We start from the raw sequence: 71623 nt of genomic DNA on the forward strand, positions 1-71623 counted from the left end.
GGCCTTCCGGAATAGGGCTCACCCGAACCCATGTTCCGGCCTTCTCCTCAAGCAGCCTTCCTTCTCGGTTTCTCGTCCCTCGAACGCCGCGCACGTTCTTCTCGTCCGCCGGTGTACTCTTCCGCGGTCACCTCGTCCCTCGGACGCACCGAGCCCGTCGGCTCTCTCCCCGTGTCGTCCTTCTCGTTAGCCGCGTCTTCCGCTCGACTTCCTGTGTTCCTAAGCCCCTGCACACTTAGACACAAGGGTTAAACAAACGCAGGACCTAACTTAGCTTGTTTGATCACATCAAAACACCTTGGGGTTCCAACAGTATCATGTTGAATATTTACACTCAATGAAAATACAGGAGAATTTATCTCAAAAGCCCTATGTCCCAGACTCTCGAGTCATTCGGCCAAGTTATAAGCAAGCATTGTCTCGCATCTATGTCCCAGACTCTCGTACCGATCAGTCGAGTTATAAGCGAGCATGCTCTTGCACCTATATTCCAAATTTTTCGAGTTGTTCGGTCGAGTTATAAGTGAACATGCTCTCGCACCTACGTCCTAGACTCTCGTGTCATTCAGCTGAGTTATAAGTGAGCATGTTCTCGCAACTATATCCCAGACTCTCATGTCGATCGGTCGAGTTATAAGCGAGCATGCTCTCACGCCTATATCCCAGACCCTCATGCCAATCAGCCAAGTTATAAGCAAGCATGCTCTCTCGCCTATGTCTCAGACTCTCATACCGTTGGGCTGAGTTATAAACGAACATTCTCTTGTGCCTATATTCTAAACTCTCGTGTCGTTCGGCCGAATTATAAGTGAGCATGCTCTCGTGCATATGTCCCAAACTTTCACGATGTTCGGAGGAGTTATAGGCGAGCATGCTCTCACGCCTATATTCTAGACCCTCATGTCGTTCGACTGAGTTATAAGCGAGCACGCTCTTGCGCTTATATTCTAGACCCTCATGTCATTCAGCCGAATTATAAGTGAGCATGTTCTCGCACCTCTGTCCTAAACTCTCGAGTCGCATAATTGAGTTATAAGTGAGCATGCTCTCATATTTATGTCCCAAACTCTTGAGCTGCTCGACCAAGTTATAAGAGTGTTTGCCCATGCGTATAAGTCTCAAATTGTCACACCACCTAATTGAATTATTCCGTCCAGCCGAGTTATAAGTGTACTTGCTTATGCATCTAAGTTCCTAACCTTCGAGTCACTTGACATTTCTTATAAAGCGTCGCTCACTCGAAACTCATCTTACCAGCTCAATTACTCCATAAACAACAGAAAGTATAAGAGAAAAAACCAGGGATGACACAACAATTTCAAATACATGTTTACAACTTCTTGCCCCCTCCCCCCCAAAAGGCTCAGGATACAAGTATTGTTGCATTGTATAATCAATTGAGTGTGATGAAAATATTGGCCTAGAGATCATCTAAATTTGTTGATGATTTAAGAATTATTTAGGCGGATCAGCATATAAATATCTTCCCTCATCAAGCTATTGGACTACTCCTTCACTCCATATGAAAGTATTTTTATGATACACTAGCCGAATTACAAACCAAACTCACAAAATTAAAGATAGGTTTTTCACCTAGCCTCAAACAATTCACCCTCTCCAGCTTTGTATGCTGCTAATTCTAATTGAGAGGCTATCAATTTAGACCTGGCAGACTCCAACTTAGCTTGTAGAGAATCTAATTTATTCTTTTGTGTATCCAAGTTCCTTTGTTGCCCTAGTATCAGTAGATCCTTAGCCAATAGCTCCTTAGCTCGATCTGCTGACTCTAAAGCAAGAGAAACCTTCAGCTCCTTTAGCAGAGTAGTCTTTTGTGCTAGATCAGATACTGTTATGACCCTCATTGCAGTTTCCGCTTGGAGTTAAGGTTCACTATTTTGCAACAAGACTTCAAGTTTCTTCTTTGATGCCTGTTGCATATCCATTGCATGTCAAGCTTCCTTAAGGTTTTTTTTTTTCATTTCAATAACAGCTCTGCATGAGTTGGCACCTCTTGGCATAGTTTGTTCATCTCAGAAGTCGAGCGGGAACCGATTGGGATTCCAACTCTACCACGAGATCTTTGAAGATCTTATTTTTCCGTTCCAAGTCTATTGCCAAGTGGCTTAGGTTCAACCTGACCGCAAAGAATTAAGAAAGACAGTGTTAAAAAGTTTACTTACTAAAGGGAAGAAAACTAAGAACTAATCAAGGTGACGTCCTACGAAAATACATCCGCACACTCAAAAATTGAGTTGTTCTTCGTTCGTCTTGCCGTGCTTATCCAGGTTTTTACTAGTGGTCCTTTTAACTTTACCATCCTGTGGAAGGGTCGAGGGTCGAGAGTCACTTCTTGCTCGGACAACACGTCGAAAGAGAGAGAAAATCATCGCTCGAACTCGTGAGACATACTGGGCCTCGAAGAGGAGACGCTTGAAATTGGTTCCATTGGTCAAGGTGGGCGCGTGGACGACTATGACATGTAAGCAGGCTCGGTTGGTCCAAAGGGAACAATCTTGGCCAAAGTAGGACGATCAAGTTCAAGCGGGGGTTTTCCCCGAGCAAAAGGTACAAGAGTTGTGGGTATTCGCTCGGTCCTTGCTTGTTCAAATGAAACTTAGGTGTGGGTCGGTATCTCTTGCGCTGGAACCTAAGTGGCACATCTTAGTTGGAGCAATCAGAGGTTGCTTTTGGCACTTGAGAGTGATTGGGTGGCGATCTGGCAGACCTTCTTGTGTGACCAAGATTGCCTTTCCTAGCCTATTCAACATGACTTCATTCATCTGGGCGGTATTTGAGGTTAAAGTCTTAGATAAAGTCTTCGCTGTAAAAAGAAAAAGAATATCTCAGTTAAAGGCAAGATGGAAAGGAAGTTAAAATTTCTTACCGAAGAAGAATTGCAGCTCAACCTGAAAATATAAAGGAGCCCTTCCTAGAGTAGTCTAGGAATATCAAACTTCAGGTCAGCTGGGCACTTTGAAGCTTCACTAAACGTCGGCTCTGTACGAAAGTCACTCAACTAAATCACAAGAGGAAGAGACAATTGCTATATGGTCTACTAAGATACTGGCATGAGGAGTCTAATGAAGAAGCATTTGTTCCTCCAGTCATTGCCCTGATAAGATATTTTATTGAAAAGGGTAGTTTGTTGATGAGCTTGGAAATGAAAAACGCCTTCGGTTATTATGATGGTGACTCCAAACAAGTGAGATATGATGGTGACTCCGTATAGAAGGTGAATGGAGTTGAGGACTAATTGATGAAGAGGGATACGAAAATAGCAGCTCACTTCAATGAAAAAAAGTTGGAAGGGGAAAGCAAAGGCCTGCTAGGACTTGGTCCTTAAAGAATATTACATAATCAGTGGGGAGAGGATGGGGATGGTCCTGATCATTGGGCATAACATAGAATCAGGAATTTCATAAGTAAACCGCAGGTGTTCCAGGTATATTTCATTGAAATATGAAGTGATCAGAGTATACCATATGCTACGAATATTCATGATGGGACTCGGGAGGTAGGATCAAAGGAGAACAAAGAAAAGAGGGGTTTATAGGAAATTACGAAGATAGAGGAGTAGTTAGTGCCATGGAAAGAAGAAGGCAGTAGGGATAGGGAAATCGCTAGGGCTTTTTAAGGAAGAAACCCTGCAAACCTCTTTAAAAGGGGCCATTGGATCGGGGAGGTGAAAAGGTGATCTAATTGTCATAGTCGTTTGATCAGGAGAGAGAGGCATGGTTCTCCGTATAGAAAGTAGTGCGACAATTGTCACATATGGGAAAAGGAGGTTAACAGACACGTGACAATAGGAGAAAAAGAGCTTTTATGGAGAATGTGGCAAGCAAATCATTATTTAGTGAGCTAACACGCATATTGATAAGGATTTCTCTCCCTTAATGGACTTCATCTGAGGTTATCTAAAGTCGGCCGGGCCTTCAAGGCCTTGTCCCCCACGACTCATGAGCATAACCCATGGCATATGCCTGGCCAGCCTTAGAGCCGATCGAAACTCTAGGGTTCTACCATTCGTAAGGTTGCGCCCTGTCTTATGAGTCGCTCGGTATATAAAGAAACAAAACTAAGTTCTCCAGCCGCACAGGCACGTAAAGTACTTATACACACTTGAAAAAAATAGCAACGAAAAAGACAATGCATGGAACGAGAACAAGTAAAGTTTGATAAACTTAGTTACATGTAAAATGTTTTTACGTACATGAGGTGCTCAAATACAAGCTGTATCATTTAAAGTTTGGAAGGGCACTTGGCTAAAGTTCGTCCAAAAGTATTTGGCAGTTTAAAAATCGAGCCATGGGTTTGGACACGAGATAGCCAACCTTTCAAAGTTATTTAATTGCTCCTTCATCTCTAAAAAGGAATATCTTGTTAATGGAGGAGCCGAGCTGTAAGTTAAAATCCCAAGATTGAAGGTAGCCAGCTTCTTAGTCTCGAAGCACTCGTCCTCCCCTACCTGCATGGTAGTTCTCCAACTCCGCTTGAGATGTCATTAGCTCAGACGTGGTCTCTGCCAATTTAGATTTAAAGGCAGTTAATTCAGATTGCATAGCCTATAATTCTTCTTGCAGGGACTCCAACTCCATTCTCTAGGTATCCATGTTTTTCTATTGATTAGACACCATCAAAATTCTAGACGCCAACTCAGCATCTTTAGCAGCAAGCTCCAAAGCATGGGAAGTTTCTAACTCCTTTAATTTGTCAGATAGGCTCTGGGCTTCAGTGGTTTTCTCATCTAGCTCAGCTACCACCTTAGCCCTCTTGGCTAATTCAAACCGGAGCTTGGCTTTGTTGGTTTTTAGAGTTGTTTTCAATTTTTATGCTTCTACCGCCTTAGCCCTCGCCAATTCTTGAGTCTTGTGGTTTTTCCTTTCTAGCTTGCTTAGTTGGTCAGTCTGGGTCTGAGCTTCCTGTGGTGCCTGAATAGAGGCTGGAAAAGATTCCACTTCTAATAAATGCCCCTTGAACGCCTCATTCTCATGAGTCATGTCCACCAAGGTTTGAGTTATGTTCATCTTGACTCCCCAAAACTAAAAATAAAATGTATCATTAATAGCATTTTAGTTAAGATGAGGCAATAGAAACTTACCGTGGTTAGGTCTTGGGCAAATCTATCGGCCATCTTTGTTATAGTGTGGCCTTCTGATCGGGTTAGTGCTAACTCTCAGATTCCATAAACTGACCATTCAGTAGTATTCGACCACAGGTCTATGGTGGATCCGAGGGTGAGTAGTCAAAAATTGGTATTGACCCTGCTGCTTGCTGGAGGAAGCCTCCACAGAAGGAGCTATTGGAGGGAAGGAGGATGATTGAGGAGTAGGAGCAATAGGAGATTAGCTCAGCTGGAAGATTGTTTCCCCTTGAATCGGGCTGTCGGAAGGAAGAGCTGAGAGCGTTCGCTTTGAAGATTGAGTCAGAGTTCCTTTCCTGACTAGTGTAAGTCAGCAAGGAGGCATAATCATGGGAGATGACCGCTTTGAATGGTGTTGTGTAGTATGTACAAGGTGGTGACGATTGTGTCTAATCCTCAGTGGTGCCCCAAATTTGAAGGAAGGGAGATCTCCCAGTGGTGAGAGAGGGTCGAAAGACAATTCCTCTTTTATAGCTGGTACCACATTGATATCATTTGTCCCCCTGTTGGACGCCTCTCCAGAGGGATCAGTTGGTTGATTCTCACATTCGGACAAAAGAAGTTACTAGCTTCCTCTAACCCTAAAGACTTGGAAACTAAGGCTAGGTGAAGGTATCCATTGCATAAAATAAAGAGGACCTTAGTTAGTGATAACATAAAGGCTAAGTCATCAATCCTTATCGAAGGAAAAAGGAAGCGTCACTCAGATTAAACTCGGTTCAAACAAGTAGAGGAGGCCCTTATGTAGTAGTTGGGGAATGTTAAATTATAGGTCAGTCGACCGACCTCTTCGAAGCAAAAATAAAGATTGGATCGTGTTTGTAGTCTCCTAGATCGAAAATGGGAGGAAGGTTCTATCGCCACTCAGTCGGCCAGAACACATAATCAAATATTTGGATGAAAAAGAAATGATATTTCCATCCCTTATTAGACGAGGGTAGTTTATTAAAGAAAACTATGTTAGGGCAAGATTTAAACAAAAAGACCCCAGACTCTAATTTCTTAGAATAGGAAAAATAATAAAAGTTACCCGAGGTCAAGGGGATGTCATATAGGCGGAATAATATGGTAGTTCCACACATGGAGCGGAAGACATTAGGTGTGAGTTGCTGGAGTGAAATATTAAAGTAGTCGTTTATTTTGGATAGAAAACAAGGGATTGAGAAGCACAGACCCGCATGGAGTTGGTCCTTGAAGAAAGCAACGTAACCTGGTTGGGGGTGATGAGAATGGTCTTGAGGACTCGAATTCGGATGCGATAATTTTTAAGGATTTCTAAGGATAGACGAATCATCTCTAGGTCACAATCATCAAAATTCGAGTGAGTGAACGTGTACAAAGGGGAAAGGTTTCTTGAGCCATGGATGGATGAAGGAAAAAAATGAAGATCGGAGAAGGCACTTACTAACACAGATTGTAAGAAAGGGAGTATAATCGGTAGAAATCATCGGAGGAGAAGGTTGAAGAAGATGAATCACGAGTGGTTTACCTTTGAGACACTTAAGGGTTTTTAAACATAAGTTGTGAGAGACTTTTCAAGTTCAACCATCCAATTCAAACGTCTTAATCGGGTGTAATCGTCAGATCGAAGAGGAGAGAGTGTAGCCCGTCCATACGAAGAGGCGTGCATCAGTTATCATTGAAGGGGAGGGAGTGCAGTAGGTCTGTATAAAGAGGTGTGTGTTAGCTGTCATAGCAAAGAATGAGTTTGTGGGGCATGTGGTGCTTATCCAAGAAATGACATTTATGATGAACAATACAACCAAATCATTTTCACTAAAAAAATACCCTCCTAGGTATCATCGGCACACTGCTTAGCATATCAAACGCCTGACATGTATTTTTCCAAGAAAGATAAAGTTGAATATAACATTAATAAGTGATCAGAAGTATGGCCAATTGGTCAGGCCAGTCGATCGGGTGGAAATAAGACTTGAGTCCAGTTAGTCGGCTACGAACTTTCTTCAACTAGACTTGAAGAGAGACTAGTGATAAAGTATGTTGTGAGCAGACCTATATGTAATGTGGAGTCGATTGTCAAGATGATATAATAGTCAAAGTCAATGTGAGGTGATGGTCAAAGTCAGGATGAGGTGGAAGTTAAAGTCAAAATATATGCAGCTGAACGAGTCACTCTCATCAAGGCTTAACTTTCCACTTCTCAGTGCCAAAATACACAGAATATACCCGGTCGGTCCTAGTATCAGTTCAGCATACGGGACCCAGTTCCTCACTTTTATAATACAACTTTCAGTATTTAGTCGGTTAACCCAAGAGTAGGTCGGACTTACGAGGTCCGCTTTGAAAGGGTTGTGTAGTATGTACAAGGTGACGACGCTTGCATCTAATCCTCAATGGTGCCCCAAATTCGAAGGAAGGGAGATCTCCCAGAGGTGGGAGAGGGTCGAAAGGCAATTCCTCTTCTATAGCTAGTGTCGCATTGATATCATCCGTTTGGCTACTGGACGCCTCTCCAGAGAGATCATTCAGTTGATTCTCACATTCAGCCAAAAGAAATTGCTCTTGCTGATCAAACTCGGCTTCCTCTAATCGTAAAGACTCAGAAACTAAAGCTAGAAGAAAGGCATCCACTGCATAAAAAGGAAGAGTTGCTTGAACTGGGCCCAATCTGAATAAGTAGAGGAGGCCCTCATGCAGTAGTTGGGGAACGTTAAATTGTAGGTCGGTCGGCTGGCCTCTCCAAAGTAAAAATAAAGGTTAGATTATATTTATAGTCTCCTATATTGGGAATGGGAGGAAGGTTCGATCACCACTCAGTTGGCCAAGACATAGGATCAAACATTTAGATGAAAAAGAAATGAGATTTTCATCCCTTATTAGACGAGGGTAGTTTATTAAAGAAAATTGTCTTAGGACGAGATTGAAATAAGAAGACTTAGGACTCTGATTTCTTATGATAGGAAAAATAGTAAGTTTCCTGAGGTCAAGGGGATGCCACGAGGGTAATTTATTAAAGAAAACTGCCTTAGGGTGAGATTGAAATAAGAAGACTTCAGACTCCGATTTCTTATGATAGGAAAAATAATAAAAGTTTACTGGGGTCAAGGGGATGTCATATAGGTGGAACAAGATGATTGTTCCACACATAGAGCGGAAGACATTAGGTGCGAGTTGCTAGAGTGTAATATTAAAGTAACAACTTATTTCGAATAGAAATGGGGGATTGGGAAGCATAGACCCACATGGAGCTGGTCCTTAAAGAATGCAACATAGCCTGGTGGGGGACGATGAGAATGGTCTTAAGGACTCGGAATTCAAATGCAAAAAATTGTAGGTATTTCTAGGGACAAACAAATCATCTCTAGGTCACAGTCGTTAAAACCCTAGCGAGTGAATGTGTACCAAAGGGCAAAGGTACTTAGGGTTTTTTTAACATAAGTTGTGAGAGACTTTTTAAGTTCAACCATTTGATTCAAATGGCTTGATCAGTTGTAGCCGTGGGAAGGTTGCTAATCCACGACAATGTTAGAACGACAAGGTTACTTGGTCGGACTTACATGGTGTAGTTCCCCACTTCTCATACACAAGACTCCCATAAAACAGTTGGTTGGATATAGGGTCAGTTAGACTGCCTCCAAGGAACAACATTATTAGAGAATCACAACAATCTGTCAGAGAATAATTACTATCCACCAGGGAATATTCTGATACTCTAACATATACATACAATGAAATCTTCTTATGAGGATGGATGTACATCTTCCAATACCTGACATCAAACATTCTTAGCTGCATTATTATGGAGGCTATAAAAGATGATTCATATATATATAACGTAAGCTTCTTTAGAGGATGATTGTACATCTTTCATCCCCTAACATATTCTGACATCAGACATTCTCTGTCGCTTTATTGATTGCGGAGGTTATGAGTGTTGGTTGCTACTCGAAATACCGTTCTAGTTCCCCTGTATAAAAATTTGTACAAGCATAGAACTATCCTAGCTACCCATGTGCTCTACTAAAGTTAAATTTGGATTGCAAACGATGCTTAACATTATTAATTCAAATTGCTCTTTAGAAGTTAAACTTGAATTGGAAATGATACTTAACATTTTTACTCCAAGTTTAACCGATGTGATCTTCCTAAGTTAAACCATATTACAGAAGTTAATTAAATATTTATTTCAAAGATCGACTTCCAGGTTAAACATGGTGAGGCACTAGACTTCTTGAGTATGGGATCATCCACCACTTCCTAGACAAAGCCTTTCAAAGAAATTGGATATTTAACTTCTTACAATAAACTAGGTTTAACTACAGAGACCTCAATAGAAGTACAATATCGAAACATGAAATCAAAACACAAAATCGATAACAAAAATGATAGCTTAAAATCGATAACCTCTTGTGTTTGGTTTTTCAAGATCTATACAAAAGGATGAATTAATTATGATGCGGAAACAAATAACTAGTTATACCTTTTTGTAGCTTATAGACCTCTTGATCTTCTATTGTATTCCTCTTCTCCTCTTGGACGTCGTGTGAGCGACGATCTACCAAGATGAAATCCACTCAAGCTCCTTCTTTTCCTCCAAGACTCTTGAGCCACCAAAGGATGCCAAAATAGGAAACTCCTTCTCTTCTTCTTCCTCTCCAAGCAACCAACCACCTCTACGCTCTTTCTTCTCTACTTCTTCTTCTCCAACCTCCGGCCACCAAGATGATATGGAGTGCCAGCCCTAGAGGGAAGAAAGGGAAAGAAGAAGCAAGGTTGTGTGCCGCCGGCCTTAGGAAGAGAGAAGGGAGAGGGGAAGCCGACCACACAAGGATAATAGAAGAGAGGAATAGAATTATGTGTTACCTCATAAGGCATCATCTCCTCTTCTTTTATAATCCTTGCTCATGGAAAAAAGGAAACTTTTAAAATAAAATTAAAACTTCCTTTTAATTCTTGCCAATGACTAAAAAGGAAAGTTTTTTTTTTTAAAAAAAATAAAACTTCCTCTTAAACAATACATGGCCCGCCACACAAAAAGCAAAGATTTAAAATAATTAAAATCTTTCTCTTTTTTAATTTCCTATTGTACATGACAATAAAGGAAAGTTTTAAAATTAATCTCTCTCTTTTAAAATATGTAGACAACTACAAAAAGAAAAGATTAATTAAAACTTCTCATTTTAAATCATGGTTACAAAAAAGGAAAATTTTATCAAAATTAAAATCTCTCTTTTAAACATAATAGACAACTATAAATAAGGAAAGATTTTAACAAAATTAAAATCTCTCTTTAATCCTTTGTAGAAAGCTATAAAAGGAAAGATTTTAAAAATTTAAAACTCTCTTTTAAAATGTCTATAAAAGGAAATTTTAAAAATAAAATTTCTCTTTTAAATCCCTTTATGAATGACTATAAAAGGAAAGATTTTATCAAAATTTTATTTTTAATAAAATCTCCTTTTCTCTTCTTATATGGCCGACCTCTTGCTTGGGCACCAAGCAAGGCTTGGCCGACCCTAGCTTGAGCTCCATGCTTGGCTTAGTTGGCCCCTTGCTTGGGCTCCAAGCAAGGATGTGGCCGACCCATAAGCTTGGATAAGAAGCTGGGATTTTTGGATAGATATAAAGCTTTATAAATAAGAGGCTACAACAGGGACCGAGGGGAGGAATTAATTTTGGTCTCCCGATTAGCTTGAGCTTCCCATGTTCGCCCCGAACACCCAACTCAAATTCATCAATAATAACTCATACCACTAAAGAGTTATTATTGTACTACCGCACCAATCCCATATTACAATATGAGCTCCTTCTTATCATGAGTGTGTTAATCTCCCTGTGTTTAAGATACCGAATGTCCATTAATTAAATAAGTTACTGACATCTCACTTAATTAATATCTAGCTTCAAGAGTAGTACCACTCAACTTCATTGCCATGTCGGACAAAGTCCACCTGCAGGATTTATATGTCAATCCTTATGAGTTCCTCTTGGGGTTATTATCAACCTAGATCACTAGGACATAATTTCCTTTTATAATCAACAACACACCATATAAATAATATCATTTCCCAACTTATCGGGTCTATTGATTTAACGAACTAAATCTCACCCTTTGATAAATTAAAGAAATAAATACTAAGTATACATGCTTGTTATTATATCGGGATTAAGAGTACGCACATGCATAATAACTGAGGTTTTGTTCTTTTATTAAGACAGTATAAAAAGAATTACCTTAAATGGTCTTGCTCAATACACACATAGTTTACTAGTGTAATTTTATAGTTAAGATAAACTAATACCAAATTACATACAACCACTCCAATAGTTTGTCCGATTCCATCTTGGTTGTGAGCTACTATTTATAATTTATAAGGAACTGATAACATGATCTTCTGTGTGGCACCACACACCATGTTATCTACAATATAAATTAAATGGACAACTGTATTTAACATAAATGCAGACATTTGACCAATGTGATTCTTATTTCAAACTAAATGTTTATACAAAAAGCTAGGCTTTTAGTATATATCCTAACAATGAGAGACAGTGTTGGTGCGGGAAGCATCCAACGATCGAACCAGTGTTTTGATAATGGCAAAGGATTTAAAGTTAAGGTATAAAAGAAGCTCTCGAGGCAGCACTCAGACCAACACCTTCTAAGTCATCCTTGTGCAACAAGCTGCTAACGAGACCTTCCAAGAAAGCCACAACTTGGCGACGACCCGGAGCTCAGAATCTTCAATTTTTCTACTATCCTTGGTATAATTTAGTTGTCTCTTTTTTTATTGTACTTCATCTTGTAAACACTTTAACGAAATATAGTTGTTGCCCAACGTAAACGCTCAACGAGTGTGGGCCTTGGAGTAGGAGTCGCCACAGGCTCCGAACCAAGTAAACGACCTGTGTCTTTCTGTGTTTGTTGTTTATTTTATTCCGCTGCGTTATTCGAGTTTTACGATTCCGAAACGAATGAAAGCCACAAGCGTTATTCATCCCCCCTTCTAGCGCTACTCGATCCAACAGACAGTATAAAAATGAGGACCTCTCCATTGGCTAGGTATGCTCACTTACTCACGCACAGATACATATCCATACTACTCTTATACTGTTCATCTTCTTCAACCCTTTTTGTTAGTGCTACTGTTTTGACTTGAGTGTTGGAGTACCTGCGCCATGGACCCCCTCCCTGATTCTCATTCTAACGTTCCCCTTTACTCTCTATTTGGTGTGTGCAGAGAGGGTCGCCCAGTGCTATCTTCCGACTCAAATTTTTCTCCTAATCAACATCAAAGCCACCTGCCCAATATACATTATCTCCTTGTATTTTAGACAGGTATATATATATACACACACACACTAAGTATTCAGATATTACAATCAAATTAATTCTAAGATAAAAAGTCCGGTATGTTTAGCCCGCCAAGTAAATCTAGAAAGCACGATAGCTCTTAATGTGCCACCCAAGTAACACTAGAAATTTAATTGTCACGAGTGTGACTTGTACGAGAATTAAACCATTGTTGTTTAGGAGAAATACCAAGTCTCTTGCCACCACACAATGTCCTGGGGCATAGTTTTAGAATACTTAAATTGGAATAAAGGGGATTGACATTTTTTTTAATCTATTTCTCACATTTTTTAAAGGAGCACTTAGCGACTCCAAAATTTATTATCTATCTTTTCATAGGACTATAAATGCATTAAACATTCAAGTAAATTTAGTATTTAACTTGATGAAAACTTATTTATATTCATTCAATACATACAATATCAATTAAATGAATAAACTTAAATAATTTATTAAACTAAATGAATAAACTTGAATACATTTATGTTCATTTTATTGATGTTTATAAAGATGATGAATTACCCATGAATACTATTTATAAATAATATTAATGAATAAAGTCTATGAATAATGTTCATTAACAAAACCCTTATCAATTAATATAATAAATAAATAAATAAATAAAATTTTAAAATAAATAAATAAGCTTGTATCATTAAGTTCAACAATTAAATAAATCGATAACATATAAATAATGGCAATTTACAAAAGGCGTACGTAGCTTTCTGAATTTATCAAAAAGCGCACGTTACTTTGATATTTACTAAAGAACGCACCTTTTTAAGTGCATTTCTCATTTTATCCTTCTGACAAATCTGATTTTTTACTTTTCTCTATTATTTCTTACTCTCTCTTCTATTCTTCTCTCCTATACATGTAACTAATCTTATTTTTTCTCTCCTCTCTTAACTTTCTTCTCTTTTTTTTTCATACGTGCATGCATATCAGGCTCACGATATTTAGAGTTTAGTTGATTTTTTGATAACATTTTAATACATTTGAAGAAGTCAAAATAATCAATAAATAACATATTTGAATTCTTTATAACCCCAGAAATCGATCCATTATTTATTTCAACTTCTACATAGGTATAAAATTATAATAATGATGAATGGACAAAACTTCTCATACGTGAGCCTAACATGGAAGTTTTTTTGCTAATTCTTTATTACATTTTAACACCTTATAGATGTCAAAATAAACAATGAATACATATTTGAACTCCTTGCAACATCAGAAATCCACAGGAACTGAAATGAGCGCAATTGGAGCTCTCTAGTAAATATCAAAGTACGTTTTTCAAATGAGAAATGCACTTAAAAAAGTACGTTCTTTAGTAAATATCAAAGTAACGTGCATTTTTTGATAAATTTAAACAACTACGTGCGCCTTTTGATAAATTACCATATAAATAAACTAAGCTCGAGTTTATAAAAAAAATTAAGATAAATTTGAATAACCATTTCAACTATTTAATCCATTCTAGACTCATTAAATAAGTTTTAACAAAATTTAACTCACTCCACTGAGATCGTTTACTACTCTAATTTTTCATGTGTTTCAGATTAAGTCTCTCCCTATAATTTTCTTTCTAAGATGTTTATGATTTTATTTTATATTCATCATTTTAAAATGGAAAATAAGGCCTAAGCCTAATTGCTTAAAAATTCTCCATGAAATAAGTCTGAGTTTTATTCCAAGTAGAGTGAGGTCATTTTGATCCGTCCAGATATTCAAAACATATCAATCATCCGTATGATTCCGTGTGTGGATCCTTGTCGCTGGTCCAAGCCACGTGTTGTTCCTTTCACCGTTCATCATAATATCAACGGACAAGATCATTCTCCACTCACCAGCGAGAACTTGTGGCTTACAGCGAGAAAGTAAGAGCTTGCGGATTTACAATATAGCCCTTGTCCAGATTCAATGTTTCATATGAAAATCAGGGTATTTTAGTCCTTTTATGTTATACCGATCGCTATACTTCCTTCTTGTACCCGTCACCAGCTCCGGCTGTGAGAGAGAGAGAGAGGCGCGAGTGCGAAAAGGCAAAAGGGACGAAGAGGAAGGAGACGGCGGAAGGAGAGAGGAAAGGGAGACGAGAAAGGACAGTCTCCGACGAAGCCCTAGCGTTCCTCTCTTCGAAGCCTCTCTTTCCGTTGATTCCACCTCGATAAAATAAAAAAAAGCAGGAGTTAGGGTTCTGCTCGCCGTTTAAAAATGGTCAGGATCTCCTTTTTAGTTTTTCTCATACTAGGCGCAGTATTCGGTTCTTTCTCATGGTTTCTGATTACCTGTCCCCATTTTTTGGCCTCTTTTTTAAGGTCGAGTTTTTTTTTCGGTCAATTTTGTTCCTATTCTTTCATCGCTGCTCTCATGTCGTCTTCTGGGGATTTCAAAGTAGTTTTTTTTCTCATTAAGTATCAAATTTGTTCGAGGTGTATATCGACTTATGATACTATCAAATTTGTTGATTCTGGAAATTGATTGGAATTCGTATTGTTTGAATAATCAGGGCAAGCATAGAGTAGACAGGCAGATTCGTACTTTTTATTAGTACCTCAAGGATAGTAATAAGTTTCTCTATCTCGGAAAATTTAAAGGTCTTTTTTTTTCTTTCGTCGCTGCATATTTTTTTTTTTAGTAATTGATAAATTTTACTGTTGTAATTAGTGATAACTAAAATGTTTTCATGACTTTGGGTAAGTAGTTAACCAGAAAGAATGAAACTTGCCTGTTTTAGTTTCATCTATTCTCCTTGTGAAATAAATCAAGTTGGCAGATGCTGAACTTGATGTTGCTGGTGTCGTGGACAATTTCTGTTGCTTTTGGTGCTTTTGAGCTTGTGGCATTTGTAAATCAATTATAGTCTTGAAATTTAAATTGCTTCTCATTGATTAAATAAGTCCATAATTCTGAACTTCAACAGCACAAGTTGGGAAGAGGACACAGGGATAAAGTTCAACAGTTCATGGCTATAACTGGAACCAAGTAATATTCGTTCTAATGATACTCATCTTGATCTTTAAATTCTTTAAGAGTTCTGTTCTTTGTTCATACTACCAATTTACTTCAATTTTAATTTTTGTTGTGGACTAGAAGTTTAAACGCGCCAATGCCGGTCCCAAGCCCAGATGAAAAAGGTGAGGGTTGCGTGTTAGGTTGTAGTTAGCGTTGACTTTCCATTCAATGAATGGATCCATCAAACTATTGTGTGCTGTGGACTAGAAGGTTGTGGTTTAAAATGAAAAGCATTTGTCTTCTCTCCAATTTCCCTTGGTTGATATTTCCTTAGAGTGCGTTAACCTAAAAAATAGACGTTGTGATTCATTCAAACACGATTACTAGTGTGAAGATGAACATGGACAAAAGAAAAAGAATTAACTACTGGTACTTTGAATGGGGATATTTCATTATTTCTCACTTATAATTCCATGGCAGAGGACCCATGGAGCAGAGCCCTTTCTTCTATAACATTGCGTGATCATGTTCTTTCAGTTACTTGTGGTTTACAATTATCCATTTTGCGATACAATTTTTGGCTATTACACCTTTGATTTTTTTTTTTTTTTTTGATTGATCCCTTCATCCAATTTAAGCTATACTTTACTGTTTGCTATGAACAATGTGCTGCACATTTGTGTCTCGTTAACTCAAACAGCTGTTGCTGTTGTTGCTGAAACTAATCATGAATATTGCATATTTAGGTCAGCTTTTCATATTTTCATAAAGAGCAACTGCAAAACAATATATATTCATCCATCCCTGGTTTAAATACTGGTAAATTGATTCCAATCCCAGATGAGACTATTTGTGTCTGTACTGGTTTGTCACTAGGTGGTATAGGGGGAAAAGTGGAAGAAGCATTGATGGAAGAGGAAGAAGCAGGAACAATGGTTCATACCAATTTCTATTGTCACCTTGGAAACTGGGGTATCCTGAAGAAGTTGGAACAATGGTTCATACCAATTTCTATGTCACCTTGGAAACTGGGGTATTCTGAAGAAGTTGCTCATTGCCCTTCCTAGCCGCCTCACACACTTTGTTGGATATTTTTTCCTCTCAGAATCTCCTTCATACAGATCGATGATATGTCACTGTGCAATTATTTCTCCTTTCTAGCAATGTTCCATACTTTGATGTGCGCTCAGAATGAAACTTCATGCTTGTTTCCTGAGAAAAACAATCATGATTTAAAATTTCCATTCCATTAATTAAAGAATATATTGTATTTAATATGATATGAAGCCATTTACAGAATTCTTAATACATGCTCTGTGTTAATTCAAGTTGAGATTCCTCCTGGAATGTAGCTATTACTTAAATAGCTCATGTTGGCATTCTTTTTCAATTCAATGAATTTTGTTTTATACAATAATTTTTATACTCGGAACGGAAGTTTTAGGCACTTTTCATATATCTATAGTATCCCTTTCTCCCTTTATGATATGTCTTATAGTTTAATATTTTAACTTCTACAAGCTTAATTTTGCCCATTTTGCAGTGAGAAAGCTGCTCTTCAGGCTTTGAAGGCAAGTGATTGGCATTTGGAGGGGGCTTTTGACATGTTTTACAGCCAACCACATATTAGAACTGCCACTGATACAAGACATCTTGAAGATCTCTATAATAGATACAAAGGCTAGTTTTTTCTTTGATAGCTTTTGTTTGTGTTGTGAAAGCATTTTAACCAGCTCATTTGTGTTAATTTCATATAATTTTTTTCGTTTATAACTCAACTGCTATGTTCTGGTTTTCCAAATAAAACTACAAGGCATCTGCAATATGAGAGCAGAAGTAGATTGCTAAAATATGTAACTCCTGGACATATGCTTGACCATTCTTTTCTTGTTTGATTAAGCATCTTGGATATCAACTTGAGGCGTGCCTGCCAGGAGTCTATTTAGAAATTCTTTCCACTTCAAGTTTCTTTCCTCATCCTGCATATCGTCACTCTCAGATTGTTGTTTTCCCCGAGTAAGATGTTTTAGTGATAAGAAGTCTAAGGAATCCCATGCAGCAGCCAATAGTCTGCTCAAAATCTAGTATTGTTCCGGTCGCCCACTTGCAACCATATGTTGTTCTCCACTTCTTTCCATGTCCTACACACTGCTTTCCAGATGTCTGAATCAACGACCTTTCCTTTAAAAGCTTGTGGGGCTCGTGATCTCCCATGCTTTATCATTTGCAACCATAGATCATTTGGATTTGCCAACCTGTTAAAGGACAACTTCCCTATTAAAGCTGTGTTGTGATCCTCTAATTTCCTCAAACTCGATCTGCCTTCATCTTTTGGTTTTGTGATCTTTTCCCAACTAATTATGTGTTCCTTCTTCTCTTGAGCTTTGTCACCCCATATGAAGTCTCTAGTTAGCTTCTCTAGTTTACATGGTTGTGTAAGGATTTTACTTACATTTGTCGTGTAAGTCAAAATGGTCATGGTCGCCGTTTGGGCCAAAGTGATCCTCCTTGCCATGGGCAAACAACTAGCTGTCCAGCCCAAAAGCTTAGTTTTGACTGTCAACTTTGTCTTGGTTTTGATGTTTAGGTCTTCTCCCATGGATGAGCTTGAAACCCAAGTACCTACCTAGCTACTTCGTTTCCTTGAGATCACCTGCAAGCCTAGATATCTCAGTTTTTGTGTCTTTCAAGACATTCTTAGGGAAGAAGATTATAAACTTTATTGGTACACCCTCTCCTCTGATGCCCCGGAAAACCAGTCCATGGTTTTCATAACTAATTTTATTTGCTTGCTAGATGCTTCGCTAGGAAAATTGATGTCATTTGCAAAAAGAAGATGAGTGAGCTTTGGCTTAGATCAGCCAAGCTTGACATCCCTTTATTAGTTAGACGGTTGTTGATGCTTTATTACCTATCATAATCTTTCCAAGCATAAGCTGAAAATATAAGGGGAGAGAGTGCAACCTTCACTATCGGAATTGCCAATATGTGACTTGGTGGATGGGGATGTAAAGTATTACTTAATGCCAAGAGCGGTAAGAGAATTAAGGTAAACTTCATTAGATACAAAATATGTGCTACATGGTTAATCTGTTTAAGAGATCCCAAAGAATTAAAGTTATGTGAATCCAACCATAAAAGTTGCAGTTGTTGATTTCATTATCATTGTTATTAGTGCCTGTACTTGTGGCCATAATTCACTATCCTTGGAGAACAATCTCCTTATTTGTTGATTTGTGCAGATAAAAACATTCAACAATCTTAGTTATTCAGCAGTAGAACTAACAGTTATTTTCTAGATTTAAGCTAGTTTTTCAGCAGCAGAACCAACAGTTATTTTTCCTCAAAATTGATTGATCCCAAGGATATATTGTAGTATTCATCTCAGGAAAAATAACTAACATCAGAATGCACACATGAATCATTATTCATCCATTATACTATCATACTATCTCATTTTGCAAATTGGTTGTTCCTGTTAAGAAGTTGTTTATTTGTTGCAGATCCATATGTTGATATGATAGTGGTTGATGGGATTTCTCTTCTTTGCACTGATTTGCAAGTAAGATTTGGTTAAGGTGTTTGTCATATGTACTAGTTCATGCTGTTTTTGTGCATCAGTAAATTGTCAGTGATTTTGAAGTGGCTTCTGGTCATTCTTCCTGAACTTTACTATCTTTGACTGGGATTTTGACATTGATTTGATGGTGATAAGACAATTGATGAATTGTAACCGTGATGCTTATTGACCACAAATAAATATTTTCTACTTCATGTTTTTTGGGGCGGATGGCTATTTATCCATTCTATTTTTTTTCATAGTATACTGAACTAGGTTGTGGCTGTGTTGTAACAGTTTTTGTTGATTGGGCTGTTTTCTTGATAACCTACATCCTCAGTGATTAAAGAAAAATATTACAACTGTGAATATTTTTTTATTGATGTTGAAAATTTTCTTTCATTTTATTTATTCAATTTATTGGTTTTCATGAAACTTGCATTGTAACTCAATCATGTTAATTTGCTCCTGAGAATAAATTAAGTTTAACATTTCGTGAGGTATAAATTATATCTCATATTTACAAACTCTGTTTTTAGCTTCCTCTGTCAGTTTATCTTGCTAGCAATTCATTTGGACTGCTAATCTTTTAAAATTATCTTCTTCATATGGCTAGTAACATAGTCCTGGTTGTTGCAGGTGGATCCTCAAGATATTGTTATGGTGAGTGTATTTATGACGCAGAAGAACATTTTGCCTTCTGATATTGAATTTGAGTAATGAATTTTTTTCCATTAGTCTTTTAAGTTTTTTTTGTGTCCAGTGATCTATCAATTGCTTAGGAGTTAATAGCTTGTTTTTCTCTCTCATTTCTTTTTGATTAATAAACTAACATCTTTGTCTATTTTCCATGTTTCAATTCTTAAATTAGGAGTTGTCAAGTTTTCCTTATTATTTGATTGCTTTTTTAGTGGAATTTTTTTCATGCTTTGCCATGATGGTTGCAACAGTGAATAAGATGTTATGGTCCTGTGAGCATGAGTCTGGACTCTAGGACATATCTTGATGTTGGTGCATCCAAATGTTGGAATGTTCATGATTATATTTTCTTAGACTTTATTGAGATATTTGTAGTTGTAAGAGAGATTGCCCCAACTGCAAATATTTTCACTTTCTTTTCTTGCATGTTCATGTTATGTTGTCAACTACAATGCTGGTTTTGTGACACTTTTTATGACGGGACATTTACTTTCTTAAAATGTTCATAACATCTCTGTATATGTCCACAAACAAATTGAGTTTTGCTTGATGATGATTGAGATTCAAGCAAACTTGATTACATGAATTGGCTATAGTAAAAGAGGAATAAAAAAAATCATATTTAGATTCTAAACTGATTTATGTGTTTCTTCAGTTCATTTTTAAGTGGTCCTTTTTTGTATTTGCACTGTAAGGCATATAGCTTAAACTAGAAGACAAGAAATCAGAAGCAAAAATGGAGTAACAACCAGAAAAATGAGGAAAAAAACAAACTAGATGGACAAAAAACAGTAAGACGCTACAAGCAAATGCATTTTTTTTAGAAAAGCACTTCAGAAAACCAAAAGAACAAGCAAACAAGGAATCAACAAAGAAGAAAACAAAAACTAGAAAGAGGAAGTGAACATCATCCTCTGCTTATAAAATCTGAAATATTCAGTGAGTCATATTCACATGCATGTATACTGGTAGAATCAAATCTAACTAGAAATCAATAAGCAGACATAATACTAGGTATGAAGTAAATTGTCCAATGTGTCCAATTTCATCCAACTCATACCTTTCTGGTTTGAACCTTATATCTCAGTGACGTTATATTTCTGTTGTTGGTAACAATGCGTCCAATTTCATACCTTTCTGGCTTCAACCTTATATCTCAGAGAGGTCATTTTTCTGTGGTTGGTTGCAATATCAGAAAGGTGCATTGCCCCCTGCTTAGGTAGGATGCAATGTTGACTTGCAATGCTTCCGTAGCCTGTAGGTTGTAATCTGTAGATTGTGTCGATGCACAGGACAAGGAATTGTCCACAGGAATTTTTTCCTGATATTACTGAGAATGTTGTTTCTGGTTAAGTACACGTGCTTTCTATTTCTTGTTTCTCATGGATATCAAGAGTTGAGAGCCCATGATGTTCTTTGTGTAGGAGAGTGAAATTTCTGTTGTTATGCGACTGTAGATTAACTTATAAAGCATTCACTTAGGTAGCACCCGACTGGGATAATAGTGAGATGCTCAGCCCTAGCTTTTCCTTGTCAGATGACTAGACCAGAAATTTTAACAGCACATCTGGTGCAAATGGTTTTTGATGCTAAACCTGATACTTGAGTCTAATTGTCCATGGGAGGTTTATGTGACCCTATCTTTTCAAGTCAATTTAATTGATGATAATAAGTACTTTTTAGAAAGTTGAAAATGCTTCAGATATTACGGTTTAGCTGGAATTGGACTCCTTTATCTAGAAGCACTTTGTGGTCGAGTTTCAGGTTGTTTATAGGTTGAAAGATTTGTTGAATTGCTTTCATTTACAAGTTCAAAATTTTCTAGTATGTGATTTTTTTACAACAACTTGATATTGAGATTTGTTAAAAGTTGATTGGTTAAGCATTTATTCTAGAAGTTATAATTTTTACAAAATAGAACAATTTATATACTTACATTCGCAGTACTCCCATTTCTTTGTGGGTGTGTATGCTTCATTTGCTTGGGCCAAACCCAGGAGATAGAATGTAAACCATGGATCTTTTGCTCTTGAATTATGTTAAAATTGATTGGTTAATCACTTACCCCAAAAGCATTTTGGAAATTGACCAATTTATGTATTTATATTCCTAATAAGCTTAATTTTATATTATATTCTCAATAAGCTTGATTAAATTAATTATATTTATTCAATGCAAGAATTAGCTCAAACATGTAGTTTGAAAAATAATAAACATAAAATCTTCCATAACCTTCAAATTCATTTAAGTGCTAACCAAAGGAGGGATAAGATGCAATATGCTGGAACCTCATTAGGAGTTTTAATATAAATTCCAGCACAAACATGAATCATTTATCTCCAACTCTTAGAAAATTAGCAGTCAAAAACACATGGAATACCTTCCATTTCTTTTGTTTGAATGAAAACATGGAATTTAATAGCTTATGGATCTGAGCAAGTTATTGGTGAATTCTCATCTAATGTGCACTCTACATTTTGTGCTCAGGCCTGTATGTCCTTTTTTTCCTTCTTCATTAAGTTACCCTCACTGCTCTATCTCTATATGTCTATCATCTGTATTCAGAAAAAGACCACCAACTCTGGCAATCAGTTCTACTATCTTGCTGTGATTCTCTTAAGATTTATTTGATTCCCCATTTATGTTCAACTAACCTTGTGGCATCTTGAATATTACTAACCTAAAGGTTTGATTTCATATTGCATCTTGTATATTACAATTGTTTGTATTTAATACTGTTATGCAGTTAGTTGTATCTTGGCACATGAAGGCTGCCACAATGTGTGAATTTTCACGGCAAGAATTCATTGGTGGATTACAATCACTTGGGTAACCTTTGTTCTGCTGATTAGTTGTGTGAATGATGGTTTGTAGCTGTGCTGACGCTAGAACTGATTGATGCAGGATAGATACAATTGAAAAGTTTCGTGAGAAGTTGTCATACATGCGTAGTGAGCTAAGAGATGATCGTTAGTATTTTTTATTCTATTCCATTTCACATATCACAAGTTATTTACAATAATATTTGGTTTCTTGTCATGTTGAAAGTTCATAGTTTTTCTTATTTAATGAAAAACAAAAATAGTTATCTATGCTTTCTAATAGACATTTTCTTGCCTCTCTTTCTTTTAGAAAGATTTCGAGAGATATACAACTTCTCATTTGGCTGGGCTAAAGAAAAGGTATGCCCAATCTCTACTAATAGGGGCATTGGTTAACATGTTTGTATATGCCCATCAAATATTATGGCTCCATTATTGATGACTTGCTATTAACTTGTATTTCATGGCCAAGTTTATTCTTCATAATCTTCTGTTAGGGATGCAATAGAAATATTATGTGAACTGTGAATTGTGTATCTTTTCATTGGATAAATTGAATCAATACGGTATGAATATTATGATATGTATGAGTCATTTAAACAACTATAGTGCATGTAGAAAAGAACTTCTACAGTTTGTGGGACTGGTTCACTTTGTTTGAAAGTTGTTTCCCAAGTCATTTGAAGGACAAAGAGCAAGTAAATTCCATGTGGGATTTAAGTCGTACTCATGCATTTGATTACTTAGTTATTCATTATCAAGGTGGTAATCTATGTGCATTTTTGTATGTTTCACTAACATTTTCGTGGATCCATTAGTTTGTGAATTTAACATATATTTTTTTCTTCTAAAAATCACTTGTGTGCAAAAAAAGGCGATTTGCTCACCCCAACATGCTTGGCAGCCCTTCCCAGTACCATCACAGAGGTAAATCATGGTAACTGAGGACCTAGATGGATGAGTTTTCCAGGGTGCAGAGCCACGAGGTTCGACCTCGCGTGCTCAATGTGCAAACCACCGTCCATGGACCACCTCAGCTAGCTTTAGGGGTGTCAATTCGGGTGGGTCAAGTCAGATTCGGATTGGGTCGATTTTTTGTTTTAAATCTCAACTCGACCTGAACCCAAATTCAACTCGAAATCCCTAAACGAACCTGAACCCGACTTGAAAAACCCGATTCAAAATGACTTTTGTTTTTTTACTATTTTCCCTATAATTCTTTACTTTTATCTCAATACTCCATCATTATCATACTAACATTGATATTAATATAGATAAAAGCATCTTAATTTTCAAAATAAAATTTGATTGAACTCCAAAAAATCCACTAAATCCTAAATTCGGATCAACCCGAACCCGACCTGAAAATTTCCAATCCGAAACCCTCCAACCCGAACTCGAAATTTTCCAACCCGAATCTGATTTTTTTTTCAGGTTGACTTAGGTCGGGTTTATTTTTGACACTCCTAGTTAGCTCGTGAGGGCTTTAAAAATCACTTATGGATACTACTTCAGGATGAGCTTGTAAAAATCCCACCTCCCCTAGATTAGGTGAAAAGAATCAATCAGATGTTAAGAATGTGATAGGTCCTAGATATCTCTTGAATTGGCTGATACAGGGTAAGTGGTTCATGTTTAGCATGATTTTCAAAATCACGCAACTATGAAACTTATAAACTAGATTACTTTTTGCAATCTCATTGTAGTCATTGAATAATATACATTTTGATCGCAATATTTGATTCTAAGTTAAAAAGGAAATACAAATGCCCTAACTATTGTATATAAACTCATTTAAGGTACATAGTAACAAGATATGCGTTTAATACATCTCAGCAAATGATGACGTTATAAACCTGAGCCTGTTTATTAAAGGTGCTCAACTTTTTAGATTGTTACATAGTATAAAAACAAGTTAGGAAACTAAAGATAATAAATTAAGGGCCTGTTGCAAATTAAAACTAAGCCATCTACAAAATAGAAAAACAAGTTTAAAAATTAAAGTTGATAACAGTAATGATCAACAATACTGTCAAAAAATTCCACCGTAGTTCCTTTTGCAACATAATATCCTTCCATCTTACTATAATTTCTCTTATTTTATCCATCGTGTATGAGGAGGCCATTTTATAATTTGATTGTGCAAGTTGTTGAGAGTAAGGGTGTTCTTTGTTCTATTCTTTTGCAGGGACAAAAATCGTTAGCACTAGAGACAGCTATTGGCATGTGGCAGTTGCTATTTGCAGAATGGCATTGGCCTTTAGTTGATCATTGGTGCCAATTCTTACAGGTATGAAACTGTCATCAGGGATGAATTAGACTACTCAACATTTAGCATAATATGGTTTGACATACATGTTAAGAGTATGATTCAGTGTACTAAATGATCATTGGTTACATCAGAGGCATGGATGAATTTTCACGTTTTTTTTGTTTGTTTGATATTTGAACTTTAAGTTAAAATTATTTCCAAAAATAAGTAAACTGATGAAGCATAGGAAAGACAGGTCATCCTTTGAATCTAATTTTTAACACTAGCAGAAAGCGCTAAAAGTGTTGATGAAAATCTCACAATTTTATTCTCTTGTTTAATACTTGTGAGGCTATATTGTTATAGAATTACCAAAAGGTCAGGATTATATTGTAGCACCTTGAATTTGTTAAGAAAGCATTTCCCTAACATAATTCAAACAATAGGAATGTAGTTTGACTTCTCTTATTAGTTAACCTTCATGAGATGTTTATGATTGCTCCTCCATCTTCATTTTCATTATTCATGAAAACCATCATAATTATTTTTTGATTTTGTTATTATTTTGAATATACGTATAGAATTAACAAAATTAAGAATGATTGGAAGTACAGTATTTCTATTTTGGGTTTGTATGTGATTAGGCTAGTAATTCAAAGTGGTGAATCTTGTAAATATTTATCTATTTAATAAATGGAAATGTAGAAGTTTCGTGTCATTGCTTTTAGAAGATTAACCTTTTTGGTTGGTTGGTTGGTTTTGTAATTCTGTGATTGTGGTAGTAAAGCTCACCATGTAATATACTAAAACTTCTGTGGCATTCCACTAAAGATGTTTTTTTTTGTTCATTTTCATTTGCAAATACCACAATAAATGGTTGTTTTGGTTCTGCGTCAGTTTTACTGAAGATGTTCTTTGCAGACATTTTACTGATTCAGTTTTCCTTTATGCCTCTACCAACACTTTTATAATGCTGATCTTCATAAATAACAGTTTGTTCATCATATATCGAGTGCATGGCTGTTTTGTTTATTCTTTTTTTTTTTTTTTTTTTCAATTTTCATTATCAGCTAAAACATAACAAAGCAATATCAAGGGATACTTGGTCTCAGTTGCTGGAATTTGCTAAGGTATGCAAGTACTTGTAATTTTCATTCAGACATGTAATTCTTAATTGTGTGTGTGCATATTTTAGTATGATGCTTGCAGTGATCAGTATTTTATCTTGATTTTCTTTGAAGTGTATATGGAGTTCCATTAGATATTTGTCTCTTATTGAGTTCATATTCTAATTTAAATTTCTGTGGAAGGCATAAACAGTCTTTTTATAAATGTTTGCCATTTTAATCATGAATATTGAAGTTTTGTATTTTCCATGGGTATTTATGTTTGGGACTTGAGGAATTCCGAACATATTTTAAACCAAGGAAGTGCATTGGTACATTCATGTTACAGTAGGCAGTAAATGCAGACTTGATCAAATCGAAACATCCCAATACTATTATACCCCATTCACTTTTGACGAGTGAAACTAATTGCAGTATTCAAAATTTGTGGATAATTATAGAATGTCATGTTTAAATCTATCTTTTTCTGCGGAGTTGTTTATTATGTTCTTGCAAGCTTCTCATTGCAACACATAAAAGTCAATATCACTCCAGCAGATGGTTCATAACAGAAGGTCCCTGCTGTGCCCATCCTATTACTATCAGGGGTCATTCAGATTGGTTCTGTCAAATGAATCAACTATCGATTAGTTCTTACTTTTTACCGTATGGGTGGTTCTATTAGTTTTAATGTAATCATAAGTTAATTATATGTCCTGATGCCTAACTTTTGATGTGTCCTCTTTCAGACTATTGATCTTCAACTCTCCAACTATGATGAAGAAGGTGCTTGGCCCTATTTGATAGATGAATTTGTGGAATACTTGACTGAAAATGGAATTGTCCAACGTCCTCAAAATTGAGAAACCTTATATTTATACTGGCGGTTTTACAAATTCTTCTCATCGATTCGTTCATGAAATCATTCTGCTCTGGGTTTGCTCATTCAAAACAGCCAAGAAAAGCTTTCAAAATCTCGCTCTTTCCAGATATAAACGTAAAGACTGAAGCATGATGAAGAAACACTTTTTAACCTGCCATTTGTCGGTCACGTCGCTGGTTATTGTAGGTTTCTATTGCCTTGTGTTGTGTTGTTGTTTCTCTGTTCTTTACTGAGTGTGATTGCAAATGAAAATCTTAGTTAGAGTCAATTATTCCAATGTTATAACTACTCGATCTGAAAATAAAATTGCATTTTGACAGTATGTTTTGGTATCTCAGGTTGACCGTGTTTATTTACTGCCTGGAATTTTATTTTAGTTTCTGTGAAGTTACTTCTTTCATCGTCCCTAAAATGACAGCTCTTCATTATTATTGCCTTCTGTTAGATTGTGATTTTAGCCTATTTTTAGTAGACGAATTCTCTAAAACTTCTTTAGATCCTTCCCCAGTGCCATTCATTTTTATTTCTACCCACCCAAAGAATTTTATATGCAAGCAATAAAACGACTTTTCTACTAGAGCATTAATAAACTCCAAAACCACAGCCTTAAGGGAAAACTGGCTACTACCCTCTAAAGAACCAATTTCTAAAAACACAAGAGCGACTAATTAACAATCTAATTCCTTGAGGGCATTGTAAAATAAACAAAACGCGATTAAAATTCTCAAAAAATAGAAGCTAACTTTGATTTGGAAAATCATCACAGTGAGATAGAAATGGATGAATTATTCAAAAGATGAAACAATTGAATTCAAATATACCCTAACCAATTAACGGACATATTCCGGCCTGACACAAATTTCACCGATCGATTTCTGAAAATTGTACCATTTTCTAGAAATCGGCCAATTACCAAATAACTTTTCTGTGCCGATTCAACTGGAACCAGTCTCGAGTATTAATTTTACTTCATGATTCCAACCTAAACATGGTCATGGACTACCTCCCATATCCTGCATAAGCAGATCTAGTATTATACTAGTCTCAAAAACACACGCTAACAACAATTATCCGGCCAAGATTCTAGAGTTAGAGGAAAGAAAGCAGACAAAAAAAATGATATGGTAAAACTTGAGCAGAATCTTAGTCTACTCCATCAGCCTCATGAGCATCACTGTCAACATGGATTCAATCTTAAGTATCGGCTGATTAATTTTCTTCTTTTGTAAAATTTGCCTCTGTTTCATTCACCACTGGGTGTTGCTTCTCCATCATCCCGGATAATGCTAGTTTTGGAGACCACTCGAGGACATCGTCGATAATATTGTACACCTTCTTCTGGTATCTACGGACAATACATTAAACGAAGAATATTACATGAATGTGGAAGCTAGTAATGATCATGAGCAAACAGATTTTAATAAGGATAGCCACAAAAGAAATGACAACGAAGTTAATATTTAAACTTATTACCTAGCTCTGGCAGCCTCATCAGGAGCATGGTACCGAAGCAACAATATGAACAGCACAGCTCCAATGGCATATGTAATCCTTACTGTCCACTTTGGTTGTTCTTCTTCATCTTTCTCTGGCCAAAACCGAATCAGCTCTCTAAATGTAGTTTCCTCAGCATTGATATTGGGGAAAAACCAGATGCGCTTTCCCAAAATAATATATAAAATGCCAAATATTGCTCCTCTCACTGCATGATACAAGAATGAATTCAGAACATTTAGTTTTCAGACTATTGCCTGAGCAATTCTGAAGAGGGTAACCAAATTTTCAAGCAGCAAAGGCATGTGAATGGTTTGTCCATATGCATTCAGGGCGAGGAGAACCTTTGGTTTGTCTACATGACCTTTCTAAGATGTTGAGCTCTCTTCTATAGATACTGAGCATCTTCAATAATTTCTAGAATATGTCAATAGTTTCTAGAATATGCAAATACATATAGTAGCATTCCAAGTTTATGCCACACTGAATTACTCTTCATCATTTTCTTGATAGTTTTTTGGTTGTCAACTTCATTATTTCCTAGGACTATGTTATGTTTCCTAATTCAAATAGTCTGGGTTGATTCATCGTGCTTGAAAAACAAACCGAAACACTAATATAAATCTCTGTTAAAACTACAAAGACAGAAAGTTCCTGGCAAAGAAGGACATCCATTCAACAAAAACAAGCTTAAAATAACTTACAAATGAAGATAAATGATATGCTTTGTTATTAAGCGTGAATTGGATCTCCATTTCAAAAAGAAAAAAAATGATAAAAATACCGAATAATATGGCATTGCAGAACTTACATAGTAAGAGCGTGACCAAGAACAACAAAGCTCCAGCACAGGCATATAAAACAACTATCTTGCATTGGTAAGGGTATACAGGGAAGAGGCAAACAGCAAGTGCAACCAAAGGCCACAGGAATGAAAGAATTGTTTGCCATAGAGTCCGTCTTTTCATGAAAGTCCATGCAAAAAACCCATCATTTTCAGAGAATAGTTGCTCCTGCAAATAAAAATGAAGATTAAATCATACTTTTTGGTTTTTATTTCGACGTAGCTAATGGACTAAAGGGGAAAAAACAGCAAAGGATTTTGTGAATAAAGTATTATTCTGGAGATTATTTGATTTCAATAAGGCAAGGAAAAAGAGGGAAGGGGAGCCTTGGTGTAACAGTAAAATTATTGCTTTGTAACCAAAAGGTCACGGGTTTGAATCCTAAAAGCAACCTCTTGCAAAAAGCAAGGTAAGACTGTACAATGAATCCTTCCCAGAAACCCTGCATAACGGAAACTTCGTGTACCGGGCTGTCCTTTTTTTAACGTAAAGGAAAAGAGGCTTCCAAATTAGATTACATCTTAATAGAAGGACACTAGATTTCTCACTGTATACAATCTTTAATCATGCGGGAAACTGTTTGTTTAGATCAGGACCTGTATTTAGTTAAGAGTACTATAAAATGAAAGGCAAAGATATGGTAAACCATTGAAAATCACATCAAATACCCATTCAAAAAAATAATGAGTCATAGATCCATAAAATTGGTAGCCTAATGCATGAGATTGTTCCAATGGGAAGAGAATTTCCGTGCTTTGCATCTTGGTCAGCAACGTTTCCTATGACACTAAGGATTTTTTGGAAATATTATAGTAAACAATCAGAAAAACAAATAGCATGCACATAATATATATATATATATATATATCGAGAGAGAGATTAAATTATTTTTTCTAGTAAAGGTACTACAAATTCATAATTACCTAACATAAACACTTAATTTTATAAAATCAAAAGGAACCTAAAATGATTTTCACCGATCACACAGGGATTGAAGTTGATTTCTAAATAGTTACTAAAGTTAGACATACAACAAGAACAACAACCAAACCCTTATCCCACTATCTGGAGTTGTCTATATGGATCCAGCCATGTCATTAGGCTTGATTTACTACTATATCCTCATCTATATTTAAATGAACTTTATCATTACTAACAAAGTTTTTTTTATCTCCCTCACCTTCTATTAATGTGTGTATCTACTATGGTTACATATCGCCTAATTAGAGCACTTATTGGATGCCCAAGTACGTGTCCATATCCTCTTAAACATGTGTCTCAGAGTTTTTCCTCAATAGACGCAACCTCGACTTCCTCTCTAATATTCTTGTTTCTTATCCTGCCTATTCACATATGTTTACACAACCACTTTAACATCTTCATCTCTGCACCTTTCATCTTTAGCTCATGTGTTTGTTTCACATGCAATTTCAGCCTCTACTCTGATTAGAATTGTGACATCAATTTCTAAAGATGATTGCGAGCTGCAACCCTCCCTCCAACGTTTTCTTCTACATTTCTATAGAGATTGCATTTGTGGATCATGAAGTTTACAACTTGGTTGTTTCCTAGAGAGCTCATAAATAGAGGGTCCTTCATTTGTGAGTCTCTCTCTCTCTCTCTCACGGTTTCTCTATTACAATGAGGAACCATCAGTGAGTAGACATGTTGTGAGATTGTGGTTGCAACCTCTTTTTCAGTGGATGATCATAATGTTTGTGAAGAGACTAAAAATTGAACCATGACTTTTGTTGCAATCTCCTCTCATCTGTTTCTCTTTCTTGTTTGCTATATGCTCGTGTCGAGCAAAGGTTTTTTTTTGGCATAGGGAACATACCGGCGATAGCCTTCCAAACCATCCTTGTTACATTTCTTCTCACCTAGCTTCCTCACATTTCTAGGCAATGTCCCTTTTCATGTTTTCAAGGTCAAGCCATTGACAATGAACAACAATCTCACCATCCTTGATGACCTCCTTAATGTTTTGGGTAACAAAGTTTGGCAATGACTCTTGATAATGAACTTAATGCATGAATTCAAGTTCTAAGCAGTGATTTCATGTGAGTGTGCAATGATCATTTGCAACAACAAGATTGTATCTGTTATTCCATTCCTATTGTCATGTAGTATCAAGTCCCCCCACACTTTGTGTTGCTTATATATTTGAATCATGGCAATACCTTTTCAATTCTGCACAAGGTATTAAAAGGCAGTCCCAAGCAGTTGGCCTACTGCCTAGTGCCTAGGTGATCAACATTAAAATAATATTAAAAAATAAAAGAGAAATATATTAAACTAAAAATGAATAATATTAATGTATACATATACCAATTGTATCCTTAGCAACAAAAATATTAGAGTTATAAATAAACTCATGATTTATAAGTAGGAACTAATCACATAACAACACCAAAACATTTTATATTTCGTATTACAACAAAAAAAAACCTAAAATCTGAAGGAAAAAAACTTTCTAAGTGTGCTCAGATTAAACAACGCACATAGGAAAGCAAAAGAAGAAAAGATGGTTAGAAAAAACATTGAGTGGAAAAAGAAACGCATAAATTGTGGGGTGGGTGGCTCTAGGGAACAAGGATTGTTAGGTGAGCTAATGGGGAAAATTAGTTTATGTTTTAATAACAAATGAACCAACAAATTACACAAAAACTCCTTTAGATCTACTGGGACGACATGGACTACCTTGCTAGAGATGCTGCTTAAAAGGGCTGCCTAGCAACTACGCAAAGCAATCCTTACTGAAACAACTTAGGTGGCCACCTGTTAGAACAATGCACATATCATCCCATATAAAGGTTGCAACTTGAGGTGTAATTAAGCATCTACATTAGAATTATGTTACGACTTTTAAATTCATGCTAAAAATCTTAAAGGACTGTCATGGAAATGTGTGTATAAGAGTAGCATGCAATTAAACATAATAAATTTCTAATAATTTTTGTAATTGTGTTTAAACTAGTGGCTGACACCAAATATTTAGGATATGGTACTTCAAATTTAAAATTAATGCCATTACTAGATTAGTTTTAATTATATATAGAGCATAACTGTCGCTCATCGTCATTTTGTGACTGTTTTCTTAACTTTAAAAGCTTTACTAGAGTATGTTAGTCTTAAAAACAAAATAGTCATCCTGGACCCAGAAACAAAGATTGCAGAAAACAAAACAGAACTAAAGATGTACAAGTCAATTCAACAGAGAGGACCAAGGAACTTACAGAATGAATCTCAAGATGAGCAGGCCATGAGGACAACTTCTTCTTCCCAGGCCTAACAGTTTTTACCACACGATCACATCTCACCAAAAGGTTCTTCATTAGTAGTGTATTTATGATCTCTTCCACTTCTAAATCCTTATTTGAGCTGAGCATTTCTTTGACCTCTGGATAATTTCGCAAAAAGACTGTGAAGTCTTTCCCTCTAAAGTATTCGACTCGTGTTTCTTGCATGATGGCCCATCTTGATTCCAGCTTCTTGTTGTCTCTAACTTTTTCAGCAAATAGCTGAAAAACATCTTTGCCTGAAGTATTTTTCTGCAGAGATCAAGATGTTAGAGACCATAATTGTAAGAAATGTGGACTCACATCATCACATGGTAGTCAAAAGATTGAAACATTCTGCTTATCATAGCTGACTTTACAAGAAATTGCAGGTCATACTTCTTACAAAAAATTCTAGGTCCAATTACCAATTATATAATTTCTACAAAATATGTACAATGTATTGTCTTCCAGATTTACAGAATAATAAAATTAGTTTTTCTTTCCGATCGTCAATTTATATTACAAAAAAATGTAACAAGCCAAAAGGTTTGGATATCTTAAGCTGAAGAATGAGGATAGAAACGGTGCATGAAACTCATGTAGATTCATGCAGCTAGAAGATAGTACAAATGAAATCCATAATTAAATTACAAATTTATGTTGTTAGTTAATGTAGAGGTAACTTAAGATGGTGACATAAAATAAAAACCTTTAGAAGTTGCTACTCGGCAGGCTTAATGGAAGTGAAAATCTTTTAATAACACAAGCCATTTGACTATTCGATGGTTCCTTCTGTTGGTGTAATGCTGATACATTCTTTTAATGTCAGGTCAAGCTAGTAGGTAGTTTTAGGTTTGGTTGACATATTATCAGTAAAGTATACGCTGGAAGATGAAAATGAGCAGATGATTGCAGATTCCGGCTCAAAAATTGCAAGTTTAAAGCTACTCGTAATAATAGAGCATTTTCAGGAGACACACAACAGCGATATGGCTTTCAGACTATAACACTGCTTTTTCTATAAGCATGGTTATTGATGTCCATTGCCAGAACAAAATGGCAAGGAAAATAAAGAAAGAACTGCTCTGGCCTTTTAGCTCTATCTAATGTGCTTCAAACGAAACAAAATGACAGTTAATAACCACAACAACAACAACAACAACAAAAACGATCAAGCATTCATGAATAAGAATCGATATCAGAAGGGGGAAAAAAAGGTAAACCCTAATTCTGTTCCAACCAGATCCAAATTATGCAACACCACAGCAACTGCATAAAAATACTTCATTTCCGCAGAATACGAGCAGGAACATACGTCCCATAGATAAAGAACAAAAGAAAAGATGAATCTTGTTTCTTCAAATCAAATAAAAATCGAAAGCAAATTTAACGGACAGAGAGTGGGAAAGGAAACGAAGAAAAGAGAGGACAGGTGCTGGAACCTTGGGCGGCGCGTCGGACGCTTCTTTCCCCCCGTTCTGCGATACTCGCCGAACCCTCCTCTTCTCCGTCGCAGATTTCGTCATCTCGATCTCTCAGATTGGAGCCTCGCGTTCGGCGCTGATCCGAGCAAGATCCAGCTGCAGACCGAGGAATCTGAAAAGGTTCCGCTTTCTAGGAAGAATCAAGCGGATCCAGTGCCCTCAGCTCTCGCACGACTCCGGCGCGCAAGATTAAGCAGCGAAGAGGCGAGACTGGTACTTTTGCCTTGGCAAGAGAAAGAAAAAACCGATCGGCGGCCCAGAACCAGGAATGGATCGTGGTCCGTCACCCGTCAATATTTCTAAAATACCTTAAGGGCACGTTTGGTTCGGGGTTATCTTTGATAACCTTGGTTATTTATCCAAGGTTATCAACAAAACCTTTGTTTGATTTAAGTAATCAACAATTCCGAAGTTATAATGCATGCCTGACACGTCAGTAATTTGAGCATCCAACCCGGAATCAGAAAACCTCAGGAAAGCGAGGTTTTTCTTGATTTCGGGATTAATAATTTTTTTAAGACAAAATTAACCTCCAATTTTTATCGATTGTGACAAAAATAACCCTACAAATTTATCAAATAACAATTTGCCACCGACGCTAGAAAACCCAAACTAAAACCCATCCGTGTTTGCGTGTTCCCTGCCTCACAGAAATCCTAGCGCGACGAAGATCCTCCTTGCGGCAAACATGAGCAACAAACAGTTGTAGCACATGAGCGACGGCTCGACCGAACTCTCCTTCATCCACCTCCAAACCCACAGCAACTCTTCTACCATTCCAACGGAGTCGAGTCTCCGCACTAACGAAGTGGTGGTAGAAGTCGACGTCGGAAGCCTGCGGTCTCTGATCTCGGCAACGAGCTCCTTGATTCGACTGGTTTCTTTGGTATCGGAGGAAGAGGACAATATGTCGATCAAGGAGACATAGGAGTCGAGTTCGTGTCTGGGGTACTTCTTCTGCGTGGCGGCCCAGCGGAAGAAGGCGAGGGCGAGGTCGGGGCAGCGGCGGGGGTAAAGGGTGCGAATGACGTGGGATACGAACGCGGGAGTGAGACGGATGATGTACTTACGACAGAAGGTTTTGAGATCGGAGGAGAGGTAGGCTGGGGAGGAGGCGACCACGAGGGGAGCGACGCGGGAGAGCCACGGGGATGGGTGGCTGGGGTCGGCGGGGTGGCAGGCGACGCCGGAGATGTCGAGAAAGGGATCGATCCACTCCGACGGAGGGGTCGGGGAGGGGGCGGCGACGAGGAGGCGACGAAGGATGTGATGGGAAGGGAAGAAGGGTAATAATAAAAACGAGATTTTATTAAATCAAGGAAGCCTAGCCTAGTATGGTAAAATATTAAATCAAGGGTAATAATAAAAACGAGATTTTATTTGGTAAAATATTAAATCAAGGGTAATAATAAAAACGTTTCATTCCAGGGTATGTGGTAAAATCACTATTAATAATATAATATTATCATTATTAAATCAAGGATAATATGATAAAATATTATATTAGGTTATGTACTAAAACCTTCAAACAAACAAGATTTTACTAGATTACCTAAATTGAACCAAACAACCAATGATTATATTTCATTCCCTATATCCTTGGTTATGTGATTACTTGGTAATCACATAACTAAGGTAATATACCATAACTTAAACCAAAAGCACCCTAAATGCTTTTTGCTCTTTTAAAAAAATTATTTTAAGTACTTGTAGCATCATATTGATTATTAAAATCCATCAATGTGTTTTTTTTTAAAAAAAAAACTACTCAAATTTTAAGGGAATTTTATAAAGGATTTTTAAAAGTATTTACGAATCCAATTATGATTTTAAAATTATAATACGATACGCATTCTGGAAGGGGAAACATCTAATCTCAGGTACTAAATATAGGTGCAAAGGAAGTAAACTAAAGTGGAGAGGAAGAACTTGTAACGAGGTCATAAGGCAACATAATTACTAGTTCGATAGATGAAACGCTGAAATTGAAATAACATACAGGGGAATTTACAATGAAAATGAGTTACTCGAGACACTTATGAAGTCGAAACAGAAGAAATTGATGGCGGTTTCAGGTGGAAGATTTCCCTCAAGTTTATTCCATCTCCTCTTTGCTTCATGTTGATCATCCTCATTGTAGTTCAAATAGCACAAAAAGATTACAAAAACTTACCTTCCACTCTTTCTGTGTCCAAATGTATCTTCAATTCCACTGCTCACCTTTTTTCTTCTTTCAGCTATCATGTCTGAATATGCCTGACACGAAGTAATTTTGTTAACGACCTCCAGAGCCAGCAACAAACCACTGAAGATTCTTTGACTTCTAAATATAAGGAGTAACAAGATTTCTAAACTTCGACTCTCATATCAATTAACCAGTATTCTAATAGCCAACTGATGAAACATGTTGATTCAACTTCGACTCTTGTGCAGATTCAGTGGTGATCCATTTCACTTAACCAGTAGGTCTATGACTCGCATCAATAACATCCAACAAAAAAATGTATGATTAGCCACTAGAATAAGTAATGACTTCAACAATGAATGGAAGAATGAAGTCACAAGTAAAAAAAGAATGATTAAATAATAAACATATACTTTCAAAAGAATATCAGCTTATACAAGTTCCATTTTTAGTCAAACAACACAATTTCAGGTTATAGGAAACTTCGGTGCAGATCACAACTCGAAGCAACTATCTAACTGATGTTTAGGAGGTAATAGTACAGCATAAGTAGGTAAATTTAATGGAAATTTAGATAGTTGAACGATTGCATCAAGAGGCATCAAAATACATAATTTCAATGTGATACAAGGAGGTTAAACAGATTCAGAGGTTCTTTTAGAACATTTCTCTGTTGGTTGCTTAGCGTATTGACTAATGTCTTGTAGAATGAACACTTATAATGTTGAATTACTAAAAATACAGGAAAGTTACTGCTGGGCATATTTCAGTCTAGATATAGCAAACTCCTATAGTGGATTATGGACTAATGATTCATGTAGCAAACAACAAGTTTAACCTGAGACAAATCCAGTTGGCCAAAGGTAATGGTTATTTCAACGAATTTCAAATGGAAAAGAATTTGCTCAGCCAGTTCTAAAGTAACTTAGATACCTTCAAATAGAATTTATTGATAAATAAATAAATAAATGAGCAAAAAGTCTGAGTTAAAACCTTAGGGTATGAATAAAGGAATATGTACCACCATCCACATATTAGTAAGGTTACTCCACCACTTATTGTTGCTGAATGGAGAATAACCCAGCTAGATGCAATAACTGCAATCCCAGCAAGCAATATGGTCCACGGCTGGCACCTATTAATAGATGAGTATTCAATAAAGTTATTGTACTGCATTAATACGCTTAACAATTTGCAGAAGAAAGCCTCAATTTGTTAACATTACTAACACAATTTATCCTTCCCATTGTAACTTAATCATTTAATATGTACGTTGGTGCCCTATGGGAGAACACATTATATTCATTTCATATATAAACACTCGTGAATCTAATATAAAAAAAGAATAGTTCGGTGCACAAAACTCCAGCCAATGTTGGGTCTAGGAAAGGGTCAAATCACATTAGGTTTATTATACACAACCTTATCTTGCATTGCAAAAGGTTGTTTCCACGTCTCGAATCCATGACCACAAGGTTTGCTCTAAGGATATACTATATTAACAAAGCCTAATCCATAGATTTCAGTAAATGCTTATATAACTCATTGAAACCTATTTTTTTTCTCTACAAAAGGAAAAATATGTGAAACACCACTTTGCATGTTATCTTTGTTATATTATCATCTGGAGCGCACAACCATGGGATGTTGGGCTTCTGGGTCGCCCACCGCGAGTACTTCCCGATTTACCCTAGTGGCCGGTGGGAAACTTCCGTGGGGCCGACCAAGTTCATTGTTATCTGGTTTATCATTTTTTTTTTTGTTATATTATCATCATGACATTTAATCGACTATTGTAATTTGAAAGTGAATTTGTTGTACAATTGCCAATTTCAACCCATACTAGGTTTCAGTGAGGGAAATAATTGCTCGTGAAGAAAAAGTTGAACAGATGGACTCTCCTTAGCACCCATGCTAGTAGAAGCCTTTATGGGGTATGGCACCTAGAAAATTTCTTAAAGGGAAGTAACTATAAATAAAGCTAAATTTATTCATCTTAAATGGCCATTTGGACAAATTAAGTACTTGACTAACCTTTTCATGCACAATTGAACATCAGTACATCACTTCATTTTTTCCATCAAGATGGAGTTAGACGATTACCATCAATATGTGACTTTCCAAAGTATTCTAGATTTCTACATGAGAGGTTCCAGGGTGACATTATGTCTCAGGAAAGTACTTTAAAGATGCAGCACTATCCTGATGCAGATGCTGAACTACCTCAGCAATCAGCAACCTCAAGGTTCCTTCTAGTGAATCAATAATCTGCCTCAAAGATCAGAGATTTCCAATCTTACAATCGAAAAATCTCACTGCTGATGAAGTCTCATTATCAACGAACTAATGCACCAGAAAGTCAGCAATCTCATTATCAATGTACTTGTGCACCTTCTTGATGCCTTAGAGGTCTGCCTCAAAGATCTTCTCAGCACTACTCTTGACCCAAACCATTACACATGTAGTGTTATGCGCAAATTGTTGATATTTTTGCCACTTTCAGTATAGAAGAAGAATTAAATAAAGAGATTGTTCTTATGTATAAATTCTGGGTATCTTTGCTACTTTCAGATTAGAGGAATATTAAATAAAGAGATTATTCTCTTAGGTGGTTACCTATCTTGCAATACGCAGTCTTACTATTGATGAAGTTTCCTCGTTGACGAAGGTACTAATCCACCTCATGGTCAACAATCTCAACATTCTTCTCGATGCCTTAGAGGTCTGCCTCAAAGATCTCCTCAGCACTATTATTCATGTAGTTTTATGCAGTCTTACTATTGATGAAGTTTCCTTGTCAATGAAGGTACTAATCCACCTCATGGTCAACAATCTCAACATTCTTCTTGATGCCTTAGAGGTCTGCCTCAAAGATCTCCTCAGCACTATTACTCATGTAGTTTTATGAATAGGATTTGAAAATCTTTGCTTATTTAAGTTTAGGAGTGTTCAATTAAGAGATAATTCTGATGTGCAAACTTTGGATATCATTGCTACTTTCAATTTAGGAAGAGTGTTGAAGAAAGAGATTATCCCATTAATCTATTATTTGATTCTCCTTGACACCTTCCCGATTATGACTATATCTTACTATCCTACCTCTTAAAGCACATAAGGAAGTTCAATCCAACCAAAAAATCCCAAGGCATTTAGATTGGAAAACTGTTTTGAGTATTTAAGCATGCTTAATAAGTCTCACTTAACAATGTGAGACTAAGAAATCAAATTTCACCATCTCCTTCTCACTTCCTACTCCTTTTAATATATATTGTAGCATGCCCCTTTAATACCAACATCCCTAAAGATGAACAAATGACTTTGATGACATGTTTAAGACGAAGAGGGTACCAGAGCACAATCCAATACAAAATGAGGGCTGCACTTAGGTTAGAGAACTTTTGGTATTCAAGCATGCTTAATAACTCTTAATATTGTGCAAATAAGTCTTTCTTTCTCACTTCCTGCTCTCTTTAACATGCATTTTATGTTGGATATTTTAAATAAATGAAATGACTTGAAGGAAAAGTCACGACTTTTGGCCATTTCAATATTATGATGTGCTTGATTGTCTATAAAGAGACCAAGTTGGATGAAAAAGAAGACACACATTCTTGCTCTCCTTTCCTTTGTTTTTTGAATTGTCTTACTCAGTGCAAAGTTTAGGTAATTAGCTTCATCTAATCCTATAGGATATTTGGTCTTTGTGTTACACAATTTATAGACCAAATAAAGCCTTAAAGGACAGTGTTTGAAACATGATTTGGAGTTCAAGACATTTGTTCTTTCCTTTTAAAGCAATCAAGTTTGGTCTTGTTTTTTAGCACTAGCCTCATATTACACCAACAATCTTAAGGTTTTATACTACCATCCAAAATGGCTAGTGCTGTGAAAGACCTAACATCTAGAATAGTTAAGCTTGATAGGTTTGATGGCGACAACTTCATCCGTTGGAAGAAAAGGGTTCATTTCCTCTTGGTGGCCCTAAAGGTGGTTTATGCGTTTAACACCCCAAAGCCAACGCATGAAGGAGAGGAGGAGGAGGAGACATTGGACGAGCTCCGTGCAAAACAGAAGTTGGAGACGGACGACGAAATCTGTAGAGGTTAGATCCTCAATGCCATGGGGAACAACCTGTTTGACATCTACTATACAGTAAGAACCACCAAGGAACTGTAGGAAAAACTTGAGGCAAGATACATGAGAAAAGACTCCACAAGAAATTTTCTGTGTCAACATTCTTCAATTATAAAATGATGGACAATAGGCCCATCATGCAACAATTCACTGAATTGGAAAGAATGTTAAACCATTTTTCTCAACACAATTTGGTTATAGATGAGACAATAATTATTAGTGCTTTGATTGATAAACTTTCCCCCTCTTGGAAAGACTTCAAGAGAGATTTCAAGCATAAAAAGGAAGAGATCTCACTTAAAAGTCTAGCCAACTCTCTTCCTATTGAAGAAGAATTGAGAAAGTGGGAAACCCCTCAATTGAAGGAGGATAACAAAGGCAAGGAGCCAACCACCAAGGTGAATGCCATAGAAGAAAGCCAAAACAACAAATTCAAGAAGAAGGCTTTTTATGGCAAGAAAAATGGCAAAATCAAGAAAAAGAAAGGCAAGTACTATCATTGCAAGGAGGGACACTACAAGTATGAGTGTCGTCTTCTCAAGAAAAATGAAAATGCTCCAAACTTCCACAACAAAGGCAATGATGAGAAGGCACTTGTAGCCATGATCACTGAAATCAATATGGTTGATGAAGAATTCACCAGATGGGTTGACTCGGGCGCTACTCGACACATACAAGAATAAGGGCTTCTTCAAGTCCTTGAAGGAAATTGAAAATCCAAACTCCGTTGTTGACATAGGGAACTCCTTAACAATACCCATCAAGGGCATAGGGGAGATGGATCTAAAATTTACTTCAGAAAAAGTTGTAACTTTAACCAATGTGTTGTTTGTTCCCGAAGTTAGGAAAAATCTTGTATCGGGTAGTCTTTTGAACAAGTTTGGGTTCAAACTATTTTTTGAGACTGATAAGTTTGTGCTTTCCAAGGGTGGGATGTGTTGGGCAGGGTTATCTTTATAATGACATGTTTAAGCTAAATGGCCTATCAATAAGAATGCATCCTTTGTTTACTTGACTGAGTCTTCAACTATGTTATGACATTCTAGATTAGGTCATGTTCATTACAAAAGAATCTATAACATGATTAAATTAGATCTTTTGCCTAAATGTGCACAAAATGATGATGGAAAATGCAACATTTGTATGCTTAATAAAATAACCAAAATACCTTTTCCACAAATTGAAAGGAAACCCAATAACTTGGAATTAGTGCATAGTGATTTATGTGATTTGCATGCAACTCCAACTTTAGGAAGAAACAAATATTTTGTAACATTTATAAATGATTGCACAAAATTTTGTTATGTTTATTTGTTACACTTTAAAGATCAAGCCTTGCAAATGTTCAAGTCTTATAAACAAGAAGTTGAACTTGCAAGTGACACCTCTATAAAAAGTCTAAGGACTGATAGAGGTGAAGAATATTATGATAAAGATTTCTTTGAGTCAGTATCAAAAATGAGTTGACTGCACCTTATACACCACAATAAAATGATGTGGCTAAAAGAAAAAATCGGGTGTTAATGGAAATGGTTAATTCCATGATGACTAATACAAGTCTTAGTCAAGGATTTTGGAGTGAAGTTGTACTTACGACTTGTTATATACTCAATAGAGTAACAAATAAAAGAAGTTCAATAACCCTTTATAAACTTTGGCACAAAAGGAAGCCCAACCTCAAACACTTAAGAGTGTGGGGCTGTAGAGTCATTGTGAGGTTTCCTGAACCCAAAAGAAAAAATTAGGAGAAAGAGATGTAGAGTGCATCTTTATAGGCTATGCACAAAATAGCAAAGCCTATAGGTTCATGGTAATTGAACATAATGATTCTATAGGAATCAACACAATCATAGAATCAAGAGATGTAATCTTTGATGAACAAAGATTTAGTTCCATTTCCACGAACATAAACAATGACTTGATAAATGATAATGTTGCTAACTCAAATGACTAAAATGAGGTCTTTGAGCTAAGAAAGAAGCAAAAGGGCAAAGAAGGCCAAATCATTTGGTTCAGATTTTGTTATTTATCTTGTTGAAGGTACAAGAAATGAACATATGATGATCCTAACAAAATAACCTTCTGTTTTAATACAGAAGATGATCCTACAACATATGATGAAGTTATGAAATCACAAGATGTATCATTTTGGAAAGAGACAATTAATGATGAAATAGACTCAATATTGTCAAACAATACTCGGGTTCTAGTGAATTTGCCTCCCGGTTCCAAGCCAGTGGCTTGTAAATGAATTTTCAAAATGAAATTAAAAGTCAACGTAACAAATTGGTAGTCAAAGGTTATACCCAAAAACATGCACTTGATTATTTTGATACATACTCACTAGTTGTAAGGATAACTACCATAAGGGTACTACTTGTAATTGCCTCAATCCAAAAATAGGTAATCCACCAAATGGATGTTAAAATTGCATTTTTGAATGATGAGTTTGATGAAGAGGTGTATATAAAAAACCGGAAGGGTTTGTGGCACCTAGACAAGAGCACAAAGTGTGTAAACTTGTGAAGTCATTGTATGGACTAAAACAAGCTCCAAAGCAATGACATAAAAAATTTGATCAAGTAATACTTGCTAGTGGATTCGAATCAATGAATCAGATAAATGTATATACATCAAATATTCAAATGACAAAGTGTCATAATATGTTTATATGTAGATGACATGTTAATCTTTGGTTCAGACTTAGAACAAGTCTTAGAAACCAAAAAGTTGTTATTAAGCAAGTTTGATATGAAAGATATGGGAGAAGCCGATGTCATCCTAGGCATAAAGATCAAAAGAGAACAAGGATCAATCCTACTCTTGCAGTCTCATTATATTGAGAAGGTTCTCAAAATGTTCAATCACTATGATTGTAAACCGGCTTTAACTCCCTTGGACCCTAAAATTGACCATGTCAAGAATGAGGGTTCGACAGTATCACATTTGGAATATTCACAAGTGATAGGAAGGTTGATGTATGTCATGACTTGTACACGTCTAGATATTGTTTATGCAGTAGGGGTGTTAAGTAGGTATCCAAGTAAACCCAGCAAACAACATTGGTTAGGTGTTACAAGAATTTTGAGATATCTCAAGAATACAATAAATTATAGTATAAGCTATAAGGAAGATCCTTCGGTATTTGAAGGATACTCAGATGCTAGTTGGATAACGAATACAGATGATCACTCTTCAACAAATGGTTGGATCTTTACTCTAGGTGGTGGAGTTGTTTCCTGGGCATGCAAGAAACAAACATTCATAACCGATTCTACCATGGTAGCTGAGCTGAGTTTGTAGCTTTAGCTGCAGATAGCAAGGAAGTCGAATGGCTAAGAAACTTGTTGTATGAGATACCAATGTGAACAAAGCCTATCTCTCCTATAACTATACATTGTGATAACACAAGTATGATTGCCAAGGCTTATAGTGAGGTATATAATGGCAAATCAAGACATATTGGAGTAAGACAGTATAGTTAAAGACTTGATAAAAAGTGGAGTCATAACCATACATTATGTTAAATCCAAAGAAAACTTAGCTGATCCTTAACAAAAGGATTAACTAGAGATATAGTAGAAAGAACCTCCATTGAGATGGGGTTGAAGTCCATGATATAAACCTTCAACAATGGAAACCTCAATTCAACGCTACTACATTGCGTAGTCTTGGATTCAATGTAGTGAAAAGTAAATTGGACAAAGGTTGAAACACTATATCAAAGATAAGTGTTTAAATTCTCGCTAGTAAAGTGAGGATGAACTTAATGATTCTTAACAAGTCGTAGAAAATGCCACAAATGGCGGAGGCATTTGAGAACTTACCTAGATGAATGTAGGATTTAATTATCCATTAAAGTTTTGGACTTAAAATTGACACATACATGAAAGGATTGTAGCATTACACAAAGTGTATGTTGTTTATAACAATTGGAAAGAAGTGAATCTGTGTGTGATGGTTCATCTCGTTTGTTACATAAACCTTTGGTTCAAAGCTTAGCTACCAAAATGGTTTACAAACTTATAAGAAACCATCACTAAGATAGTGGTTCAATCGAAAAAAATCATTATTGATGCATAAATTATCAAGATGTGTTTTGTAATCCACGAATAAAGTATTTTTAATTATTGAAAATGGCAGGGGATTGTTGGACATTTTAAATAAATGAAAAGACTTAGAAGGAAAATTCGTGACTTGAAGGAAAAGTTGAGACTTTTGGCCATTTCAATATCATGATGTGCTTGATTGTCTATAAAGAGACCAAGTTGGATGAAAAATAAGACACATTCTTGTTGGTGCGGGAAGTATCCGACGATCGAACCTGAGTTTTGATAATGACAAAGGATTCAAAGTTAAGGTTATTTGTGGTCTAACATGTTTGAATGAGTTTGCAGGAAAGTTCTAAGTATACTTAGGCAAAAGTCCTAGCTACGGTTAGGCAGGTGGAAAACCCTAGGGGGTGGTAACCCTAGGTCCTAGGGGGTGATAACTCTAGGCGGAAAGTCTTGGCGGGTCGAGAGCTTCGGACAAAACCCTAGGGGGTGGTAACCCTAGGTTGAAATCCTTGTGTCGCGAACCAGGTAGAAGACTGGACGGGTCGTGGAGCTGACGTCCAGCATGAAGACCGGAAGTTTCGGACGCTGAGCAAAAGTCCAGTTGGTCTGGAGGATCAACTGGCAACAGGTAAACTCTCCTGAGTGGAGTAGGTGAGGACGCGTTCCCCGGTGAGGGAACAGTAGGCGCCGGTTCGACCTAGGATTTCCGGATGGAAATCTGAAGTCAGAACCGGACAGTCTGGTGACTGACAAAATTACTTTCATTTGTCTTATTTTATTGTGCTAACTTTGTTTTGCAAGGTATACTTTGTTTGTAGACTAACATACCTTGCAGAACGTAAAATGAACAAGAAAGTCCCGGATGAACACTCCCGGGGCACCCTCCATGGAGCTTGGAGGCGCCTCGGGTCACGTGGTCGACAGCCCCTCAGTAAAGCACGAGGTCGCCCTCCATGGAGCTTGGGGGCGCCCTGGACGCTGGATGGAGGGCGCCCTCCATGGAGGTTGAGAGTGCCATGGATGCTGATGGAGGGTGCCCTCCATAAAGCTTGGAGGTGCCATCAGGAGGATAAGTAGCGATGAAGCAGGGCTTATCCATGCGCGGCTCATCCGAGGATTGGAGGCACCCTCAATGAGGTTGAGGGCACCCTCAACAGGCTATATATGTCTGGTTCGACCAGCAGCAAGTACAACAACTGAAAACGCAATCTTTCTTCCGTGTGCTGCTCAAAGGACAATCCAATAAAGCTACAACTCGACTCCAACGATTAGAAGCTTCAAGGACAATCTTTCTTCCTTATTTGTCAGTATAAGTTTTTCATTTATATTGTAGTTCAAATTGTAACTTCCGAATTGATAGTGATTGTCCGAAGTAAATGCTCAACGAGCGTGGACCTTGGAGTAGGAGTTGTCAGGCTCCGAACCAAGTAAAACCCTTGGCATTTGTATTTGTGTTTTATTATTCCGCTACGTATTACTCGATAGTTTTCCAAAACGAACGTGAAAGTCACGAGCGCTATTCACTTCCCCCCCCCCCCCCCAGCACTTTCGATCCTACAATTCTTGCTCTTCTTTCCTTTGTTTTCTGAATTGTCCTACTCTGTGTAAAGTTTAGACAATTAGCTTCATCTAATCCTATAGGATATTTGGTCTTTGTGTTGCACAATTTATAGATCAAATAAAACCTTAAGGATAGTGTTTGAAACACGATTTGGAGTTCAATAAATTGTTCTTTCCTTTTAAAGCATTCAAGATTGATCTTGTTTTTAGCACTAGCCTCTATTACACCAACAATTTAACACTACCGTCCTAGTTTTCCTGTTATACAATTCCCATTACTATCAAACCTAACGACTTTATCCCAATGTCTGATGAGGAGAAATAACAGACGGCTTGAAACAAACAATCATCGATCCCATCAATCATAGAACCAAAGGATAAGAAAAAAAAAAGAGAGAGAGGCTGACCACGAGGGTTTGGTGTCCCAAACGGAATCATACTCGAGCGAGAGGTAATTGAGGTAGCCATCCATGTCCTCCACGACGCCGTCCTCGTTGAAGAACTGAGACTCGTCAGACTTGTCGCCGTTAATGCTGGAGCGGAGGCGGCGGAAGCGCCGGCGAGGGCTGCGCGAGGAAGCAGATCTGGCAGGAAGAAGCAACGTATCGCGCTGGAGTAGGGAGGGTTCGGCATCCGAGAAAGATTTCGCCTGAACGGGTCGGCGGCAGCAAGGGAACAGATAAGAGACGGGGAGGGCAGTGAGCGCTTCCATGGCTTTTTTAGGAAACAATACCAAATTCCCCTATTTATTTTTTTTTCAAGGAAATGATTAATTTCATTTGACCCCATACCTTAATAAAATTATGCAGATACAGACCTATCTGTTTATTATTATCGTTTTACTCCAATTCCCTTAAAAATATATAGTTAAAGACTTTGAAATCAGAGATCCAAATAATCTGATTAAATCAGTAAAATACTTGAAATAATTGCAGCTACAAGAGAAGTACAATATGACTTACACAAGATTCCATGGAAAATAATACAAATCAAACTGAAGGTACTATTACACTAAACCATCTGGAGGTGAATGCTGACCAGTTCTGGAAGAAATAAAGGAGATAGAAACCTAGAATCATGAGGTGAGATCTTCAGAAATATGTTGGATAGTTATTCGGCTGCAGTTACACTCAACAGAACTTCCAGTGGTTGTTACAGTTGACACAGGTAACGAATGTCGTCATTGGTTCGTCGGCGCTCCGAGTTTGCAGTTGATAGTATGTGCACTTCCGCTGCCCACACCGACCGCATTTGAACTGATCAGTGGTAGCCTTTGGAGCCCCACCCCTCTCGCAGTCAAATAAGGCCTTCTCTTTGATTTGCTCATTTGCAAGTTTCCGCTTGTCGCTGGCCATCTGATCGGGAGTCATAGCCACTAGTCTCTCAGGCTTCACCTCTCCAAGGAGAACTTTCCTTCGAAGATCAGTGTTGTTGCCATCCTTCAAGTTGAACATTATGGACCTATATTTAAGCTTCTGAGAACCAGTGGATCTACCAAGTTTTTCAAACATCATTGACTCCACCGTGACAGCAACTCTGATGGGATCACAGGCATCCACTTCGTCCAGGATGTTTCTCACTTCTTCCCTATCATCTTGACCGGTCTCTTGCGGAACTTTAGAGAAAGCTTCAGCTAGAAGTTCCCGGATTTTGTCACGCGTAGGATCATTACATTTAACCATGGTTGTCAGCTTCGGTGGATGAGCTGAAGAAGCAGGAGATGGCCTCTTGGTTGTGGAAGCTTGATTTTCTCCCTTGGAGATTCTTTCCGTGTTGTTGGCGCTAGTGTGAAGCCCAGATTTATTGCTTCTATTATTCTCAATCATGTTTCTTTCTGAATGGGAAATCTCAGTTTTAAACCCCAGGTCAGCATCTTTCTTATTCAATTTGGGGCTTTCTGAAGTTGGATTTCTGCGATCTATGGTAACTGACCCAGCTTTGGGTGCCTTGTCAATCTTGATAGTTTCTTTTCTCTCTGGTTTGGAATTTTTTGTTGAGATTTTATTCTCCAAACTGCCATTTTTCTTCGAATTTGATGTCTCCTGAATGACAATATTCTTCCAATATTCTAAGAGGGCAGAAGCCTCAACTTGTATCTTTGAATGATGATGTTTGGTCAGATAGCGAAGGCGTTTGCCTACCTGAAGGAAGGAAAGGATGAATAAGTTCCTACTTAAGAGAATTGGATAATTCTGTTATAGATCCTAACATCCCTATATTTGGAAATTGTCGAATCACTTGATTCGGTTCAAAATAACTAGCAGATGGCATAACTCTAAGAGATGTTATTTTTACTCCCATGATCAATAGATAAATAATTCTCAAAATTACCTTCATTATTCATTAGGGAATGAGCTATTCTTATGATTTTCACAAGAGAAAATTGTATCTAAAAAAAATCCTATTTTTCACCCAGCAAAACAGAAAGGATTCTATTTACAATAGGCTTAAAGAGGACATGGCAAAGAAAATACACAAGGAAATAGATTGTAAGAATGCCAAGATACTTGGATTTGAGCTAAATCTTCCTGAATTAGCATTATGATGGATGCAAGTTCATATTCTCATAAATGAATCAATCTAAGATATTGTAACCACGATGTATGGAGCTCAAACTACTGACGTATTAACAAGCAAGGAGCTGTTTCCCAAATTACATATTCGTAGCATATGCACTTAAAACATTCAGTTAAATAAGATAATAAAGAAAAGGAGAAGACATGAAGGAATTTACTTAAATTATGTTAACATTTTAGGGCTCAAGTCTAAGAAACCTTTGATACAAGATGAACTCACTAAATAGCTGCAGCCTTAATAGAGCTCAATGGAAGAATAAGATTCATGTAGCCAATCCCGAATAGTTGGGATACAGAGCTTGATGACAATAGTGACTAGATGCATTCACCAATCATGTTCAAAATACTCAATTCATATTCTCTGTAGATGATTTTGAGGTAATTGATGAGAGTGAAAATTGAATAAACATGATAAATATCACCAAGAACCAAATTTTCAGAGCTCATGCAACAACAAAATTGAACTATCAAAAACTCAAATACTATTACGAAGAAGATAATTAACATGGAAGGATTGGAGCCACTTTTAAAGACTTCAACCCAAATTAAATTTAACTAAATATTCTAGAAAAGAAATATTCCTATAATAATCAATTACACTTGAAATAATTCAACAATTTCTCTAGACAAAGCAATTACCAAATCAAAAACTATGTTAGTTAACTTATTCTCAATCTACCAAAATTAAAGTTTCGAAAATTTAAAACTTTCAAGCATATAATTCCTCATTTTTCATTACAAGAAGCTTGAATTGTTGAAACAAAAAATTTTGTGTGGAACTAAAGTTGAACACAAATTTTTCATTTCCAACAAAAGATGTGTGGAAGTAAAAAAAAGACTACTAGTTTAAAGAAATGTAAAATAGTAGAAATCTGAGGTTGAGAATTGCCTTTCATTTGTAATCCACTTGCAACTTCAACAAGATCACTTTGGAAACTTTGGAGTCTAAATTTTTTTATAAAAATTGGACAATGTTGGCAAATGCCATAATTTGTTAGACAGTTGAAGTAGTTACAAGAATTAAAAATATCAAGAGGGTCCAACATTATAACCTCCCTAAAGAAAATTATAAGGGAAGCATACTTTCAAAAAGCAAAGAGTATTATTGATGGAAGATTCAAGAGATTAGGTCCATATGGATATATATAAAATTTTATTCATGAAGAAACATAGGTTGGTACAGTCAGATTCCTGACAACTCGTATCCTATTTCAATAGAAGTTAACAGCGATAAAGTGCCAATCAGGTTGGACTTAAACCAGTATCAAAATCAAGATTTAACACCTTGTTTTATTTAGCGTAAATAGAAGTGATTTAGAAATTGATTTTACATAAAGTTTAATATGAAGATAATCTTCACGTAGTCCACCACAAGCAGTCAGGAAGTAAGATTGGTAGCTTGTTTTTGTTTGCATATATAATGTTGATTCTACTTGGTTAGCTACACATCAAAGCTTCATAGAATTATGTGAACCATGTTATATTAAATCCATATGGTAAGAACTCCCCATGTAAAGTAAACATTGGAGGAAACCACTAATGAGAGTTGAGAACATTGTTGGAATTGAACATACTTATGATACTTCAAAAGTCTTCATCTACCTGCTCATACCTTTGTCAATTACTAACACTTGAACTGACACATCAAATGGACACCCTTGTTATTGCTCGAGTATAAATTTTAAAAATAGCATGTCAAACACATGGATCTACAACAATGTAGAATACTCCAATACGAGTAACATAGGGACATGCAATTTCCATACCTTATCTTTTTGATTTTTCAAGCTCTGCAATATCAAGACCACTTTTATTCCAGTAAAATGCTCTTTAACCCATTTAGCACCATCGTCGGAATTGAATGTGATAAAAGCTCTTACCTTATGCAATCCGTGCATGCCATATCTCTCAAAATCATTGGAAAATTGGTAAAGTCAGTTGCACTTTGCCTCCTTGATAGCAATTTTGTCAAATATATCTTTATGGTAGCTCTGCTGTATGTGATATTGCAGCTTGCTTTTATATATGGCAAGACAATTTTTTTTTAATTTAATTTGAATATTTGTAAGATTATAATATTAGTTTATCATCAAGAAATTTAAGGTCAAAATCAAACAAAAACAGGGCATGGTTTCTGGCCTTGCCCTGAAATTGGAAAGATTTGAACACTTTTGTACTCGTGAAAATAAACTGCAACAGAAAAAAATACGGAAATTCAGTAATAGCGATATATTTTCCGTGGCACCATGGATGAAAAGACAAACAGTTTGCAAACACAGTGGACAAAAAGCAAGCATCTTTTAACATTGATTAGAGAATGCTATACAAACAATAAACAATTCTAATCAATGAGGTGAAAATTTTAAGAAAATAAATCAGAAGGAAAAAAAACTGCACTCGGATTCAAAAATTCTCCAGACAACATTAAAATTGATAATCGAAATATAACTTTGTGGGAACAGCGTGAAGTAATCGATCCACACGCAATGAAAACGGACGAAGAGAAGAAAAAAATACCTGAGTTTCCACCAGATCTTGCATCGTGACGGGGATCCTCCTCAGCTGCTTCAGCGCGTCGACGCACCGATCCACCTCAGTCGACCCACTTCCAGCCTCCGCCGCCACGTCGGCCGCCTTCTTCGCGACCTCGAAGGTCTCGAGTAGCTCTTTCTCCATCGGATCCAACGACGAAGGCGAAACCTCTGCACACAATTTCCCTATGCCGGTGGAAGGAGACGAACCTAGAGGTCATCCAAACGCATGTAAAGATGGTGGATCGACGGATCGAGCCGAGATCCCAACAAATCGCTGCGGCGGTCGCCGCTGCTCGATGGGTTTGGGCGAGATTTTGGGAGCAGGAAGAAAAGGAAACCCAAAGGCCTACGTCTCCGACGAGATAAAGTATAGCGGAGAGAGAAGCGACGGTCCAATGGCTTCCACGTCTTTCTTTGATTGAAAATCGCGCGGTGGAAATTTGGTAGGCGATGACCTCAAGAGAGGTAACTTACACCTAACTGGGTACACTAAATACTCGCGGCCCAGTGGGCCGATAGGAATACCGAACATATTTTTTAAAAAAAAACTAATATTAGAATCGTGAAAAAAAAAACATATTATCAAACAACACTCCATTCTTCATCGGTCAGAAACAGCTGCTTAATTGTAATTGATACCGTACATAATACTGTAGAGTCCGATGAAATCAAGTAGTCAGTTAAGAAGACGTGATAGTCTGAAATCAAGAGAGCATGACAGTCAAAAGTCAAGGAAACGTGTCAGTCAAAAGTCAAGGGGACGTGACAGTCCACAATTAGAGAAAGAAAAGGTAGGATCGTCTGACGACATCAGCGACATGGTTCCCGGTTGGGTTCTCACAGACCAAGACCCTAGATCTGAGACATCCAGATCTGAGACATGATGGGCAGTCGAGGTGATGTCTGACCTGCTCCGACTGGTCGGGTTTCCACAGCTCGGTTATATCCAGGCATGGTCCTCTTAGTAGGCCAACTCCCGACCATCCTGAGCTTTCCCTAGACATACCCGGTCGCGACAGAGGGTGCTATACGACAACAAGGTCAGGGAATCGTAACCTCCTATCAGAGAATAACTGATGTATGTTAAGGAATATTCCAATGGTTTGCAGTTATCTGCGAATGGAACCTTCTTCCAGTTCACGAAAGGGTACCACGCGTCCTCCATCACCAGACAGGTCAAGTACGCTCTCTCGCACATTCGCACTTATCTTCTACTTTTCTTTCTCCTTTGTACACTGTTCTTCTGGGAAAAAAATACCTGACTTGAGCATTAGAGGGCCTGCTCCAAGGACTTTTTCCCTGATTTCTGACCTCTAACATTCCATGTGTTTGTCTGAGTGTGCGCATAGCTCAAGTACCATTAGCTCAATCACTATTGTCCATCAGCACCACGTGCAGGTCCGTTCTTGTGGGCACATACGAGAAGGGTGTCCCAGTCGCCTCTCTGTCAACACCAGCAACATCTCATCCGACCTTCATCTGACTCAGATTCCAGACAAGATCAATTTGTCGATGTTTGTGGGAACTTCCTTCACCTGTTCTGGAGCATGAAGATGGAGGACACCGGACGAATCAACGTGACCATGACGGCAGGGGAATACGAACTGTTCAAGGAGGCCAAGAGGCGGGCGGCATCCAAAAAACAGACCACTACTTCACGACCGTAAAGATGCCCGCAATCTCCAAGGACCCGACTCACGCTTCTGATAGAAGATCTAAGAGGAAACAACCGGAGGAGTTCTCCCCGGCCTTCTATCGGGAACCTAGCTCGGACAATTACCACAAGGCCCTGGACTGTTACAATAAGAAAGAGCAACCGCAGGCCTCTATGGTAGAAAGCTCCCCACCCAGGGACTCAAAGAAAGGAAAAGTCATAGTCCTTAGGGAGGAGCCCTAAGGGGAGTCGGAGGAGCAAGTGCCCTTCTCTCTAAGGGTACTCGAGGAAAAGCTACCGAAGGGGTACAAGCCCCCAGCTATCAGGGAGTATGATGGTAGCAAGGATCCGGAAGATCATCTCCGAAAGCTTCGGAGCGCTGCGCTGTTGCACCAATACAGTGACGCCATTAAGTGTCGAGTGTTCTTGAACACTCTGTCTAGCTCGGCCCGGAAATAGTTTAATGGATTGCCGAATGAGTCTATCACCTGCTTTCATGACTTCAAGACTGTTTTCCTGCGCCACTTCGCCAGCAGCAGGAAGTACAAGAAGACATACCACTATCTCTTCGCCCTCAAGTAAGGGTCTGCCGAGCCCTTGAGAAGCTATATCAAATGCTTCAACTAGGTGGCCCAGGACGTCTCGTCCGCTACTTCTGAAATATTGATGAGCGTCTTCTCCCATAGATTGGTAGAAGGGGAGTTCTTTCGAGACCTCATCCGAGAGCCCGTGAAGAACTTCGATAAGATGTTAGGGAAGGTCATTAGTTACATCAATGTAGAAGAAGCTTAGGCGGCTTGACGGAAGGCGGACAAGGCGCCTGCTCTCGCCAACAAATCAGAGAAAAGGTCACCCCAACCACCAGCTCAGCCTCTTCCACACGCTCAGGATGCTCGACCACCATTCCCTCCTGGTCAGGATTCTAGGGCGGCCCAACGTGTGGCAGTTGCCCAAGCCCCAAGGCTTGGTTAGTGGGGGCCGTGTTATTGCACTTAACATAGGTCTCATACCCATGCCACAAATGATTGGTTTTTGTTCCCCCGTGACTCCCACGCGCACAGCTGAGTTGGGACTGCCTCCACCTGAGATCACGCCCAAGATTTAGAGGTTGCTGGCCAGCCAACACCCTGTGGCAGGTCAGTCTGGTAGACCCCTGCCTGACAATGCAGGACACGGAAGTCAGCAGCCCGATCACAACCAGGAGCCAGGAGAAGCTCGGGAATAGGAGAATAGGGGAAACACGGTCATTCGAGAGATTGGCATGATCTCCGGAGGACCCACAGATGGAGATTTTGCTAGGGCTCAGAAATCTCATGAGCGCCTCCTAGAGATACACGTTGTAGGATGCAGCCGAGAACAGGCCGTCGAGCCATCATCAGCTTTGGGCCGCAAGACTTGGGGGGTTGGAGCTTCCTCATGATGATGCTTTAATAATTAAAGTCATCATAGCCAACAGTCGCGTGGCCAGGATTTTCGCTGATACCGGAAGCTCTGTCAATGTGTTATTCAAGAGTGCATTTGAAGGCATGCAGATCCACGCTAGTGAGCTCCAACCTGTGACCACTTCATTATACGGCTTTACCGGCAATGAAGTAAGACTCATGGGCCAGATCAAGCTAGCTATATCTTTGGGTAGCGAGCCCCTGGTGAGGACGTGGAGGAGCACTTTTATAGTGGTGGATTCGTCGTCCTCGTACAACGTCATCTTAGGGAGACCATCACTGCATGAGTTTCGGGTAGCAATCTCCACTTTCCACCAGAAGATCAAGTTTCCTATGGGAGACCAGGTCGGGAAAGTCAGAGGTGAGCAATTGGTCTTTCGCAAGTGTTACATCAACATGGTGAAGGTGGAGGCCCGCAAGGCTCAGAGAACCCAGGATGGCAGTATCCACATCATCCAAGAGGAGCCTCTGCCTATAGCAGAGGAGCTCATCTCTTGGGAGGAGGTCTAGCTCTATCCCGAGCGTCCGAAAAGCCTCACCAGCATATCGAGCGGCCTACCTATCGAGATCAAGACAGACCTGGTTCAATGCTTTATACGCAATAGGGACGTCTTCGCTTGGTCCCTCGAAGAGCTACTTGGAGTCAGACCCGAGGTGGTTGAGAACAAACTACATCTTCTGCCCGATTCCTGGCCGGTCAAGTAGAAGAAGCGAAACTTCTCGGCCGAGCAAAATAAGATCATCCGAGCTGAGGTGGACCAGCTCTTGAAAGTAGGACACATTAGAGAAGTGCAATTCCCGCCCTGGCTCTCTAATGCGGTCCTGATATCTAAACCCAACAATAAGTGGAGAGTCTGCATCGACTTCCGAGACCTCAATCGTGCTAGCCCCAAGGATTGCTACCCACTACCAAGGATTGATCAGATGATAGACTCAACCTCGAGCTGTGAAAGGATTTGCATGCTCGACACTTACCAAGGGTACCATCAAATCCCTTTAGCATGAGAAGATTAGGAGAAGGTCAGCTTCATCATGACAGATGGTATTTTCTGTTACACCGTCATGTCTTTTGAATTACAAAATGCAGGAGCTACCTACCAAAAGATGATGGATAAGATCTTCCGGGAGCAGATAAGGCAGAATGTGGAGGTCTATGTGAATGACATCCTCATCAAATCCACTCTGGCCATAAATTTGATTATTGACATAAAAGAAACTTGCGGCACACTACGACAATATGGGCTGAAGTTAAATCCATTGAAGTGTTTGTTTAGAGATGGGGGGATTCTTGGGATACCTCGTTATCGAGCGGGAAATTGAAGCTAATCCGGAGAAGGTCCAAGCACTTCGAGATATGAAAGAGCCTCAAAATCTGAAGGAAGCTCAGAAATTGGTGGACCGAATAACTACACTGTCAAGGTTCATATCTCGGTCTGCAGATCGAGCACTGCCCTTCTTCAAGGTGCTCAGGCGAGCGACCAAGTTTTAATGGGATGGAGAATTCAACCAGGCCTTCGAAGAATTGAAAAAGCGCTTGGAGACCTTGCCCTCACTATTTAAGTCCATTGCGGGGGAATCGCTCTGGGTCTATCTGTCAGCCACCCCTAAGGATGTGGGTGAGGTGTTGGTGAAAGAGCAAGATGATGTACAATGACCAGTGTACTTCTTCAACCACTTATTGAAAGGGGTCGAGTCCCGATACACGGCCCTAAAAGAATTAGTTTATGGATTGATACTATGGCTTACCGCTTAAGACCTTATTTCTTGGCACACTCCATCACAGTCCTGACCAACAGCACCATGGGGAAGGCTCTTACTAACGTGGAGGCATCAGGTCATCTCATCAAATGGCAACTGAGTTGGGAGAATATGACATACAGTACCAACCCCGAAGGGCAATTAAAGTGCAAGCTCTAGCAGATTTTCTGACGGAGGTCCATCAACCTAATTCCAAAGAAACTTGGAAGATCTATGTAGACGGGTCGTCCACCCAGCAGGGAAGCGGAGTGGGGAAACTCCTGATATCCCCTTAGGAAGATATCCTGCAACTGGCCATAAGGTTAAATTTCAGATCCACTAATAACGAGGTGGAATATGAGGCGCTATTGGCAGGGCTGCAAGCAGCTCGACAAGTAGGAGCCACTCGAGTGGTCATTTATTCAGATTTTCAGCTCGTACCTCAGTAATTAGCGGGCAACTTCGAGGTTAATAGTGACAAACTGCAGCTATACCGGGAAGCATCTGAGATGAAAGAGGATTTCAAAGAAGTCACAGTGATTAAGATTCCCCGGGCAAATAACCAAAGGGTTGATGCACTAGCTAAAATGACTAGCTCTTTGACCACTTGGGTGTTAGACAGGTCGATAGTCCAGACCTTCCTAATAGCTCAGATAGACCTACAGAACAATATCGAAGAGTCAATTGACTGAAGAGCCCTCATGATTATTTATCTTCAGCAGGGCATCTTGCCTGTTGATCTGGAAGAAGCTAGATTGATTAGGAAAAGAGTTCATGTATATACCCTGATCAGGGACCAGCTGTACAAGCGAACATTCTCCAGACCGCTACTCAAATTCTTAGGAATGGAGGAGGTGGAGTATGCCCTGCAAGAAGTACATCAGGGGTGTTGCGGTAACCATGTTGGAGGGAGGATGCTGACTCAAAAAGTATTACTGACCAGGTATTTATGGCCCATTCTGCAGAAAGATGTTCAACGATTGGTGAATACTTGCTTATCTTGCCAAAAGTATCAGAACCTGACCCATTGACTGATCGACATGTTGAAAACTTCAATAGTTTTATGTCCCTTTGATCAATGGGGCATGGACATTGTCCGACCACTCCGAATGACACCAGGTCAGAAACGATTCTTGCTCGTACCAGTGGATTACTTTTCCAAATGGGAGGAAGCAGAAGCCCTAGCCAGGATTACTGAGTGAGTCATTATCCAATTTCTCTGGAAGAACATCCCGATTTGGAATACCGCACAAACTGGTCTCATATAATAGAAGACAGTTTCAAGGGCGCAAGATCCAGGAATGGTGTCAAGGATTTGGAATAACCTTGGTCTTTACGTCCGTGGCTTATCCTCAAAGTAATGGGTAGACAAAGATCACTAACAGAGAGATAGTTCAGGGTTTGAAGGTCAAGCTAGATCATGTAGGCGGTAATTGGGTGAAAGAGCTGCCTAACATCCTTTGGGCATACTACACAACTCCATGAGAAAGCACTGGGCTCACCCCCTTTTACTTGGTCTACGGTAGTGAAGCAGTTGTGCCCATAGAGATCGGGGTGTCATCCATCAGAAGGTTGTTGTATGACGAAGAGAATACCGAGCGACGACTTTCAGAACTGGATTTTATCAATGATACTCAAAATCTAGCAGCTGCCCGGTTAACTGCCTATAGGCAACAGATACGTCAAAATTACGATAGGAGGGTGATCCTACGGTTCTTCAAAGAAGGAGACTTAGTGTGGAAAAGGAAAAAGCCTGTAGGGGAGGTAACCAAGTTAGCACTTCAGTGGGACAAGCTGTATAAAATTGTTAAAAGATTAGCGTCAGACGCCTACTACCTACAAGACGCTCATGGTAGGAGGTTGGATCGCACTTGGAGTGCTAACTACCTCCATCCCTATCGTACTTAAGTGAATCACTCCTTTGTAAAACTTGAGATCGAGACGACATGACTAGTCGGGCATAAAATACCCGATTGGGATAACTAGATCTAAGAGTACTCATGAATCTTTAATACCCACTCAAGTCCCCGTGCTAGGGTTAAACAACTCAAGGTTAAATGATTCGAGCTTCACTGAGTAAGGACTAAGGAAAAGTATAAAACCTAAAGAGGAAGTAGTAGCAGGAACAGTCAAAATTAAATTAACTTTTATAAGTATAATGCGAAAGATGTTCATGTACAATAAGAAATGTTATTTAAATTCTGAGAATACATCGTCGGGCATCTCTCTGAGGATTCGACGATGATCCAGGAAGTCCTCAGGAGGATCGGGAGACAGATACCCTCCCTCCTTGAGTTGCTGGAGTGTTCCTATCGCTCCGTAAGCCACAGATCTGATGAAGCGATCCCCCACTTGTGAGCCAAACTCTGGAGAGTGTAAATTTTCTTCCCGGCTTGCTTGTAGATGATCATTCTCCCCCGCCTTATAAGTCTTTAAGGTAATAATGGAGCTAGAGAAGGTAGACTAAGCCTGAGACAGCTCTGTCTGTAAAGAGCCCAGCTCCATTGCCTAAGACTCCAGATCCCTTCTCTGGTCCATAAGAAGCATGTCCTTGGATTGCAGCTCTTGAGTCAAGCGATCCATCTCTTGCTTATGTATGAGCCTTAAGTCCTCTAGAGCTGCAATACATTGAGTTAATTCTGATTGAGCTTCTTGACACTTAGCCTCGGATGACTGTAGAAGAGCTTCAAGCCTACTCTTGTCATCTTAGAGATGACCGATCTCTAGTTGGGCCTCTCCCAGGATTTGTTCCCGGGAGGCGTTCACCTTCCTTAAGGTCGCCACCTCCACCTTTAGTTGGGATACGACTGAGGCAGGGTCAGATAATTGAGATTCCAGGTCGGCCACACTATCCTTTAAAATTTTATTCTACTGATATAAGAAGGAGAATGTTTGACTCAATACTAGGGACTCAGCAAAAGCTTGTACAGGTAAGCAAGTAGTTAGAATAAAGAAAAGAGGAGCAATAAGGGAGAATGAGGGCATGCCAAAGCCGCTCCTACGGAGAATCGATCCAGTTGAGCGGGCAGGGGGAGAGTATGCATTTGCTGCAGACTCTCTTCCCAATGAGTCGCTAGTTCTCCCCTCGGTGTGATGCGGCTAGTCTTGGCATTCGATTGATGGCGCAAGCCCCATTCTGATGGCTTAGTGGCTCGATAACGGTGATAGCTAGAGGACTGTGATTGTGACTGCCCAATAGCGATTTCACTGGGATGAGGATGAGTCGATGGCCCAGTGGTGGTTTTGCTGGGGTCAGGATGCATAGAGGCAGATGGTCGAGAGGAGGAAGGTCCGGCCTGGGTAGTGGGGGTAGCTTGAGATGCTGGCACATGAGGCCTCTTTGTGGAGGAAGAAGGCTTGAGCGGGGCATTCGGTGTATCCTGGGGCACTGGCGCAAAGGCAACTCTATAGAAATTTCTTTTTTAACGACAGAAGTCTTCCCTTGCTCAACTCCAGTCTAGGCTCTAGGTGACATAACAGGGTCGCTCAAGAGTTATAGATCAAGAACGGAAGTAGAGGCTGGTCGGGATGATGGAGCAGCAGTCGGTGCCTCGGATACCAAGCCGGGTCCCATAGGTCAGCGTCTTGGCCTGCGTGAGAGCGGTTGTTCATTTGAATTTGACTCCTTTGATGGGGTCCGAGGTCGACGAGCTAGAGGAGTTGGAGGAGCGCACCTTACAGATCCAAGAACAGGCCAAACATGTGGGGATGCGTGAGCGGCCAAACAAGGAGCTGTTGAGGTAGCTGCCCCTAAACGAAAGGGAGCCGAATGAGAGAGACCCCTCTTATCTAGAATGATGCATCCCCTGTGATTTATTTTCATATCACTCATGGGAAGAGGCATGATCAGGGAAGCTCGAGTCAAAGTATTTGTTGCAAGAGAAGCACCAAAATCAGAGTAGGATGACAAAGACAAGTCTTAGCAGGGTAAGCCTTACCGAAATAGTGTGGTAGCTCTGAAGGAATGTGGTTTAACCTGAACAGAAACAACACATCTTCGGTCAGAAGTAGGAGCAAGTCTAAATGCCAACCTGCCAGCTACGCGGAGGCCTCCATAAAATTGGAGTCTGTCTGAAAGTCCCCCAGATAGGGCGTTGAAGGAAGAATTGATCGCCATTGTGTAGGCTACTCCACGGCAAGGGGGAAACGCAGGAAAAAATACTTGTCCTTCCATTCTGAGTCTGAGGATGGGAGAGGAGCAAAGGTGGTTCGGGTGTGGGCTTGGAGATGAAAAAGGCTCTCAGTATGACGACGAGGAGTAAAAGAAGCAGTGGACTAAGTGAGGAGTCCAGGGTACATCGCACACTTCACAGAGGAGAACGAATCCACACAAGATCCTTATGGAATTGGGGGTAAGTTGACAAAGAGGGATGCAGAAGTAATGACTCACTTCAGAGAAGAAAGGATGGATGGGAAGACGGAGGCCAGCGACAAACTGCTCTTTGGAAAAAGTCACATGCCCCACTGGAGGGGAAGAGACCCTGTGAATCTCAGAGGGTATGATGATATGTGTGGTCATGGGGATTTCATATGAGAAGCAAAGATCATCCAGATCCACACCGGTGAAGGTTGAAACTCCGGGAGCATAGGCAGGCGCAAGGGAATCCATGAGAGGGCACGAACACAAAGCACAAGAGTTAGAGCATAGCAGGCACTAGAAACAAGAGGAAGGCTTATGTTGGAGATGAAAAGTTCAGTGAAACAGAAGGGGAAGGATATTTATAGCTGTCAAGGGGGGCACAAAAGGCCTCGTCATTAGCGCCCATCAGATGGTATGTGCCTAAGGTAGCTGGCGTCAGCCATAGACTTAAAAGCAATGATGGTCGTAGGATCATCCTAGAAAATCGCGCCAAGGGGGTGTTAGAAAAAGCGGAGGTGAGGGACACGAGGGGGGTAAGGGTTTGTTGTGGCTTCGGGAATAGTCGATGCTACAATAACTCCCCCTCGGTCCTATAAGGAGACTCTTGAGTATCGTGGCTCATGACTAGGCGAGTAGCAAGAACGTGTGAAACTCAGTCGGTAGCCCTAAAGTAGGTTGGTCAGGCAAAGCGATTGATCGAGTAGCTACATCAATAAACCCGGTCGACACATTGAATTGGGCGGTCAGGATAGACACCCGGTCAGGTAAAGGGATCTGCCCGATTGCATGTCTTGACACCTACATAGATGTTAAGTTAACTAAATACCTGCTAGATGGATAAGCACTTAACAAGCTACTTGAATATATCAAGTGCAAAGTAATGTGAACTATAGGTGAACGTACTAAGTGAACAATACATTACACAGGGGTAGTTCCTCCAGATACATGTCTTTCATAATTTCAAATCAAAGTTACAGAAGGAGGAAACGTCTTACAACTTTAGAAGAGCAGGGTACAAGATAAGCACAGACTAATCATCAAAAGAGGGAAAACCTTCATCAGGAAGCTCTTAGAGTGTTGGAGTGTATACTGAAAGCCTAAGCTTTGTAAACATTCATTATGAATAAAGAATCACATTTGGTTAAATTGTCTACATTTAGTTGTAGTTGTTCAATTAATTTATATTGTAGATAACATAGTATGTGGTGTCACATGCAAAAGATAATGTTATCAGTACCTTATAAATTATAAACAGTAGCTCGCGATCAAAATGGAAAGGAACAAACCATTAGAAGGTTGTAGTGCAATTAGGTATCAGTTTATCTTGACTGTATAATTACACTAGTACACTCAGAGTGTATTGAGTAGGACCATTTGAGGTCGTTTCTTTTATACTGACTTTATAAAGAAACAAAGACCTCGGTTATTATGGAAGTGTGTGCTCTTAATCCTAATATAATAACAAGCACATATATTTGATATTTATTTCTTTAATTTATCAATGGGTGAGATTTAGTTCGATGAATCAATAAGCCTGATAAGTTGGGAAATGGTATCACCTATAGTGTGTGTTGTTGATTATAGAAGGAAACTGTGTCCTAGAGATACTAGGTTGATAATGTCCTCAAGAGGAGCTCATAAGGATTGTCATGTTAAACCCTGCAGGTGGACTTAGTCCGACATGACGATAAGGTTGAGTGGTACTACTTTTGGACTAAGATATTAATTAAATGAGTTGTCAGTAACTCACTTAATTAATGGACATTCGATATCTTAAACACAGGGAGACTAACACACTCATAATAAGAAGGAGCCCAAAAATGTAATTTGGGATTGGTGCGGTAGTTCAATAATAGTTCTCTAGTGGAATGAATTATTATTGATAAAATTAAGTTGTGTGTTCGGGGCGAACACGGGATGCTTAATTTTATCGGGAGACCAAAATCAATTCCTCCTCTCGGTCCCTATCGTAGCCTCTTATTTATAGAGTACTATACCCACCTATACCCACCTTCTATACCCACCAATAGGGGGCCGGCCAAGCTAGCTTGGGAACCAAGCTAGGGCCGGCCTAGGTATAAATGGCCCTAGCTTGAACCCAAGCTAGTGGGGGCCGGCCAAATTAATTTAAAAGGGATTTTAATTTTAATTTTTATGTGGAAGATATAATTTATTAAAGAGAATTAAAATTAAAATATCTCTCTTGAAAAGATCTACAAAAGATTAAAGAAAGAGATTAGATCTCTTTCCTTATTTGTAGATTGGTGAGATATTTTATTTTCTCTTTAAAAATTATTCACATGTTGAAAAATTAAAATTATAGAAATTTCCTTTTATCAACCATGAAGAGATTTTGAAGAGAAATTTTATTTTTAAAATTTCCGGAAACAAATTAGGAAGTTTTAATTGTTGATTAAAACTTGTCCAATTTGATTTCATTGATGTGGCCGGCCATAAGATTTCAATTGGGGAAATTTTATTTTATTTTTCTCAATTAAATCATGTCAAGGAAATTGAGAAAATTTTATTGTAATTAAATTTCCTAATTTGCCTAGGCCAAGGAATATAAAAGAAGGGTGAGGGTGCCTTCATGAGATACAACCTCTATTATTTTCTCCCTCTTTTCCTTGGAGTGGTCGGCCATCATCTCTTCTCCTCTTCCTCTTTGTGGTGGCCGAAAATCTCTATTGCTTGGAGCACTTGTGGAGGCCGGATACTACTTGGAGAAGAAGAAGAAGGAGGAGAGAAAGCTTGCATCTCTTGGAGCTTGGTTGGTGTTTTGTTCTTCATCCTTGGTAAAGCTTTTTTGTGGCCGAACCTAGCTAGGAGGAGAAGAAGGTGGTTGGTGGTTTCTCATCTCGGAAGATCGTTGCCCACACAACGTCCGAGGTTAGAAGAGGAATACGGTAGAAGATCAAGAGGTCTTTCTAAAAGGTATAACTAGTAATTTTTCTTTCCGCATCATACTAGTTATTTTTGGAAAAATACCAAATACAATAGGCTTACGATTCTAGAATTTCGAATATGTTTTTCGATGTTGTGTTCTTTTGTTTTTTCTTTTCCTTGTGATTTGATTGTTCTTTTTGGTTAACCTAAAGTTATTTTAGGAAATTAAATATTAGCTTTCTATAAAAGGTTTTGTCTAGTCGGTGGTGGTTGCTCCCATATCCAAGAAGGCCATGTGCCTCTCCACGTCAGTACTGGGAACCGATTATGGAAATTAATATTTAATGGAATTATTAACTTAAGGTGATTTGGGTCGAACGTGTTAAGTTCCGCAGGAGACCCAAGTCTAAACCTAAAAGAACGAATAGATTAAGTTTTGGATCAAACGTGTTAAGTTCCGCAGGCGATCCAAAATTTAATTTAAAAGAACACATGGTAGCTAGGAAAAGGTTCAGACCTTTGTACAAAATTTTTGTACAGTGGAACCTCTAGGTTTTCCGAGTAGCAACCAACAATTGGTATCAGAGCCAGGTTTTTGCCTCTGTGTATTTGGTATTAGTTTAATTATGCACATGTCATACATAATTTAGGCAGGTTAATAGTAGGATGTGCTAACTTTGTGGATGCAGGATCCAACTATTATGGCTTTTAGTTATTATGTGTGTGATTGGACCCTTAGACATGTCAAGGGCATTTATATGTGTGTGCATGATTGTATTAAAATACAGCAGGAGTTGTATTTAGATTTATTAGGATTTTATTTTTGATCTAGATACATGTACATTCCTTTTATGGAATATAGGATCAAAAATGTAAAATTCTATTTATGTCGCGGATCGAATCTTGCAAAGCGTGGAACCTTCTAAGGACCAGAGGCGCAGCGCAACTAGGAGCAAGATGGATGCAACAGCTAGATCCAGTGGCGGTGGCCAAATATGGCAGCAGCTTGGGATGACAACACACGGAGGACAACTAGAGATAAAAGCCATAATAGTTGAAAATTAGATTTTCTATTTATTGCTTTTATAAATATATGTTAGTTTATATGTTTAGTAGGCTAGCATAGTTAAAATTTCTCATTTATAAATAACTAAGTGGAAGAGAGATTTTTAAATAAATCCCATGGTCTCCATTACTGGTTTGTAAGTGATGCAAACAAGCTTGCGCGTTGGCTCTGAGTGCCTTCCTCCATAACGGATAAGCTTGTTTGTGGATCACTAGAACAGACTTCCATTTTTGGATGACTATAGGAAGTTAATTAAGAGCGTGTGATCTTCCCCAACGGAAGGGGCATAATCTTATTAATGGACTTAGTGTCAAGTAATGGTATACACTAAGACACATCTAATAGTATCCTCCCCATCGGAGTCACTGCTATTATTTGTGTGACCAAAAGACACCAACTATTAATTTTATTTGTCAAAAAGTTAGGTTGACAAGATAATAAAATTAATGGGATAAAACTCTCCTTTTACAAATGTTGAATTTGTATACGTCCACACTAACGTGGCATATAAAATTCACGGTGTTTTGAGGTGTTGGTTAATTTAAAATAGTATTATTTGAGGAATCAATATTATTCTAAATTTATAGTTCTGACCAAAAGTTATTTGTGATTCTTAGGATGACTTTCAACCCACTGTCCATCATACTTCAACAGAATAGACTTACTGGACCTAATTACATAGATTGGAAAAGGGACCTGGACATTGTCCTTACTGCTGAAAGCTATAAATTTGTACTGACTGAGCCTTGTCCTGAAGCACTTACTGGTGAATCTACCCAAGAGGAGATTGAATATCATAGGAAATGGGTAAAAGCAGATGAGATGGCGCGGTGTTACATTTTGGCTTCAATGTCAAATGTATTGCAACATCAGCATCAAGATTTACCAACAGCCTATGATATTATGAACAATCTCAAGGAACTCTTTGGTCATCAGGATAGGGCTTCTAGGCAAGAAGCCATGAGAAAGATAATGACAGCCACCATGCAAGAGGGTACTCCTGTGAGGGATCATATCCTAAAGATGATGGCTTATCTGAACGAGATACAGATCCTTGGAGGAGAAATTGATGGGGAAACCCAGATCGATATGATCCTCCAAACGCTACCTAGAAGTTTTGAGCGGTTTCGTGATGAATAAGAGGATTTATTCATTAGCGGAACTACTGACAGAGCAGCAGAAGGATTATTTCGTCACAATGCTCAAATTCACTATGCTGAAAATGGTTCTACTTCTAAACCGAGAGGAAAGAAGAAGAAGAAACAAGCTGGTTCAGCAAAGAAAGTGAATAAATCTCAGAGTACGGGATTTAAAGCTGGAGTGAAGAAGCCGAAGGGCAAGTGCTTCATCTGCAAGCAGGCAGGACATTGGAAGGCGGACTGTCCTCGTAGGAACCAAAACAAAGGTATATCTCATGCTCTAGTTGTTGAAACATGTTTAGCGGTGTTATCTACCAGCACCTGGTCACTGATCATGTCTGCAATTCCTTGCAGGGGTTCCAGGAAACCCGACGACTATCTGAAGGAGAAATTACCGTCTACATGGGCAATGCTACTAAGGTGGCAGCTGTTGCAGTGGGAGACGTCTACTTATCTTTTAGTAGAAATAGAAATTTGGTTTTAAGAAATTGTCTTTATGTACCCAGTTTTAGAAAGAATTTAATTTCAGTTTCTAAACTGTTCTTAGATGGATATTCAGTTTCTTTCAGTAACGATGTAGTTATTAAAAGAAATAAAGTGATTATCTGTTCTGGTGTATTAGTTGGCAATTTGTATACTTTAAGTCCAATTTCTTCCACAAAGTAAAACATGGAAATTTATAACTCATCTTCTAACTCTAATAAGAGAAAAGAACCTTCGGAAATGAACCAAGCATATCTTTGACATCTAAGGCTTGGTCATATTAACTTAAGTAGAATTCAGAGGCTTATAGCCGATGGACTTTTGGGTTCATTAGAGTTGGAAAATTTTCCAACTTGTGAATCCTGCTTGGAAGGTAAAATGACCAAGAGGTCGTTCAAGGCCAAGGGGTATAGAGCCAAAGAAGTGTTAGAGTTGGTTCACTCTGATTTATGTGGTCCTATGTCTGTCCAGGCAAGAGGAGGTTTTAAATATTTTGTCTCTTTCATAGACGATTATTCAAGATATGGATACATTTACCTAATGCGCCGCAAGTCCGAGTGCTTTGATAAGTTCAAAGAGTACAAGGCTGATGTGGAGAACGAAGGGACAACCAATAAAGATATAATGAAGAAATGTTGTACTTGGAAGGTTAGAACAAAGATGGCAATGCAACTGCTTTGTACATTTGGAAAGCACAACCCAAGAGATGGCAGCAAAACTATTCTTCTTGGCAGAAGAACATGATGCAAATGATAATGGATTATTTTAAATAATTGGTTTTAGAAATTATTGTGAATCATATTCTAGTTTTAATTTTTACTCTTTTTTGCAAACCATTAGAAGGATATCGATGCATGATGTAAAATATAAAATAGAGTCTATGTACTCTAATAAGGTCTTATGACGTTGGATGCAAGTGGATCTACATTTGAAGCTAGTCTAGTACACTCGAGAGGGAATCGATTATGAAACCTTTTCAAGGATAGCTTAAGAACTCCTATCCATTGCTACTCATATGGATTTGGCAAATGGATGTCAAGATTTTTAATGGAAGTCTTGAAGAGAACATCCATATGATATTGAAAAGGCAAAGAGCATCTAGTGTGCAAGCTCAATCGGTCCATTTATGGATATAAAGGTCTTGGAACATCGGTTTAATGAAGTGTAATGTCCGATGATGGTATCCATATGGTATGATAATATATTTTGTTAATTGACAACAATGTCAAGGTATTATAGAATAAGGGTATGGTTGTCCAAACAATTTGATATGAAGGACTTAGGAGAGTGTCACATTCTTGGGATCAAGTGATAAGGGATCGATCAATGAGAGCTCGAGATTTAAAGTTACCAAGATGAATCAAAAGAGATAAGCTCGATAAGTTGGGAAATGGTATCACTTATAGTGTGTGTTGTTGATTATAGAAGGAAACTGTCCTAGAGATACTAGGTTGATAATGTTCTCAAGAGGAGCTCATAAGGATTGTCATGTTAAACCCTACCGACATAGCGATAAGGTTGAGTGGTACTACTTTTGGACTAAGATATTAATTAAATGAGTTGTCAGTAACTCACTTAATTAGTGGACATTCGATATCTTAAACACAGGGAGACTAACACACTCATAATAAGAAGGAGCCCAAAAATGTAATTTGGGATTGGTGCAGTAGTTCAATAATAGTTCTCTAGTGGAATGAATTATTATTAATAAAATTAAGTTGTGTGTTCGGGGCGAACACGGGATGCTTAATTTTATCGGGAGACCAAAATCAATTCCTCCTCTCGGTCCCTATCGTAGCTTCTTATTTATAGAGTACTATACCCACCTTCTATACCCACCAATAGGGGGCCGGCCAAGCTAGCTTGGGAACCAAGCTAGGGCCGGCCTAGGTATAAAATTGGGTGGCCGGCCCTAGCTTGAACCCAAGCTAGTGGGGGCTGGCCAAATTAATTTAAAAGGGATTTTAATTTTAATTTTTATGTGGGAGATATAATTTATTAAAGAGAATTAAAATTAAAATATCTCTCTTGAAAAGATCTACAAAAGATTAAAGAAAGAGATTAGATCTCTTTCCTTATTTGTAGATTGGTGAGATATTTTATTTTCTCTTTAAAAATTATTCACATGTTGAAAAATTAAAATTATAGAAATTTCCTTTTATCAACCATGAAGAGATTTTGAAGAGAAATTTTATTTTTAAAATTTCCGGAAACAAATTAGGAAGTTTTAATTGTTGATTAAAACTTGTCCAATTTGATTTCACTGATGTGGCCGGCCATAAGATTTCAATTGGGGAAATTTTATTTTATTTTTCTCAATTAAATCATGTCAAGGAAATTGAGGAAATTTTATTGTAATTAAATTTCCTAATTTGCCTAGGCCAAGGAATATAAAAGAAGGGGTGAGGGTGCCTTCATGAGATACAACCTCTATTATTTTCTTTCCCTCTTTTCCTTGGTGTTGTGGCCGGCCATCATCTCTTCTCCTCTTCCTTTTTGTGGTGGCCGAAACTCTCTATTGCTTGGAGCTCTTGTGGAGGCCGGATACTACTTGGAGAAGAAGAAGAAGAAGGAGAGAAAGCTTGCATCTCTTGGAGCTTGGTTGGTGTTTTGTTCTTCATCCTTGGTAAAGCTTTTTTATGGCCGAACCTAGCTAGGAGGAGAAGAAGGTGGTTGGTGGTTTCTCATCTCGGAAGATCGTTGCCCACACAACGTCCGAAGTTAGAAGAGGAATACGGTAGAAGATCAAGAGGTCTTTCTAAAAGTTATAACTAGTAATTTTTCTTTCCGCATCATACTAGTTATTTTTGGAAAAATACCAAATACAAAAGGCTTACGATTCTAGAATTTCGAATATATTTTTCGATGTTGTGTTCTTTTGTTTTTTCTTTTCCTTGTGATTTGATTGTTCTTTTTGGTTAACCTAAAGTTATTTTAGGAAATTAAATATTAGCTTTCTATAAAAGATTTTGTCTAGTCGGTGGTGGTTGCTCCCATATCCAAGAAGGCCATGTGCCTCGCCACGTCAGTACTGGGAACCGATTATAGAAATTAATATTTAATGGAATTATTAACTTAAGGTGATTTGGATCGAACGTGTTAAGTTCCGCAGGAGACCCAAGTCTAAACCTAAAAGAACGAATAGATTAAGTTTTGGATCAAACGTGTTAAGTTCCGCAGGCGATCCAAAATTTAATTTAAAAGAACACATGGTAGCTAGGAAAAGGTTCAGACATTTGTACAAAATTTTTGTACAGTGGAACCTCTAGGTTTTCCGAGTAGCAACCAACATAGAGAAGGCGAGCGTGGTCCAAGAAGTTGTTAGGAGGTGTCGACCGGAGGTAACCTTTCTCACAGAGCTGCAGTTGGGCCCCCACACCACCGTAGCAAACCATCCGGTCAATGAGACTGCCTATCTTAGCTCCAAATTCTTTGGAAGCAAGGAAGGTGGCCTTGTAAACTTGTAGGCGAGCAGCCTCGCCGGCTAGATAGTCTTTCAGCTCGCCCTTGGCCTTGTCTACATCAGCTCAGACCATAGCTAGCTCTTGATGTGTAGTGGTGGCCTTGTCCCGGGCCTTCGAGAGGTCCGCCTGAAGAGACTTGAGGGTAGCCTTGGCTATCTCCGACTGCTTCTGAAAGGCAACTTCTCGATCAGCGCTCGCAGATAGATCTACCTTTTTGGACGCCAGATCTCTCTCTAGATTTGTTTGAGCCTCTTGAATCCCCCGCAGCCGCGAAGAGAGGGTGGTCACCTTAGCCTCCTCTTCCAGATCGGTCAAGATCCGGGCACGCCTCAGTTCCTCAGACTTAAGCTTGGATTCGCTCGTCTTCAGGGCTATTTGCAAGGTCTGTACTTTCTCAGACTCTGCCTGAGCCATGCTCCTGGCGACTTGGGCTTTCTCCTTTCCAGTCTAAAGATAGTACTGCATCGGGTTATCAGGGGTGGTCAGATCAAAATCATGGCTGGCAGTCGTGGGAGATTCCAGTTCCTAGAGGCGAGCCCTCAGAGACTCATTATCTCGCTGTAGACCGGGCACGTACTGTGATATGCTAAGACCCAGGGCATAGGTCTGTCAAGAGCAGAAGAGGATTAGCATTATCTCAAGGATATGGAAAAGACATAGAAAACTCACCGATACTAGCCGTTGTGAGAATAGGTCGGCCAATTCTAATTGCGGCCTTCCAAAATTTGGTCGACAGCAGCTTTCCATGAGTCGGCCATGGCTCCGTGGAGCTACACCTAACCACGATGGGAGGAGGTACTGACAGAAGGAATGAGGCCCAACACTTGTAGCGATGGCAGCTGGAAGAAGAAGGTGAAGGCATACCTGCTCTTAAGGCGCTCCTTGGGATAGGAGGAGGAAGCAGGTGCCAAAATAGGAGCGGACGGCGTGGAATCCCCGGCCTGGTCTCTTGCTTGGGAGCTGGTCTATTTCGAGACGCAGACAAGAATAGGAGAAGAGGTCATAACCTCTGTTTCATGGGAAGGAGTCACCCAGGTGGGGGGTTTACCCTTAGAAGAGGCCTGCGAAAGGGGAGGTTTGGATGGAGAAGCTTGGACTGATGGGATAACTCGCTTTCTCTTGCGCTGAAGTCATAGACACTTCTCAGGAGCGAGATAAGGAGCTCTCTCGGCCGCAATTGCCTCGAGGGGGGGGGGGAGCGATTTAGTTCCTAGGGCCTCGGGGGTTCCCAGAGTGTTGCGATGAAGCCTCTGCTGAGGCACTGGCCAGAGGAATCTCCTGGCCCGCCAAAATCTCTTGGCCTCGCTTCTTCAAAATCTCGCTTGGCAACTTAGAGGAGTCAAGGGCATAAGCACGAAACATGGTGGCGTCTGCAAAACAAAGAGAAGATACCTCAGTTAGTGAAGACTTGGAAGGGGAGACATTAGATCTTACCAACAGGAGCGCCCAAAGACGTCTGGATAGGGTTGAGCCTGAAAGTGTATAGCACACTCTCTCGCAGCAACAAGGAAATCCGAAGTTGCATGCCCTCCAGTTTCTCAAAAGTCGTGAGGCAATCTAGTTGATGCTGGTGGTCACGTAGCTTGGAGGGAGGTGGAAGAGTGTAACGCCACTGAACAGGCTAGGACACTGATTCAGACAATTGGACATAAAAGAATTGAGACTTCCAACCCTTATTGGAAGAAGGCATTCCCTCGAAAAACTTGGACCCAGTCCGGGATTACACCATGAAGACACCCGATTCTGAGCATTTGAGGGAATATAAATGATGAAAAAGCTGCGGGGTCAAGGGGATTTGATACAGACAGCAAAGAATCATCATCCCACACATAGAGCAGAAGGTATTGGAGGCGAATTGGGATAGCGGAATGCTGAAATACCTGCTCATAGAAGAAAAGAACAAATGGACAGGAAAGTGAAGACCGCTGAGGAGTTGATCCTTGAAACAGGTCACAAAACCGGCAGGAGGAGAAGAAGGATGATCATCGGGTCCTGGAGAACAAAGCTTGTAGGCTTCAAAAAGTTGCAAACTTGACTGAATCAACTTAAGATCGCTCCTATCCAAGTCGAAATGAAAGTATACATACCAGGGCACTTCCATCTCGTCGGCCATTGTAGGATTGAAAAAAGGAGTGGAAGATAAAGAAGGAGGAGTAATTACAGAAGAAATGCACGAAGAGGAAGGCGAGTGAGCGAAAGCAAGAAGAGAAAGAAAGATCGAGGAAAGACGAAACGTTAAGGAACAACGACGGACAACCTATAGGGTTTTTAAATTAAACCCCTTAGGAAATATTGGGATGCGAGCCAAGCAATTGAAACACCACAGCATACGTCAGTTGTTAGATCGAGAAGCGGAAATAATTTGGGGGTGCGTGCAAAAAGTGTACGTCATGCATTATGACGAGTAAAGTTCATGGGGCATGTGTCATCTCCCGATGAAAGGACATTTATGATAGAAGTGACAAGAAAATCATGGGTGGGATATGAAAACAGGTGCGCCCTACC

General features: G+C 38.7%; 4 protein-coding genes across 7 annotated transcripts; 1 reads left to right on the plus strand and 3 right to left on the minus strand.

Annotated features, from left to right (window-relative positions):
* The first annotated feature begins 14439 nt into the window (after window positions 1–14439).
* LOC121985054 (DCN1-like protein 2) lies at window positions 14440–27058 on the plus strand. 3 transcript variants are annotated; one of them, XM_042538305.1, is made up of 12 exons: window positions 14440–14678; window positions 15385–15446; window positions 15558–15598; window positions 16960–17096; window positions 18920–18978; window positions 19615–19638; window positions 22421–22503; window positions 22579–22643; window positions 22807–22856; window positions 24685–24786; window positions 25818–25877; window positions 26603–27058. In XM_042538305.1, the coding sequence occupies exons 4-12, from the start codon at window positions 17021–17023 to the stop codon at window positions 26714–26716; spliced, it is 633 nt and encodes a 210-aa protein (XP_042394239.1). In that variant the 5' UTR covers window positions 14440–14678; window positions 15385–15446; window positions 15558–15598; window positions 16960–17020; the 3' UTR covers window positions 26717–27058. The 3 variants fall into 3 exon arrangements, with proteins under 3 accessions (XP_042394239.1, XP_042394238.1, XP_042394240.1); XM_042538304.1 differs by lacking the exon at window positions 15558–15598; XM_042538306.1 differs by lacking the exon at window positions 14440–14678 and having other exon boundaries at window positions 15555–15598.
* Window positions 27059–27670: 612 nt separating this feature from the next.
* Window positions 27671–34135, minus strand: LOC121985055. Its single transcript, XM_042538307.1, has 5 exons — window positions 33799–34135; window positions 32312–32626; window positions 29042–29243; window positions 28210–28438; window positions 27671–28081 (listed from the first exon to the last, which is right to left on the minus strand). Exons 1-5 carry the CDS (start codon window positions 33880–33882, stop codon window positions 27946–27948), a joined length of 966 nt encoding a protein of 321 aa, XP_042394241.1. The 5' UTR covers window positions 33883–34135; the 3' UTR covers window positions 27671–27945.
* A 1648-nt stretch (window positions 34136–35783) lies between these two features.
* Window positions 35784–46492, minus strand: LOC121985056. 2 transcript variants are annotated; one of them, XM_042538308.1, is made up of 3 exons: window positions 46185–46492; window positions 37019–37160; window positions 35784–36096 (listed from the first exon to the last, which is right to left on the minus strand). In XM_042538308.1, exons 1-3 carry the CDS (start codon window positions 46487–46489, stop codon window positions 36010–36012), a joined length of 534 nt encoding a protein of 177 aa, XP_042394242.1. In that variant the 5' UTR covers window positions 46490–46492; the 3' UTR covers window positions 35784–36009. The 2 variants fall into 2 exon arrangements, with proteins under 2 accessions (XP_042394242.1, XP_042394243.1); XM_042538309.1 differs by having other exon boundaries at window positions 35784–36308.
* Window positions 46493–46677: 185 nt separating this feature from the next.
* On the minus strand, window positions 46678–51237 carry LOC121985058 (transcription elongation factor TFIIS-like). Its single transcript, XM_042538310.1, has 2 exons — window positions 50871–51237; window positions 46678–47918 (listed from the first exon to the last, which is right to left on the minus strand). Exons 1-2 carry the CDS (start codon window positions 51027–51029, stop codon window positions 46908–46910), a joined length of 1170 nt encoding a protein of 389 aa, XP_042394244.1. The 5' UTR covers window positions 51030–51237; the 3' UTR covers window positions 46678–46907.
* Between the last annotated feature and the right edge of the window lie 20386 nt (window positions 51238–71623).

The sequence above is a fragment of the Zingiber officinale genome, chromosome 5B, assembly GCF_018446385.1.
Source record: "Zingiber officinale cultivar Zhangliang chromosome 5B, Zo_v1.1, whole genome shotgun sequence".
In the NCBI taxonomy this organism is placed as follows: domain Eukaryota; kingdom Viridiplantae; phylum Streptophyta; class Magnoliopsida; order Zingiberales; family Zingiberaceae; genus Zingiber; species Zingiber officinale.

Bases quoted from the DNA above. Each gene is read 5' to 3' on its own strand.
- LOC121985055 (XM_042538307.1), bottom strand. From the start codon at position 33,882: ATGACGAAATCTGCGACGGAGAAGAGGAGGGTTCGGCGAGTATCGCAG. The intron at 28,439-29,041 runs GTAAGTTCTGCA...TGTATCATGCAG, and splicing joins CTTGGTCACGCTCTTACTAT to TGAGAGGAGCAATATTTGGC. The intron at 28,082-28,209 runs GTAATAAGTTTA...TATTGTCCGTAG, and splicing joins GATGAGGCTGCCAGAGCTAG to ATACCAGAAGAAGGTGTACA.
- LOC121985056 (XM_042538308.1), bottom strand. From the start codon at position 46,489: ATGGAAGCGCTCACTGCCCTCCCCGTCTCTTATCTGTTCCCTTGCTGC. The intron at 37,161-46,184 runs GTCAGCCTCTCT...ATCTATTAATAG, and splicing joins TGGGACACCAAACCCTCGTG to GTGCCAGCCGTGGACCATAT. The intron at 36,097-37,018 runs GTTTTAACTCAG...ACTTCGTGTCAG, and splicing joins TCCTTTATTCATACCCTAAG to GCATATTCAGACATGATAGC.
- LOC121985058 (XM_042538310.1), bottom strand. From the start codon at position 51,029: ATGGAGAAAGAGCTACTCGAGACCTTCGAGGTCGCGAAGAAGGCGGCC. The intron at 47,919-50,870 runs GTATTTTTTTCT...TCCTTCCTTCAG, and splicing joins AAGATCTGGTGGAAACTCAG to GTAGGCAAACGCCTTCGCTA.
- LOC121985054 (XM_042538304.1), top strand. The intron at 17,097-18,919 runs GCTAGTTTTTTC...TATTTGTTGCAG, and splicing joins TCTCTATAATAGATACAAAG to ATCCATATGTTGATATGATA. The intron at 24,787-25,817 runs GTATGAAACTGT...TTTCATTATCAG, and splicing joins ATTGGTGCCAATTCTTACAG to CTAAAACATAACAAAGCAAT.